Raw genomic sequence first — 72,089 nt, 5'->3', positions numbered from 1 at the left:
TCATTATAATCTCTTCATGCTCTTTTATCCTCTTATCATGCTCGATTAAAGTTTATTGAATAACATCCAGTTTTGTTCCTATTTGTTTAACTTCAAAGCTGATTTGTTGTGAATCGACCGACACTTCTTTTCTGAACTGATGAGGCTCCTCGGTAAGCTTTTGAGAGTCTGTAGAAAGCTTTTGAAGCAAGCCAGTTATAGATTCCAAAGCTGCTTTGGTAGCCATAGTAAGACAATAACATGCTTAACAGTAATATTTCAAAAGGTTGGAAACAAATAAGGAAGTAAACTAGGAGTACCGGGAAAGACCTGTCACTCCATCAGCGACCAGCAGGCAGGTCTGTGTTTTCTATTCACTGTCTCCTTTCGGTATCTAGAGCTTCTGATAGCCCACTAGCACCTGATGTAACATAGAAACATAGAAGACCAGCAGCACAATACAGGCCCTTTGGCCCACAATGCTGTGCTAAACATGTACTTACTCTAGCAGTTACCCAGCGTTACCCGTAGCCCTCTATTTTTCTAAGCTCCATGTACCAATCTAGGAGTCTCTTAAAAGACCCTATTGTATCCGCCTCCACCACCGTCGCCATCAGCCCATTCCACGCACTCACCACTCTCTGCAGAAAAAAAAATTACCCGACATCTCCTCTGTACCTACTTCCAAGCACCTTAAAACTATGCCCTCTCATGTTAGCCATTTCAGCCCTGGGAAAAAGCCTCTGACTAGCCACACGATGAATGCCTCTCATCATCTGATACACCTCTCATCCTCCATCACTCCAAGGGGAAAAGGCCGAGTTCACTCAACCTATTCTCATAAGGCATGCTTCCCAATCCAGGCAACATCCTTGCAAATCTCCTTTGCACCTTTTCTATAGTTTCCACATCCTTCCTACAGTGAGACGACCAGAACTGAGCACAGTACTCCAAGTAGGACTCCAAGGTCCTATATAGCTGTAACATTACCTCTCGGCTCCTAAACTCAATCCCACGGTTAATAAAGGCCAACGCCTTCTCAACCACAGAGTCAACCTGCTTAGCAGCTTTGAGTGTCCTATGGACTCGGACCCCAAGATCCCTCTGATCCTCCACACTGCCAAGAGTCCTACCATTAATACGATATTCTGCCATCATATTTGACCTACCAAAATGAACCACCTCACACTTATCTGGGTTGAACTCCGTCTGCCACTCCTCAGCCCAGTTTTGCATCCTATCGATGTCCCACTGTAACCTCTGACAACCCTCCACACTATCCAAGACACCCCCAACCTTAGTGTCATCCACAAATTTAATAATCCATCCCACCACTTCCTCATCCAGGTCATCTATAAAAATCACGAAGAGTAGGGGTCCCAGAACAGATCCCTGACGCAGACCACTGGTGACCGACCTCCATGCAGAATATGACCTGTCTGCAACCACTCTTTGCCTTCTGTGGGCAAGTCAGTTCTGGATCCACAAAGCAATGTCCCCTTGGATCCCATGCCTCCTTACTTTCTCAATACGCTTTGCATGGGGTACCTTATCAAATGCCTTGCTGAAATTCAAATACACTACATCTACTGCCCTACCTTCATCAATGTGTTTAGTCACATCCTCAGAGAATTCTATCAGCCTTGTAAGGCTTTGACAAAGCCATACTGACTATTCCTAATCATATTATGCCTCTCCAAATGTTCACAAATCCTGTCTCTCAGGATCTTCTCCACCTACTTACCAACCACTAAAGTAAGACTCACTGGTTATAATTTCCTGAGCTATCCCTACTCCATTTCTTGAATAAGAGAACAAAATCCGCAACCCTCCAATCCTCCAGAACTCTCCCGTCCACATTGATGATGCAAAGATCATCGCCAGGGGCTCGGCAATCTCCTCCCTCGCCTCCCACAGTAGCCTCTGGTATAGCTCATCCGATCCCAGTGACTTATCCAACCTGATGCTTTCCAAAAGCTCCAGCATATCCTCTTCCTTAATATCTACATGCTCAAGCAAGTCATGCCTACAATCGCCAAGATCCTTTTCTGTAGTGAAGCAAAGTATTCATTAAGTACCTCTGTTATCTCCTGTGGTTCCATACACAGTTTTCCACTGTCACACTTGATTAGTCCTATTCTCTCACGTCTAATCCTCTTGCTCTTCACATACTTGTAGAATGCCTTGGGGTTTTCCTTAATCCTGTCCACCAAGCCCTTCTCATGGCCCCTTCTGGCTCTCCTAATTTCATTCTTAAACTCCTTCCTGCTAGCCTTATAATCTTTTAGATCTCTATCATTACCTAGTGTTTTGAACCTTTTGTAAGCTTTTCTTTTCTTCTTGACTAGATTTACAACAGCCTTTCTAAACCATGTACTATGTAATTTGATCTTACTGCTAAAGAGTGCAGCGACTAATCACAGAAGATCAGACCAGCAGCTGACAAGTGTTACATTAGGTAAATGTCACACTCCAGTTCTGCTGGTTCTGACTCATCCCGCCTTTCACTGGCTTGGGCCTGTGGCTAGAGATGACATCACTTGTTGTTTGTCTCCCATATAAGGAGATGCTCTGGCTTTATAAGGATCAAACTCGGAGTATTGTGAGCAGTTTTGGGCCCTATACCTAAGAGAGGATATGCTGGCATTGGAGAGGGTCCTGAGGATGATGATCCTGGTAATGAAAGGGTTAACATATGAGGAGCACTGATGGTTCTGGGCCTGTACTCGCTGGAGTTCAGAAGAATGGGGGAGGGGGTCTCATTGACATCTATTGAATATTGAATGGACTAGATATAGTGGATTCAGAGAGGATGTTTCCTATAGTGGGGAGAATCTAGGACCAGAGGTAACAGGCTCAGAACAGAGATGAGGAGGAATTTCTTTAGTCAAAGGATGGTGAGCCTGTGGAATTCATTGTCACAGATGGCTGTGGAGACTAAGTCATTCGGGGTATTTAAAGCGGAGATTGACAGGTTCTTGATTAGTAAGGGCATCAAAGTTAACTGGGAGAAGGCAGGAGAATGGGGTTGAGAGAGAAAAGAAATTAGCCATGATGGGATGGTGAAGCAGACTCGATGGGCCAAATGGCCTAATTCTGCTTCCATGTCTGATGGTCTCTGATGGTATTCGTGGGTCATTTTCCCCTGAATCAGGCAATTTCAAGTTATATCAGATCATGAACAGAAACTATCCTTATAAACTTGTATTGATTCTTCTACCTTATCCCATAATTGACATCTGACTCGGACGTGATCTCCAATTTAGCAGATTATCACTACAGTGACCACTGAGCACATGTACATTCTGTAAAATGCTGATGCTGGAAAGTAGCATCCATCATCAAGGATTCGCACCCCCCACCACCAACCACACAGGACATGCTGTCTTCTCACTGTTGCCATCAGAAAGAAGGAACAGGAGCCTCAGGATCCACACCAAGTTCAGAAACAGTTATCATCAACCTCAACCATCCGCCACTTGAACCAGCAGGGATAACCACTGAACTAACTGTTCCTACAGCTTTCAGGGGCACTTCATCTCATGTTTTCAATACTTATTTCTTTATTAATTTTATTATTTCTTTGTTCCCTTCATTTTTGTACTTGCTGTTTGTTGTGTTTCACACGGTGGTGGGGAAGATGCTGGAGTCAATTATAAAAGATGAAATTACGGCACATTTGGATAGCAGTAACAGGATCAGTCTGAGTCAGCATGGATTTATGAAAGCGGAAGTCATGCTTAACTAATCTGCTGGAATTTTTTGAGGATGTAACTATGAAAATGGACAAGGGAGAGCCAGTGGATGTAGTGTACCTGGACTTTCAGAAAGCCTTTGATAAGGCCCCACATAAGAGATTAGTGGGCAAAATTAGAGCACATGGTATAGGGGGCAGGGTACTGACATGGATTGAAAATTGGTTGGCAGACAGGAAACAAAGAGTAGAGATTAACGGGTCCCTTTCAGAATGGCAGCTGGTGACTAGTGTGGTACCGCAAGGCTCGGTGCTGGGACCGCAGCTATTTACAATACATATTAATGATTTATATGAAGGGATTAAAAGTAACATTAGCAAATTTGCAGATGACACAAAGCTGGGTGGCAGTGTGAAATGTGCAGAGGATGTTGAGATAATGCAGGATGACTTGGACAGGCTGGGTGAGTGAGCAGATGCAGTTTAATGTGGATAAATGTGAGGTTATCCACTTTGGTGGCAAGAACAGGAAGGCGGATTACTATTTGAATGGTGTCAAGTTAGGAAAAGGGGAAGTACAATGAGATCTAGGTGTCCTTGTTCATCAGTCACGGAAAGTAAGCATGCAGGTACAGCAGGCAGTGAAGAAAGCTAATGGCACGTTGGCCTTCATAACAAGGGGAGTTGAGTATAGAAGCAAAGAGGTCCTTCTGCAGTTGTACAGGGCCCTGGTGAGACCACACCTGGAGTATTGTGTACAGTTTTGGTCTCCAAATTTGAGGAAGGACATTCTTGCTATTGAGGGAGTGCAGCGTAGGTTCACGAGATTAATTCCCGGGATGGCGGGACTGTCATATGTTGAAAGATTAGAGCGACTGGGCTTGTATACACTGGAATTTAGAAGGATGAGAGGGGATCTGATTGAAACATATAAGATTATTAAGGGATTGGACACGCTAGAGGCAGGAAACATGTTTCCGATGTTGGGAGAGTCCAGAACCAGAGGCCACAATTTGCGAATAAAGGGTAGGTCATTTAGAACGGAGTTGAGGAAAAACTTTTTCACCCAGAGAGTTGTGGATCTGTGGAATGCTCTGCCTCAGAAGGCAGTGGAGGCCAATTCTCAGGATGCTCTCAAGAAAGAGTTAGGTAGAGCTCTTAATGATAGCAGAGTCAAGGGATATGGGGAGAAGGCAGGAACAGGGTACTGATTGTGGATAATCAGCCATGATCACAGTGAATGGCAGTGCTGGCTCGAGGGGCCAAATGGCCTACTCCTGAACCTATTGTCTATTGTGGCTGTTCACTGTCCTGTTGGGGGTGGTCTTTCATTGACTCTAACGTGTTTCTTATGTTTACTGTTGGGAGTGGTTTAAACTACTATTGCAGGGGGATGGGAACCAGGATGATAGAGTTGAGGATGAGCCAACAGGTTTACAAGTAGATGATGAATGTAAGGAAGGACAACCCATTGATTGGGTACAAGTGCAGACTGAGCAAAGAGTTAAATTGTACCAGAGAGACAAAATTGAAAAGGCTGAAGCTGCTGTACTTAAATACACGTAACATTCAGAATAAGGTGGATGAACTACTGGTGCATTTATAGATTGGTCAGCATGACGTTGTGGGCATCAATGAGTTGTGGCTGAATGAAGGTCATAGTTGGGAGCCTAACCTCAAAGGATATACTTTATATCAAAAGGACAGGCAGGAAGGCAAAGGCAGTGGTGTGGCTCTGTTGTTAAGAGATGGAATTACATCTTTAGAAAGAAATGACATAGGATTAGAGTATGTTGAATCTTTGTGGGTGCAGTTAAGAATCTGCAAAAGTAAAACAAGGCATGATGGGAATCATATATAGGCCTCCAAATAATAGCCAGGATGTGTCATTGAGATTAAAAGGGGAGCTGGAAAAGGCATGTAATAAGGGTAACGATACCATTGTAATGGGGGACCTCAATATGCAAGGGGATTGGGAAAATCAGGTCGGTGTCAGATCGCAAGAGAGGGAATTTGTTGAATGCCTACAAGATGGCTGTTTAGAGCAGCTTGTGCCTGATCTTTCAGGGAAAGGCTATCCTAGACTGGGTGTTGTGTAATAACACAGATCTTATTAAGCTTTTACATTAGGCTGCCTAATGGGATGTAATTGTCCATCATTGTCCCTGTACCTAAGAAAACCAAGGTAGCATTGCCTGAACGACTGGAGCCCTGTTGCACTTACCTCCATTATAAGCAAATGGTTTGAGAGGCTGGTTGAAGACCGCATCTGCAGCATGCTACAACCCGCACTGGACCCCTACAATTCACCTACCAAAGGAACCGGTCTACTGACGACACCATAGCCACAGCCCTACACACCATCCTCACTCACCTGGAGAAGAGGGATGCATACGTTAGAATGCTGTTCCTGAACTACAATTCAGCATTCAACACCATAATTCCCTCCAGAATTGACAGGAAGCTCAAAGAGCCCCGCCTGCACCCCACCTTCTGCAGCTGGATCCTAGACTTCCTATCGGATCACCGACAGGTGGTAAGGATGGGCTCCTTCACCTCTGCTCCTCTGCCCCTCAACACAGATGCCCCCAGGGTTGTGTCCTGAGACCCTTCTCTGCTCTCTTTACACTCACGACTGTACTGCCACACACAGCTCCAATCTGCTGATCAAATTCACAGATGACACAACTGATTGGCCTTATTTCTAGTGGTAATGAAACAGCCTAGAGGAGAGGCTGACAGCCTGACACAGTGGTGCCAAGATAACAACCTCTCCCTCAGCGTCCAAAAATCAAAAGAGCTGATTGTGCAGAATGTGTGGGGAATGGTGGGATATGGACATTGTGTGGACAGAGGGGATTAGTGTGTCAGACACACACATGAATGTGTGGAGAATGGAGGGATGTGGACATTGTGTAGACACAGGGGATTAGTGTGTCAGACACACACATGAATGTGTGGAGAATGGAGGGATGTGGACATTGTGTAGACACAGGGGATTAGTGTGTCTGACACACACATGACTGTGTTGGGAATGGAGGGATATGGACATTGTGTAGACAGAGGGGATTAGTGTGTCTGACACACACATGACTGTGTTGGGAATGGAGGGATATGGACATTGTGTAGACAGAGGGGATTAGTGTGTCTGACAAACTCATGAATGTGTGGGGAATGGAGGGATATGGACATTGTGTAGACAGAGGGAATTAGTGTGTCAGACACACACATGAATGTGTGGAGAATGGAGGGATGTGGACATTGTGTAGACAGAGGGGATGAGTGTGTCAGACACACACGTGAATGTGTGGGGAATGGAGGGATATGGACATTGTGTGGACAGAGGGGATTAGTGTGTCAGACACAAACATGAATGTGTGGGGAATGGAGGGATATGGACATTGTGTAGACAGAGGGGATTAGTGTGTCAGACACACACATGAATGTGTGGGAATGGAGGGATATGGACATTGTGTAGACAGAGGGGATTAGTGTGTCTGACAAACTCATGAATGTGTTGGGAATGGAGGGATATGGACATTGTGTAGACAGAGGGGATTAGTGTGTCTGACAAACTCATGAATGTGTGGGGAATGGAGGGATATGGACATTGTGTAGACAGAGGGAATTAGTGTGTCTGACACACACATGAATGTGTGGGGAATGGAGGGATGTGGACATTGTGTAGACAGAGGGGATTAGTGTGTCAGACACACACATGAATGTGTGGAGAATGGAGGGATATTGTCATTGTGTAGACAGAGGGGATTAGTGTGTCTGACAAACTCATGAATGTGTGGGGAATGGAGGGATATGCACATTGTGTAGACAGAGGGGATTAGTGTGTCTGACAAACTCATGAATGTGTGGGGAATGGAGGGATATGGACATTGTGTAGACAGAGGGAATTAGTGTGTCAGACACACACATGAATGTGTGGGAATGGAGGGATATGGACATTGTGTAGACAGAGGGGATTAGTGTGTCAGACGCACACATGAATGTGTGGGAATGGAGGGATATGTACATTGTGCAGACAGAGGGGATTAGTGTGTCTGACAAACTCATGAATGTGTTGGGAATGGAGGGATATTGACATTGTGTAGACAGAGCGGATTAGTGTCTCAGACACACACATGAATGTGTTGGGAATGGAGGGATATTGACATTGTGTAGACAGAGGGAATTAGTGTGTCTGACAAACTCATGAATGTGTGGGGAATGGAGGGATATGGACATTGTGTAGACAGAGGGGATTAGTGTGTCTGACACACACATGAATGTTTGGGAATGGAGGGATATGGACATTGTGTAGACAGAGCGGATTAGTGTGTCAGACACACACATGAATGTGTGGGGAATGGAGGGATATGGACATTGTGTAGACAGAGGGGATTAGTGTGTCAGACACACACATGAATGTGTGGGCATGGAGGGATATGGACATTGTGTAGACAGAGGGGATTAGTTTAGATAGTAATTTAATTACTAGTTTAATTAGTTTGGCATAACATGGTGGGCAGGTCAAAAGGGCTCTATGGTCTGTGATGGTGATGTAATGCTGCAGTGATGGAAAACACACAGGGAACACCCAGAACAATATGGACACTTGGAAATTGCCAGGACGTGCCCCAGACACACCCCCTTCAAAACACCATAAATCATATCCCTCACAACTGGATTAAAATAGTTCACCCTCACCTTCAGTCTTTACCAAGCCTGTTCACCGTGGCTCTGTGAAGGACCGGTCCAGCTCCTGGAGCTGACTTGGTCCATTCCAAGGCTGCGGTACCTCACAGTTACCTGGGGACCTCTACAGACCTTGTACTCTTACTTACAACATGATAGAAGAGCTTTCGGGGTAATCTAGGGGAGACTCACCAGGCTAATTACTGGGAGATCTACGCTATCCAGAGTTTATAGGTCTATATTCTCTGGAGTTTAGAGGAACAGTGAGACCAAAGTTCAAAGGACATTCAAACATAGGACATATCAAAGACTGTATACTATATACAACCTTGAGATTCTGTCCTTACAGGCAGTCGCAGAACAAAGAAACCCAATAGAACCCGCTTTATAAAAGACCGTCAAACACCAGATGTACAAGGAAAAAAATAAATCGTGCAAGTAACAGGAAGCCAGTAACATTCAGAACTGAAGTTCACGAAAGTGAGTCCACAGCGATGAAGCAGAATAAGGCCATTCAGCCCATTGAGTCTGCTGTCTTTTGATCATAGCAGATTCATTCAACCCTTTTTCCCCGTAGACTTTGACACTTCTTACTTATCAACAACCCATCAACCTCCGTTTTCAATACATGCAACGATGTGACAACGAATTCCATAGATTCACCACCCTCTAACATCAATTTTCTACCTCATCTGTTCTAAAGGGATGTCGTTGTGTTCTAAGGCTCTGCCCTCTGGTCTCACACTGAATTTTATTCCAGCATACAAGGCTAATTGGCTTATTATTGTCACATGTTAATAAGCTACAGAGAGGGTCCGTAATGTCGACCGTTTATTCATTTTCATAGATGTTGCTAATTTCCTCCAATATTTTATGAGTTTTGCATCTGCAATTTTTCTCCTGTGCAATAAAAGCTTGGTTGGTATGCATCTGTGTCCAGGATGTTATTGATACTACAGGAAAGATATTGATACAATTAAAATGAGTGCAGAGAAAACTTGCAAGGATGTTGCTGGACTTGTTGAACTGAGTTATAGGGAAAGATTGAATAGGTTAGGACTATGCTCTGGTGCGTAGGAGAATAAGGGTGATTTGATATGTACAAGTGGAATGGATAGAGTTACAGCAATCACAAACAAGAGAAAACCTGCAGATGCTGGAAATCTGAGCAACACACTCAGAAAGCTGGAGGAACGCAGCAGGTCCAGCAGCACCAGCCCTGATGAAAGGTCTCGGCTTGAAACATTGACTGTACTCTTTTCCATGGATGCTGCCAGGCCTGCCGAGTTCCTCCAGCATTTTGTGTGCTTTGCTTGAAGTAAATGCAAGCAGTCTTTCCCCACCAAGTTTGGGTGAGACTGGAACTAAAGGTGCAAACACAAGGAAATCTGCAGATGCTGGAAATTCAAGCAACACACACAAAATGCCGGTGGAACACAGCAGGCCAAGCAGCATCCATAGGAAGCAGCACAGTCAACATTTCAGACCGAGACCCTTCGTCAGGACTGTGCGTCTTCCTATGGATGCTGCCTGGCCTGTTGCATTCCACCAGCATTTTGTGTGTGTTGCTGGAACTAAAGGTCATGGGTTGAGGGTGAAAGATGAAATGTTCAAGGAGAACAGAAGGGGTAACTTCATCACTCAGTTGATGATGGGAGAGTATGGGATCAAGGAATTATCTTTAGTGTCCATTCAAGAGTCTGATAATAGCGGGATAGACGCTGCCCGAGCCTGGTGATGCATGACCTTGAGCTTTTGAATCTTCTACCCAACAGAATGGGAAGGTAGAATGACTGAGTTTTGAGGGGTGATTGATTATATTGGCTGTTTTCCTGAGGCAGCAGGAAGAGAAGTCGATGAGGGTTTACAAGAATGCGGCAACTATACTGAATCATCTCAGTTCCCTAGGGGACAGGACAGTAGATGTTGAGTCACCAACGAGTAAATATAACTCCCTCCATGTCAACCTACCCCCTCCACACCACACTCCCTCTTCAAAAGTTCAAAGGTCAGTTTTTTTAAAAAATCAAAGTACATATATATGTCACCATATACAATAGGATTCAATTTCCTGTGGGCATACTCAGCAAATCTATAGAGTAGTAACTATAACAGGATCAAATGAAAGATCAACTAGAGTGCAGAAGACAACAAGCTGTGCAGATGCAAATATATATAACTAGTAATAGATAATGAGAACATGAAATAACAAGAGTCCTTAACTCGAGATCATTGATTGTGGGAATATCGCAATGGATGGGCAAGTGAGTGTAGTTATCCCCTTTTGTTCAAGAGCCTGATCGTTAACTTCTTGAACCTGGTGGTCCGAGTCCTGAGGCTCTTGTACTTTATACTTGATGGCAGCAGCAAGGACATGGCCAGGATGGTGGGGATCTCCGATGCTTCCCTACGACAGCATTTCATCCATATGTGCTCAATGGTTGGGAGGGCTCTCTTGTAGGATTTTTCATTCGAAAGCACTCCTCCCTTGCCGCTGCCTCCTCACTCTCTCCATTTTCTGCTGCGTGTGTAAATGCACAAAGAATGCTCACAACAGGGAGGGAGGCCATTTGTCCCCATGGGTATACACTAGCCCTCTGAGCCCGCCCTCTGCTAACTTCCCAGAAGTTCTTTTTCCTCACAAGGTTAATGCAGTTTCCCGAGATTGCTCCAGTTGTTTAGGCCTGCAATCATCCCCCGGCGTACCATATGCAGAGCCCAGCCACCGGCACTGAGTAAAGCAATCCTCAGCAGGACCGGCAGCTTCTCTGCAGCACTACATGCCGCAGCATGCGTGCAGCCGCGCCGCTGGCGCACCTTTGGAGGACAGGAACGACACTGCTCTTCCCCCCATTCATTCGCAATGGCTGCGACTTGGCTCCTGACCTTCAGAAGCACATGGGTCCGCCGCTCAACCTACCTTGGAAAGAGGCCCTTCTGACGGGCGGAGCGGACAGCCAATAGGCGTCGCTGGTCGCGGGCAACTACCCAATGGCGAGAAATGGGTGGGCCAAGCGGCAACGCACAAGTTAGGGCGCCGGGGTGAAGGTGGGGGGTAAGCGTCAGACAAGCAAACCTCTGCCTGTGATTGACACCGGAATTAGACCAGTGGAAGGGCGACGTGATGACGTCAGCGGAGGGTAGTGGCCAATGGGAGGAGAAGAAGGCCAAGACGTGGGGCGGGAGAACGGCGCCCCGGAGCTTGGTGGCGCTGCGTGCCTCGCCGTGGATCTCTGCCGGTTGGCCGCCGGGAGCGGCGGTGTGGGATTGGCGAGACCTAGTTCGTCGCAAATTAAATCTTTGGGTACTGGGCGGTTAACTGCTTCCCCGAGCATGGGCAACGTGTTTGCGGCTGGCTCACCCGTGCCCGGCGCCGGCTTCTCAGTGCCGCCAGGGTTCGCCGTGCCGCCGGTATCGGGCCCGGAGCAGCAGCGGGCGGCGGCGGCAGGGATCGGGCCTGGGACCGGTAACGGGAACGGAGCCGGCGGTGTCGGCGGGCTCCCGAACCCCGGCACCTTCGAGGAGTGTCACCGCAAGTGCAAAGGTAGAAATGTGCCCCTCCGGTCGCTCTGCACAGGGCCATCGCATTCTGACCCCCTCTGCCTAGTGACCTGTCTCCTCCTCATTTACCCCAGTGTCCTCTCCTCTTAACCACTATCATTTCCTGTCCCTCCCTCCTGCCCTGCATTTCTAACCCTCGTCCCGTTGCCTCTTATTTCTGTGCTCAGGTGGTGATGTAGGCAGGAGCTTTTCCTCACGGATGGAGTCTGCGACCAGGGTCCCGGTCTCAGAATGACGGGTTGGATGTTCGGGACGTAGTTGGGAGATGTTCCTTCAGCTAGAGAGTCAGGGATCCTGGAGATTCTCTACCCGTACCCACTCCCACGCCAATCTCCCTGTGTCCAAGAGGGTCTTCCCAATATTGAGAGGGTAGATGGCTCTGGGAGAGGAGATCAGCTGTTGTGATGGGGAAAGGGAGAGCATGGAAGAGAGCCCGAATGGCCTCGTGGAGGATTAAATGTGGATAAATGTATAACGCTTATATTGTCGCTGTGTAACACCAAGGTGCAGTAAGAACCTCCTGCTGGTCTTTCACTGTTAACCCCAGGGTACAGTACTGGTGGGGACAGGTCTGTCACTGTATAACACTGGGGTACAGTACCAGTGGGGATGTGTCTGTCACTGTATAACACGAATACAGTACTGGTGGGGATGGCTCTGTCACTGTATAACACCGGGGTACAGTACCAGTGGGTACGGATCTGTCACTGTATAACACCGGGGTACAGTACCAGTGGGTACGGATCTGTCACTGTGTAACACCGGGGTACAGTACCAGTGGGTACGGATCTGTCACTGTATAACACCGGGGTACAGTACCAGTGGGTACGGATCTGTCACTGTGTAACACCGGGGTACAGTACCAGTGGGTACGGATCTGTCACTGTATAACACCGGGGTACAGTACCAGTGGGTACGGATCTGTCACTGTATAACACCGGGGTACAGTACCAGTGGGTACGAATCTGTCACTATGTAACAAGAATACAGTAATGGGGACAGGTCTGTCACTGTACAACGCCAGGATACAATACCTGTGGGCTGGGTCTGTCTAACACAGGCATACAGTACTGGTGGGTACGTGTCTGTCAGTCTGTAACACCAGGGTGCAGTACAAGTGGGGATGGGTCTGTCACTGTGTAACACGAACACAGTATTGGTGGGGATGGGTCTGTCACTCTGTAACAGCAGGGTACAGTACAAGGTGGGGAAGGGTCTGTTACTGTGTAACACCAGGGTACAGTACCGGTGGGGATGGGTCTGTCACTGTAAAACCAGGGTACAGTACCGGTGGGGATGGGTCTGTCACCGTATAACCAGGGTGCAGTACCAGTAGGGACGGGTTCTTCACTGTATAATACGAACATAATATTGATGGGGACGGGTTTGTCACTCTCTAACACCAGGGTACAGTACCGGTGGGGACAGGTCTGTCACTGTGTAACACCAGGGTACAGTATGGGTGGGGACGGGTCTGTCACTGTGTAACACCATGGTACAGTACCAGTGGTTTTGTGTCTGTCACTGTATAACACCAGGGTACAGTACCGGTGGGGACGGGTCTGTCACTAGAACACAGGTATAGTAGGGTGGGGATGGGTCTGTCAGTCTGTAACACGGGAGTACAGTATGGGGGGGGACAGGTCTGTCACTCTCTAACACAGTGGTACAGTACAGGTGGGGACAGGTCTGTCACTGTAAAACCAGGGTACAGTGTGGGTGGGGATGGGTCTGTCACTGTATAACACCAGGGTACAGTACCGGTGGGGATGGATCTGTCACTGTATAACACCAGGGTACAGTATGGGTGGGGACGTGTCTGTCACTAACACCAGGGTACAGTACGGGTGGGGATAGGTCTGTCACTGTGTAACACTGGGGTACAGTACGGGTGAGGATGAGTCTGTCACTGTATAACATGGGTATAGTATGGGTGGGGACGGGTCTGTCACTGTGTAACACCAGGGTACAGTATGGGTGGGGACGGGTCTGTCACTGTGTAACACCAGGGTACAGTACCGGTGGGGATGGGTCTGTCACTGTATAACACCAGGGTACAGTATGGGTGGGGACGTGTCTGTCACTAACACCAGGGTACAGTACGGGTGAGGATGAGTCTGTCACTGTATAACATGGGTACAGTATAGGTGGGGACGGGTCTGTCACTGTGTAACACCAGGGTACAGTACCGGTGGGGACGGGTCTGTCACTGTATAACACCAGGGTACAGTACCGGTGCGGATTGAGCATATTCTGATCTCTCTTCCTCCTTGCAGAGCTCTTCCCGATCCAGATGGAGGGAGTGAAGCTCATCGTCAACAAGGGACTGAGTAACCATTTCCAGGTGGGTTATGGCAGCTCAAGGTGCCACCAGCTATCTGACACATTTAGGTGGTATCCCTGTGTGCAGTGCTTTGACCCTGACCACCTCACCCACTCCGTCCCCACCACCCCTGCACTGTGACGCCTTTCGTACCCCTGTGGGTGTTGGCTATGCAGTGGGAAGAGGCTCTCCCAGATCCCAGAGACCCAGGTTCGATCCCCACCTTTGCCACTCTTTGGTGTTTGCATGTTCTCCCTGTGATCCCACAGGTTTTCCCTGGGGTGCTCCGGTTTCTTCCCATGTCTCCGTTACATATGGGATCGGCGGGTGAGGGGTGGGTGGGAAATGTGAGCAAGAATGGGATGAGTGGGTGGTGGTCAGCACGGACTCGGTGGGCCGATTAGCCTGTATGGCAGTGTAGGAGTTGCTGTTGGATCTTTTAAGATAGTCCTGCGATTGGACTGGGGTTAAATTGTTGGGTTGCTGGATGATGGCTGCTGTACCATGCTGCCTCTCCAAGTTAATAGATACATGAATCAGTCTTGTCCTGTGTGTTGTTGCCTAATGTTACTCTTCCTTCCACCTTCCTCCCATTGCACAGGTCAATCACACCGTCTCTCTCAGCACAACGGCAGAGTCCAGCTATCATTTCGGAGCCACGTATGTCGGCACCAAACAGATTAGTCCAACTGAGGTAAGATTCTCACGCACTTCATGTTGTGAAGGCCAGGAGAGAGCAGGAAGCTCAGTGCGTGTGGGATGCGTCAGGTGTGTGGAGGGGGGCTGGCAAGTGGTGTACACAGTGTGGGTAAGGATCTAATCCCGGGGGCCGGGGGTGGGGGGGGGGGGCGTTATATATGGAATAACAGATCCCTGGGAGTGGGTTGCAGGTGGGAATCTACTGAGCTGTGTTCTATTCATTGTATCTGTGCTTCAAATGTGTAACTGTGTTGTGCCACGTTACAGGCATTTCCAGTGTTGGTTGGGGACATGGACAACACGGGCAGCCTCAACGCACAGGTGATTCATCAGGTCACCAACAGAGTCCGCTCCAAAATGGTGCTGCAGGTGAGTGACCGGCGAACTGGCATTCTGGATGTGGGTCACTTTGGGAGGCGCTCCACACCAGCTTCATTCTGTGTCCAACCCTTCGACCACAGCCCCCAGTTTGTGCTGGGTAGTATCTTATTTATAATGAACACTGTCCAGAAATCGATCAGCAGTGGGAGAGTCTACAAATCCACTGGGGAATTCCAAGACGCAATGTTTACGAGTCCACCAGAGGCTGTGTGGGTGGGTAGTAGGGTCTTGTTTACCTGATGTGCACACTGCATATGCTCCATCTGCAGGCATGGGCCTAACCTCTAGACCATCAGACATAGATGCAGAATTAGGCCATTCAGCCCAACAAGTGTGCTCCGCCATTCCATCATGGCTTATCGCAGATCCTACTCAACCACAAACACCTGCTTTCTCACCGTAATCTCTGATGCCCTGACTGATCAGGAAACTATCAATTTTCACTTTCAATATAGCTTCGTACTTGGCTTCCACAGCTGCAGAGCATTCCACAGATTCGCTACTCTCTGGCTGTAAATTTCCTCCTTACCTCTGTTCTAAAGGGCTGCCCCTCAATTTTGAAGTTGTACCCTCTACATCTGGACACCCCACCATGGGAAACATCCTCTCCACATCCATCTTACCTAGGCCTTACAATATTCAGTAGATTTCAATGAGATCTCCCTGCTTTCTTCTAAATTCCAGTGAGTACAGGCCCAAAGCTGCCAAACTTTGCTCATATGTTAACCCCTTTGTCCCCAGAATCATCCTTGTGAACTTCCTCTGAACTCTCTCCAACGACAACACATCCTTTCTGAGATATGGGGCCCAAAACTGCTGACGGTGCTCCAAATGTGGCCTTAAAAAGCTTCAGCATTATCTCCTTGTTTCTATATTCTATTCCCCTTGAAATAAATGTCAACATTGCATTTGCCTACTTTACCACAGAGTCAACCTGTAAAATAACCTTCTGGGAGCTTACTACTAGGACTGTCAGGTCCCTCTGTACCTCTAATGTTTCAACGTTTTTCTCATTTAGATAATAGTCTGCACTATTGTTCCTTTCACCAAACTGCATTATCATGCATTTCCCAACACTGTATTGCATTTGCCACTTTTTTGCCTATTCTTTCAATTTGCCTATGTCCTACTTAAATCCCATTGCTTTCTCAGCACTACCTACCCCTCCGCCTAACTTTGTATCACCTGCAAACTTTTCCACAAAGCCATCAATTCCATTATCTAAATCATTGACACACAATGTGAAAGGTAATGGTCCCAATACTGACCCCTGAGGAACACCACTAGTCACTAGCAACCAACCAGAAAAAAAACCCGTTTATTCCCACCTGTCAGCTATTCCTCTATCCATGGCAGTATCTTTCCTGTAATGCCATGGGATTTTATCTTGTTAAGCAGCCTCGTGTGTGACACCTTACCAAATGCCTTCTGAAAATCCAAGTAAAGGACATCACTGCCTCTCCTTGTTCAATTTCCTTGTTACTTGCTCGAAGAACTCTAACAGATTTGTCAGACAAAATTTCCCTTACAGAAACCTTTACAGCCCTGAGGGGCACCTGTGTTGAGGATCAGAGGGGCGGAGGTGAGGGAGCCCACTCTTACCACCTGCCAGCGATCTGACAGGAAGTCCAGGATCCAGCTGCACAAGGCAGGGTGAAGGCCGAGGTCTCTGAGTTTCTGGTTGAGCCTGTGGTGTTGAATGCTGAACTGTAGTCCAAGAACAGCATTCTCACATAAGCATCCTACTCCAGATGTGTAAGGACAGCATGTAAAGCAGTGGCTATTGCGTCATCTGTCAATCGGTTGGGTACGCGAATTGTAGGGGGTCCAGTTTGGGTGGTAGCATGCTGCAGATGTAGTCCTCGACCAGCGCCTCAAAGTATTTGCTTGTTATTGAGGTGAGTGCAACAGGACGCCAGTCGTTCGGACATGTTACCTTGGTCTTTTTGGGTATAGGAACAGTAGTTTTCTGAGCTAACTCTGGTTGGACGTAATGGGAGGTGGGCATAACAAACCTCAAAGGAAATTTAATATCAATTACATATGTTACAATATACTACCCTGTAATGTACTTTCTTGCACACATTTACAGAAAGACCATAAGGCATAGGAGCAGAATTAGGGCGTTCAGCCATTCCAGTCACCGTATCCTTTGATGCCCCAAACAATCAGGAAACTATCAACTTCCACTTCAGATATACCCATGGACTTGTCCTCCATCGCAATCTGTGACAGAGCATTCTACAGATTCACTACTCTGGTTAAAAAAAGTTCCTCCTAGCCTCCTGTTCTAAAGGGTTGCCCCTCAATTTTAAAGCAGTGCCCGCTATTTCTAGATACTCCCACCATAGAAAATATCCTCTCCATATCCCCCCTATCTACTCCTTTCAACACCTGGCAGGTTTCAATGAGATCCCCCCCACCACATTTTTCTAGATTCCAGTGAGTACAGGCCCAAAACTGCCAAACGCTCCTCATATGTTAACCTACATACATCAAAGTTGCTGGTGAACGCAGCAGGCCAGGCAGCATCTATAGGAAGAGGTGCAGTCGACGTTTCAGGCCGAGACCCTTCGTCAGGACTAACTGAAGGAAGAGTGAGTAAGGGATTTGAAAGCTGGAGGGGGAGGGGGAGATGCAAAATGATAGGAGAAGACAGGAGGGGGAGGGATAGAGCCGAGAGCTGGACAGGTGATAGGCAGAAGGGGATACGAGAGGATCATGGGACAGGAGGTCCGGGAAGAACGACGGGGGGGGGTGACCCAGAGGATGGGCAAGAGGTATATTCAGAGGGACAGAGGGAGAAAAAGGAGAGTGAGAGAAAGAATGTGTGCATTAAAAAGAGTAACAGATGGGGTACGAGGGGGAGGTGGGGCCTAGCGGAAGTTAGAGAAGTCAATGTTCATGCCATCAGGTTGGAGGCTACCCATACGGAATATAAGGTGTTGTTCCTCCAACCTGAGTGTGGCTTCATCTTTACAGTAGAGGAGGCCGTGGATAGACATGTCAGAATGGGAATGGGATGTGGAATTAAAATGTGTGGCCACTGGGAGATCCTGCTTTCTCTGGCGGACAGAGCGTAGATGTTCAGCAAAGCGGTCTCCCAGTCTGCGTCGGGTCTCACCAATATATAAAAGGCCACATCGGGAGCACCGGACGCAGTATATCACCCCAGTCGACTCACAGGTGAAGTGATGCCTCACCTGGAAGGACTGTTTGGGGCCCTGAATGGTGGTAAGGGAGGAAGTGTAAGGGCATGTGTAGCACTTGTTCCGCTTACACGGATAAGTGCCAGGAGGGAGATCAGTGGGGAGGGATGGGGGGGACGAATGGACAAGGGAGTTGTGTAGGGAGCGATCCCTGCGGAATGCAGAGAGAGAGGGGGAGGGAAAGATATGCTTAGTGGTGGGATCCCGTTGGAGGTGGCGGAAGTTACGGAGAATAATATGTTGGACCCGGAGGCTGGTGGGGTGGTAGGTGAGGACCAGGGGAACCCTATTCCTAGTGGGATGGTGGGAGGATGGAGTGAGAGCAGATGTACGTGAAATGGGGGAGATGCGTTTAAGAGCAGAGTTGATAGTGGAGGAAGGGAAGCCCCTTTCTTTAAAAAATGAAGACATCTCCCTCGTCCTAGAATGAAAAGCCTCATCCTGACAGCAGATGCGGCGGAGACGGAGGAATTGCAAGAAGGGGATGGCGTTTTTGCAAGAGACAGGGTGATCACAACTATCTGGACTATTCCTCTTCTCACCCTGTCTCTTGCAAAAACGCCATCCCCTTCTCGCAATTCCTCCGTCTCCGCCGCATGTGCTGTCAGGATGAGGCTTTTCATTCTAGGACGAGGGAGATGTCTTCATTTTTTAAAGAAAGGGGCTTCCCTTCCTCCACTATCAACTCTGCTCTTAAACGCATCTCCCCCATTTCACGTACATCTGCTCTCACTCCATCCTCCCACCACCCCACTAGGAATAGGGTTCCCCTGGTCCTCACCTACCACCCCACCAGCCTCCGGGTCCAACATATTATTCTCCGTAACTTCCGCCACCTCCAACGGGATCCCACCACTAAGCATGTCTTTCCCTTCCCCCCCCCCTCTGCATTCCGCAAGGATCGCTCCCTACACAACTCCCTTGTCCATTCGTTCCCCCCATCCCTCCCCACTGATCTCCCTCCTGGCACTTATCCGTGTAAGCGGAACAAGTGCTACACATGCCCTTACATTTCCTCCCTTACCACCATTCAGGGCCCCAAACAGTCCTTCCAGGTGAGGCATCACTTCACCTGTGAGTCGACTGGGGTGATATACTGCGTCCGGTGCTCCCGATGTGGCCTTTTATATATTGGTGAGACCCGACGCAGACTGGGAGACCGCTTTGCTGAACATCTACGCTCTGTCCGCCAGAGAAAGCAGGATCTCCCAGTGGCCACACATTTTAATTCCACATCCCATTCCCATTCTGACATGTCTATCCACGGCCTCCTATACTGTAAAGATGAAGCCACACTCAGGTTGGAGGAACAACACCTTATATTCCGTATGGGTAGCCTCCAACCTGATGGCATGAACATTGACTTCTCTAACTTCCGCTAGGCCCCACCTCCCCCTCGTACCCCATCTGTTACTCTTTTTAATGCACACATTCTTTCTCTCACTCTCCTTTTTCTCCCTCTGTCCCTCTGAATATACCTCTTGCCCATCCTCTGGGTCACCCCGCCCCCGTCTTTCTTCCCGGACCTCCTGTCCCATGATCCTCTCGTATCCCCTTCTGCCTATCACCTGTCCAGCTCTCGGCTCCATCCCTCCCCCTCCTGTCTTCTCCTATCATTTTGCATCTCCCCCTCCCCCTCCAGCTTTCAAATCCCTTACTCACTCTTCCTTCAGTTAGTCCTGACGAAGGGTCTCGGCCTGAAACGTCGACTGCACCTCTTCCTATAGATGCTGCCTGGCCTGCTGCGTTCACCAGCAACTTTGATGTATGTTGCTTGAATTTCCAGCATCTGCAGAATTCCTGTTGTTCATATGTTAACCTCTTCGTTCCGGGAATCATCCTCGTGAACCACTTCTGGACTCTCTCCAATGACAGCACATCCCTTCTGAAATATGAAGCCCAAAACTGTTGACAATACTCCAAGTGCCGCTTGACCAGTGTCTTATAAAGCCTCAGCATTATCGCCTTGCTTTTATATTAGAAAACCTACAGCACGATACGTGCCCTTTGGCCCACAAAGCTGTGCCGAACATGTATTTACCTGAGAAGTTACTGAGGGTTACCCATAGCCCTCTATTTTTCTAAGCTCCATATACCTATCCAGGAGTCTCCAAAAAGATCCTATCGTATCCACCACCACCACTGTCACCGCCAGCCCATTCCACGCACTCAGCACTCTCTGTGTTTAAAAAAAAACTCACCCTGACATCTCCTCCGTACCTACTTCCAAGCACCTTAAAACTGTGCCCTCTGGTGTTAGCCATTTCAGCCCTGGGAAAAAGCTCTCACTATCCACACGATCAATGCCTCTCGTCATCTTATGCACCTCCATCAGGTCGCCTCTCGTCATCTTATGCAGCTCCATCAGGTCACCTCTCATCCTCTGTCGCTCCAAGGAGAAAAGGCTGAGTTCACTTAATCTATTCTCATCAGGCATGCTCCCCAATCCAGGCAACATCCTTGTAAATCTCCTCTGAACCATTTCTATGGTTTCCACGTCCTTCCTGTGGTGAGGTGACCAAAACTGAGCGCAGTACTCCAAGCGGGGTCTGATCAGTGTCCCATATAGCTGCAACATTACCTCTCGGCTCCTAAACTCAATCCCACAATTGATGAAGGCCAATGCACCGTATGCCTTCTTAACCGCAGAGTCAACCTGCACAGCAGCTTTGTGTGTCCTATGGACTCGAACCCCAAGATCCCTCTGATCCTCCACACTCCCAAAGGTCTTACAGTTAATACTATATTCTGCCATCATATTTGACCTACCAAAATGAACCACCTCACACTTACCTGGGTTGAACTCCATCTGCCATTTCTCAGCCCAGTTTTGCATCCTATCAGTATCCCACTGTAACTCTGACATCCCTTCACACTATCCACAACACCCCCAACCTTTGTGCCATCAGCAAATTTACTACCCCATCCCTCCACTTCCTCATCCAGGTCATTTATAAACATCATGAAGAGTAGGGGTCCCAAAACCCTGAGACACGCCACTAGTCACCGACCTCCATGCAGAATATGACCCGTCTACAACCACTCTTTGCCTTCTGTGGGCAAGCCAGTTCTGGATCCACATAGCAAGGTCCCCTTGGATCCCATGCTTCCTTACTTTCTCAATAAGCCTTGCATGGGGTACCTTATCAAATGCCTTGCTGAAATCCATATACACTACATCTACTGCTCTACCTTCATCAATGTGTTTAGTCACATCCTCAAAAAATTCCATACACACTTTTCCATTGTCACACTTGATAGGTCCTATTCTCACATCTCATCTTCTTGCTCTTTACATACTTGTAGAATGCCGTGAGGTTTCCTTCATCCTGTCCGCCCGCGTTGGCCTTCTCATAGCCCCTTCTGGCTCTCCTAATTTCATTCTTAAGCTCTTTCCTGCTTGCCTTATAATCTTCTAGATATCTCTCATTGCCTAGTTTTTTGAACCTTTCGTTCTCTTCTTTTCTTCTTTACTAGATTTACAAAAGCCTTTGTACACTATGGTTCCTGTACCCTACCGTCCTTTTCCTGTCTTATTAGAACGTATCTACGCAGAACTCCACGGAAATATCCCCTGAACATTTGCCACATTTCTTCCTTACGTTCCCCTGAGATCATCTGTTTCCAATTTATGCTTCCAAGTTCCTGCCTGATAGCCTTATATTTCCCCTTACTCCAATTAAACACTTTCCTAACTTGTCTGTTCCTATCCCTTTCCAATACAGTGGTAAAGGAGACAGAATTGTGATCACTATCTCCAAAATGCTCTCCCACTGACAGATCTGACGCCTGACCAGGTTAATTTCCCAATACCAGATCAAGTACAACCTCTCCTCTTGTGGGCTTATCTACATATTGTATCAAGACACCTTCCAACACTTGTGTTGGGCACGTGGCCAAGTGGTTAAGGCATTCGTCTAGTGATCTGAAGGTCACTAGTTCAGCTGTGGAAGTGTGTTTGTGTTCTTGAGCAAGGCACTTAACTACACATTGCTCTAGTATCTGTGTGAGGAGTGGCGCACCACACAGATTTCCAATCTGTGCTTTGTGAGGCATGAAAATGCCCGACACAGGCTTCATGGTCTGAGTCGACGTTTCCCTCCTCCCAACTTCTTGAACACACCTAACAAACTCCACCCTATCTAAGCCCCTTGCTCTATGGAGATGCCATTGAAAAACACCCAGTAGAGTTATTGACCCCTTCCTGTTCCTAACTTCCACCCACAGAGACTCCATAGACAATCCCTCCATAAGTTCCTCCTTTTCTGCAGCCTTTTATACTATCTCTGATCAACAGTGCCACGCCCCCACCTCTTTTGCCTCCCTCCCTGTCCTTTCTGAAACATCTAAAGCCTGGCACTTGAAGTAGCCATTCCTGCCCCTGAACCATCCAAGTCTCTGTAATGGCCATAACATCATAGCTCCAAGTGCTGATCCACGCTCTAAGCTCATCCGCTTTGTTCATAATACTCCGTGCATCCCAAACCATTGGTCTGAGCGCGTCCCTTCTCTATCACCTGCCTATCCTTCCTCTCGCACTATGTCCAAGCTTTGTCTATTTGTGAGCCAATAGCCCATTCCTCCATCTCTTCAGTTTGGTTCCCACCCCCCCAGCGATTCTAGTTTAAAATTTCCCCACGTAAACACAAGGAATTCTGCAGATGCTGGAAATTCAAGCAACACACATCAAAGTTGCTGATGAACGCAGCAGGCCAGGCAGCATCTCTAGGAAGAGGTACATTCGACGTTTCGGGCCGAGACCCTTCGTCCAGTCCTTACGGAGAGTCTCAGCCCGAAACGTCGACTGTACCTCTTCCTAGAGATGCTGCCTGGCCTGCTGCGTTCACCAGCAACTTTGATGTGTGTTGCTTAAAATTTCCCCAATAGCCTTTGCAAACTTCCCCGCCAGGATATTGGTCCCTCTCGGATTCAAGTGCAACCCATCCTTTCTGTACAGGTCACACCTGCCCCAAAAACGGTCCCAATGATCCAGAAATCTGAATCCCTGTCCCCTGCTCCAATCCCTCAGCCACGCATTTATCCTCCACCTCATTCTATTCCTATACTCACTGTTGCATGGCACAGGCAGTAATCCCGAGATTACTACCTTTGTGGTCCTGCTTCTTCCATCCTAACTCGCTGTAGTTTGTTTTCAGAACCTCCTCCCTTTTCCTACCTATGTCGTTGGTACCACAACCTCTGGCTGTTCTCCTTCCCACTTCAGGATATCGTGGACGCAATCAGAAACATCCCGGACCCTGGCACCTCGGAGGCAAACTACCGTCCGTGTTTCTTTCCTGTGTCCACAGAATCGCTTGTCTGACCCCTAACTATAGAGTCCCCTATCACTGCTGCCATCCTCTTCCTTTCCCTACCCTTCTGAGCCACAGGGCCGGACTCTGTGCCAGAGGCGTGACCACTGTTGCTTCCCCCAGGTAGGCCGGCTCTCCCAACAGTACTCAAACAGGAGTACTTATTGTTAAGGGGTACAGCCGCTGGGGTACTCTCTAATCTGCCTCTTGCCCTTCCCTGTCCTGACTGTTACCCACTTATCTGTCTCCCGAGGCCCCGGTATGACTACTTGCCTGTAGCTCCTAACTATCACCTCCTCACTCTCCCTGACCAGAAATTCCCATTAAAATAAATGACAACATTGCATTTCCCTTCTTTACCACAAATTCAACCTGTAAATTAACCTTCTGGGAGTCTTGCACAAGTGCTCCTAAGTCCCTCTCCACGCTGACGTTTGAACCTTTTCCCTATTTGGATAATAGTCCACACTATTGTTCATTTTACCAAAATGCATTATTGTACAATTTTGCCCGTTTTTCCAATTTTCCTCAGCACTACCTAACCCTTCACCATCTTCATAATCATCTGCAAGCTGCCACAAAGCCATCAATTTCATTATCTGAATCACTGACAAACAATGTGAAAAGTAGTGATTCCAATATTGACCCCTGAGGAACACCACTAGTCACTGGCAGCCAACCAGAAAATGCCCCCTTTATTCTCAATCACTACCTCCAGCCTGTCAGCCGTTCCTCTGTCCATGCCAGTATCTTTCCTGTAATGCCATGGGATTTTATCTGGTTAAGCAAACAGCCTTGTGTGTGGCACATTATCAAATGCCTTCTGAAAATCCAAGTAAATGACATCCATTACCTCTCCTTTGTCCAACCTGCTTGTTACTTCCTCAAAGAATTCTAACAGATTTGTCTGGTACAAACAGAAACCATGCTGACTTTGACATATTTTATCGGTAGTCTCCAAATACCCCGAAACCTCATAATTAATTATGGACTTCCAACACTTCGCCAACCACTGAGGTTTGGCTAACTGGCCTATAATTTCCTTTCTTTTGCCTTCCTCCCATCTTTAAAAAGTGGAATGACATTTGCAATTTTCTAGTCCTCCGGGACCAAGCCAGAATCAAGTGGATTCTTGAAAGATTAAGACCAATGCATCTGTCATCTCTTCAGTGACCACTCTCAGGTCTCTGGGATGTAGTCCATCTGGCCCAGGTAACCTATCACACTTAGATCTTTCAGTTTGCCTACCACTTTTTCCTTTGTAATAGCAATGGCACTCACTCCTGCTCCCTGACACTCACGGACCTCTGGCACACTGATGCTGTCTTCCACAGTGTTGACCAATGCAAAGTACTTATTAAGTTCATCTGCCATTTTTTTTTGTCCCTCATTGCTACCTCACCAGCATCAGTTTCCAGTGGTTCAATATCAACTCTCACCTCCCTTTTACTCATTATATAACTGAAAAATCCTTTGGTATCCTGTTTTATATTATTGGTTATTTTGCCTTCATATTTTGTCTTTTCCCTTCTTATAGCTTTTTTAGTGGCCTTTTGTTTTATTTTAAAAGCTTCCCAATCATCCAACTTCCCACTCACTTTTTACTACCTTATATGCCCTGACCTTGGCTTTTACGCAGACGTTAATTTCCCTTGTCAGCCATAGTTGCCTACCCCTCCCATTTGAGAACAACTTCTGTGGGACATATCTATCCTGTGCCCTGTTAACTATTCCCAGAAACTTCAGCCCCCTCTGCTCTGCTGTCATTCCCAACAGTGTCTCCCTCCAATCCATCTGGGCAAGCTCCTCTCTCAAGCCCCTGTAATTCCCTTTATTCCATCGCGATACTGATGCATATGATTTATGTTTATAGAAACATAGAACACCTGCAGCACAATACAGGCCCTTCGGCCCACAAAACTGTGCTGAACATGTCCTTACCTTAAAAATTACCTCGGGTTACCTATAGCCCTCTATTTTTCTGAGCTCCATGTACCTGTCCAGGAGTCTCTTAAAAGACCCTATCGTATCTGCCTCCACCACTATCACCGCCAGCCCATTCCACGCACTCACCACTCTCTGCGTAAAAAAAAAACTTACCCCTGACATCTCCTCTGTACCTACTTCCAAGCACCTTAAAACTGTGCCCTCTCGTGTTCGCCCTTTCAGCCCTGGGAAAAAGCCTCTGACTATCCACACAATCAATGCCTCTCATCTTATACACCTCTATCTATCACAGTGGTCCCCAACCTCCGGGCCGCGGACCAATACACTGCCGCAAAGAATGCAGTGGTGCAGCGGTAGTCGGAACGCACCCAGCACACCTTTAAGAAAAGAGCCGAAATAAACAAGCTAATTAATTAGTTGCTGCCTGGCACGCCTGATCTGGGCCGACATTTATATGCCGGGTGGCACCTAATTAATAAGCTTCTTTATTTTGGCTTTTTTCTTAAAGGTGTGCTGGGTGTGTTCCGACTACTGCTGCACCACTTCATTCTTCGCGGCAATGTATTGGTCTGCGCCCCGGAGGTTGGGGACCACTGCTCTATCAGGTCACTTCTCATCCCCCGTGGCTCCAAGGAGAAAAGGCTGAGTTCACTCAACCTATTCTCATAAGGCATGCTCTCCAATCCAGGCAACATCCTTGTAAATCTCCTCTGCACCCTTCCTATGGTTTCCACATCCTTCCTGTAGTGAGGCAACCAGAACTGAGCACAGTACTCCAAGTGGGGTCTGACCAGGGCCCTACATACGGTTGGAGTCAGAAGTTTACATATACCTTAGTCAAAAACATTTAAACTCGGTTTTTCACAATTTCTGACACTTAATCCTAGAAAACATTCTCTGTCTTAGGCCAATTAGGATCACTACTTTATTTTAAGAATGTGAAATATCAGAATAATAGTAGAGAGAATGATTTATTTCAGCTTTTATTTCTTTCATCACTTTCCCAGTGGGTCAGAAGTTTACATACACTTTGTTAGTATTTGGTAGCATTGCCTTTAAATTGCTTAACTTAGGTCAAACGTTTTGGGTAGCCTTCCACAAGCTTCTCACAGTAAGTGGCTGGAATTTTGTTCCATTCCTCCAGACAGAACTGGTGTAACTGAGTCAGGTTTGTAGGCCTCTTTGCTCGCACACGCTTTTTCAGTTCTGCCCACAAACTTTTTTATTGGATTGAAGTCAGGGCTTTGCAATAGCCACTCCAATACCTTGACTTTGTTGTCCTTAAGCAATTTTCCCACAACTTTGGAGGTATGATTGGGGTCATTGTCCATTTGGAAGACCCATTTGCGACCGAGCTTTAACTTCCTGGCTGATATCGAGATGTTGCTTCAATACAGCCACATAATTTTCCTTCCTCATGATGCCATCTATTTTGTGAAGTGCATCAGTCCCTCCTGCAGCAAAGCACCCCCACAACATGATGCTGCCACCCCCATGCTTCACGGTTGGGATGGTGTTCTTCGGCTTGCAAGCCTCACCCTTTTTCCTCCAAACATAACGATGGTCATTATGGCCAAACAGTTCAATTTTTGTTTCGTCACACCAGAGGACATTTCTCCAAAAAGTAAGATCTTTGTCCCCATGTGCACTTGCAAACTGTAGTCTGGCTTTTTTTTATGGCTGTTTTGGAGCAGTGGCTTCTTCCTTGCTGAGCAGCCTTTCAGGTTATACCGACATAGGACTCATTTTACTGTGGATATAGATACTTGTCTACCTGTTTGCTCCAGCATCTTCACAAGGTCCTTTGTAAACTTCTGACCCACTGGGAAAGTGATGAAAGAAATAAAAGCTGAAATAAATCATTCTTTCGACTATTATTCTGACATTTCACATTCTTAAGGTAAAGTAGTGATCCTAAGTGACCTAAGACAGGGAATGTTTTCTAGGATTAAATGTCAGGAATTGTGAAAAACTGAATTTAAATGTATTTAGCTAAGGTGTATGTAAACTTCTGACTTCAACTGTAGCTGCAAAATCACCTCTCGGCTCCTAAACTCAATCAGCCGATTGATGAAGGCCAATGCACTGTATGCCTTCGTAACCACAGAGTCAACCTGCGTAGCAGCTTTGGGTGTCCTATGGACTCGGACCCCAAGATCTCTCTGATCCTCCACACTGTCAAGAGTCTTACAATTAATACTATATTCTGTCATCATATTTGACCTACCAAAATGAACCACCTCCCACTTAGCTGGGTTGAACTCCATCTGCCTCTTGTCAGCCCAGTTTTGCATCCTATCAATGTCCTGCTGTAACCTCTGACACTATCCACAACACCCCCAACCTTTCTGTCATCAGCAAATTTACTAACCCATCCCTCCACTTCCTCATCCAGGTCATTTATAAAAATCACAAAGAGTAGGGGTCCCAGAACAGATCCCTAAGGCACACCACTGGTCACCGACCTCCATGCAGAATATGACCTGTCTGCAACCACTTTTTGCCTTCTGTGGGCAAGCCAGTTCTGGATCCACAAAGCAAGGTCTCGTTTGGATCCCATGCCCCCTTACTTTCTCAATAAGCCTTGCATGGGGTACCTTGTTAAATTCCTTGCTGAAATCCGTATACACTACATCTACTGCTCTACCTTCATCAATGTGTTTAGTCACATCCTCAAAAATATTCAATCAGGCTCGTAAAGCACGATCTGCCTTTGACAAGGCCATGCTGACTATTCCTAATCATATTACACCTCTCCAAATATTCATAAATCCTGCCTCTCAGGATCTTCTCCATCAACTTACCAACCACTCAAGCAAGCTTCACTGGTCTATAATTTTCTGGGCTGTCTTTAATCCCTTTCTTGAATAAGGGAACAACCTCCGCAACCCTCCAATCCTCCAGAACCTCTCCCGTCCCCATTGATGATGCAAAGATCATCACCAGAGGCTCAGCAATCTTCACCCTCACCTCCCACAGTAGCCTGGGGTACATCTCATCCAGTCCTGGCGACTTATCCAACTTGATGCTTTCCAAAAGCTCCAGCCTAATGGAGCTCTTCCTTCATGCCTAAATGCTCAATCTTTTCAGTCCGCTGCAAGTCATCTCTACAATCGCCAAGATCCTTTTCCGTAGTGAATACTGAAGCAAAGTATTCTGCTATCTCCTCTGGTTCTTTACACACTTTTCCACTGTCACATTTGATTGGTCCTATTTTCTCACGTCCTATCCTCTTGCTCTTCACATACTTGTAGAAAGCCTTGGGGTTCTCATTAATCCTGTCCGCCAAGACCTTCTCATGGCCCCTTCTGGCTCTCCTAATTTCATTCTTAAGCTCCTTCCTGCTAGCCTTATAACTTCTAGATTTCTATCATTACCTAGTTTTTGGAACCTTTCGTAAGCTCTTTTCTTCTAGACCAGATTTACAACAGCCTTTGTACACCATGGTTCCTGTACCCTACCATCCTTTCCCTGTCTCATTGGAACATACCTATGCAGAACTCCACGCAAATATTCCCTGAACGTTTGCCACATTCCTTCCGTATGTTTCCCTGAGAACATCTATTTTCAATTTATGCTTCCAAGTTCCCTCCTGATAGCCCATTACTCTAATTATATGCTTTCCTAACTTGTCTATTCCTATCCCTCTCCAAGACTATGGTGAAGGAGATAGAATTGTGATCACTATCTCCAGAATGTTCTCCCACTGAGAGACCTGAGTTCTGACCAGGTTCATTTACCAATACCAAATCAAGTACAGTCTCTCCTCTTGTAGGCTTATTTACATATTTTGTCAGGAAACCTTCTTGAACACGAACAAACTCCACCCCATCTAAACCCCTCACTCCAGGGACATGCCAATCGATATTTGGGAAATTAAAATCTTCCACCATAACAACCCTGTTATTATTACATCTTTCCAGAATCTGTCTCACTATCTGCTCCTCAATGTCCCTGTTACTTTTGCGTGGTCTATAAAAAAACACCCAGTAGAGTTATTGACCCTTTTCTATTCCTAACTTCCACGCACAGAGACTCCGTAGACAATCCCTCCATGACTTTCTCCTTTTCTGCAGCCGTGACACTATGTCTGATCAACAGCACCATGCCCCCACCTCTTTTGCCTCCCTCCCTGTTCTTTTTTCTGAAGCCTGGCACTCGCAGTAACCATTCCTGCCCCTGAGCCACCCAAGTCTCTGTAATGGCCACAACATCTCAAATTGCAGTATGAATTCAATCATATTATCATCACTGCCTCCTAAGGGTTCCTTTACGTTAAGCTCCCTTATAAGATCTGGGTTATTACACAACACCCAATCTAAGTTATCCTTTCCCTGATTAGGCTGAAGCACAAGCTGCTCTAAAAAGCCATCTCATCGGCATTCAACAAATTCTCTCTCTTGTGATCTGACACCAACTTGATTTTCCCAATCCCCAATCTCCTTGCACATTGAAGTCCCCCATTGCAATTGTGTCATTACCCTTATTACATGTCCTTTCCAGCTGTCATTGCAATCTCAACCCCATATCTTGGCTACTATTAAGTGGCGTATTTATAATTTCTATAATAGTTTTTTTTACCCTTGCAGTTTCTTAACTTCACCCACAAAGCTTCAACATTCTCTGACCCTATGTCATCTCTTTTGAAAGATGTAATTCCATCTCTTAACAACAGAACCACATCACTGTCTATGCCTTCTTGTCTGTCCTTTTCATACAAAGAATATCCTTTGATAATAAGCTCCCGAATATGTCCACCTTTCAGCCACGACTCAGTGACACCCACAACGTCATACTGACCAATCTCTAATTGTGCCACAACTTTGTTCACCTTATTCTGAGAGCTACGTGTATTTAAATACAGCATTCTTCGCCCTTTTGAATTTTCCCTCTGTGGTACAATTTAGCTCTGTCTGCATTTGTATCCAGTCATTGGCTTGTCCTTCCTGATATTCATGTTACACTCATCTTGTCGACCTGCTGTCCCATCCTCAGCTCTATCATCATGGTTCCCATCCCCCCTGCCATATTGGTATAAACCACTCCCAACAGCTTTAGCAAATCTGCCTACTAGAATATTGGTCTCCCTCGGATTCAACTGCAATTTAATACAGGTCACACCTGCTCCTGAAGACGTCCCAATGATCCAAAAATCTGAATGTCTGCCTCCTGCCTCAGTTCTTCAGCCATGCATTTATTTGCCACCTCATTTTATTCCTATCCTCACTATCCAGTGGCACAGGCAGCAATCTCAAGATTACTACCCTTGAGATCCTGCTTCTCAACTTCCTTCCTATCTGCCTGGATTCTGTCTTCAGGACCTCCTCCCTTTTTCTACCTATGTTGTTGGTACCTATATGACCCACGACATCTAGCTGCTCACCCTCCCTTTTCAGGGTATTGTGATGCATTCAGAAGCATCGTGGACCTTGGCACCTGGGAGGAAACTGTCTTTCTTTTTCACATCCACAGAATCGCCTATCTGCCCCCCTAACGATAGAGTCCCTTATTACTGCTGCCATCCTCTTCTGAGCCACAGGGTGAGACTTGGTGTCAGAGGCACAGCTACTGTGCTTTTCCTGTAGGTCACCACCACCGCCTCCCCCCCCCAAACAGTACTCAAAATGGAGTACTTATTGTTGAGGGGCACAGCAACGGGGTGCTCTCCACTATCTAATGTTTTCCATTCTCTCAATCACCCATTTATCTGTCTCCTGTAGCCTTGGGGTGACTACCTCCCTGTAGCTCCTGTCTATCACCTCCTCACTTTCCCTAACAAGTGATGGAGCTGCAGCTTCAGTTCCCTAACACGGTCTGTAAAGAGCTAGGTAACGATAGAGATCTAGAAGATTATAAGGCTAGCAGGAAGGAGCTTAAGTATGAAATTAGGAGAGCCAGAAGGGGCCATGAGAAGGCCTTGGCAAGCAGGATTAAGGAAAACCCCAAGGCGTTCTACAGGTATGTGAAGAGCAAGGGCAGTGGTCCCCAACCACCAGGCCGTGAGGAAACGATATTATTTGGCGGTATGAAGCGATATGAGTCAGCTGCACCTTTCCTCATTCCCTGTCACGTCCACTGTTGAACTTGAACGTGCGCAAGGTCATCTGTCGGTATGAGTAAAAAACAAACATCGCTTGAGAGTTTCTTTGGAAGAGGTGGAAGAGGACATAAAAGGCCTAACGATGATGATAATGTAGAGACTGTAAAAAAAAAAGAAGCTTCCTTCAACAGAAAATACGACGAGTCATACATAAAATATATCTTTATTGCGACCGGTGACTCGCACGCTCCAAGCCCCCTGTGTGTGGTGTATGGAGACAAGCTGTCTAATGAGGCAATGAAGCCCTCAAAACTGCTTCAGCACCTTGAGTCCGAGCACCCTGCAATTAGAGACAAACCTGTTGAGTTTTCTGAGAGGGAAAAACGTGAGCAAGCGGGACAGAGGCAAGTGCTGAGAGCCACCACCTCCACAAATGCTGCTGCTCTGAGAGCATCATACCTAGTGGCTATCTGTGTGACATCTTCAACCTGCTCACTGAACTCAGTTTGTTACTTCAGGGGAGAATGACAACTGTCTTCAAGTTGGCAGACAAAGTGTCTGCTTTCAAAGCCAAAGTGGAACTGTAGGGACAGTGAGTGGACAGGGGCATATTTGACATGTTCCCAATATTAACTGAGATGTTGGGAGAGACTGAGTCCGCACCGTCTTTCTCACAGCTGGTGCACGATCACCTAACTTTGCTGTCGGCAGAATTCGAGCGTTACTTCCCAACCACAAATGACCCAAGACGTGCAAAGGAATGGGGCCATGACCCATTTGTGAATGTTCCCAGTGAATCATCCATGTCAGGGCGGGAAAAAGATCACCTCCTCGAGCTTGCAAATGACGGTGGGCTGAAAAGTATGTTTGACATAACATCTCTGCTGGCATTCTGGATCAAAGTCAAGGCTGAATATCCTGAGATAGCCACGAAAGCACTGAAAACGTTGCTTCCATTTCCAACATCATATCGCTGCGAAGCAGAGTTTTCTGCAATGAATGCAATGAAAACTAAATTGAGGAATAGACTGGACATAAGGAACCCCCTTCGAGTATCGCTGTCTCCCATCACCCCTCGATAGGACCGTGTTGTTGCAGGAAAACAAGCTCAGGTTTCCCACTGATTCACCGATATTGGTGTGTTGCAATGATTTTATATGTTCATAGGAGGAAAATATGTGCTGTGTGTTTAATATTAAATTTGTCAGATAAATCCTTTTAGAAATGAAATTGAGTATTATTAGCCACTTATAAGTGACTTGAAGTTTCTCCTATATTTCGGTCGTGATTAACGCCACCACCCCCCCATCGGGCCGGTCCGCGTGCAAAACAGGTCAGGGACCCCTGAGCAAGAGGATAAGACATGGGAGAATAGGACCAATCAGGTGTGACAGTGGAAAAGTGTGTAAGGAACCGAGGAGGTAGTGGAGGTACTTAATGAATACTTTATTGTCGCCAAACAATTGATACTAGAGCGTACAATCATCACAGGGATATTTGATTCTGCGCTTCACGCTCCCTGGAGTACAAATCGATAGTAAATAGTAAAAATTTAAGTTATAAAGCATAGATAGAAAAAAGAAAAGGTAAAGTAAGGTAGTGCAAAAACCGAGAGGCAGGTCCGGATATTTGGAGGGTACAGCCCAGATCCGGGTCAGGATCCGTTCAACAGTCTTAACACAGTTGGAAAGAAGCTGTTCCCAAATCTGGCCATACAAGTCTTCAAGCTCCTGAGCTTCTCCTGGAGGGAAGAGGGATGAAAAGTGTGTTGGCTGGGTGGGTCGTGTCCTTGATTATCCTGGCAGCACTGCTCCGACAGCATGCGGTGTAAAGTGAGTCCAAGGACAGAAGATTGGTTTGTGTGATGTGCTGGGCTGTGTTCACGATCTTCTGCAGCTTCTTCCGGTCTTGAACAGGACAACTTCCATTCCAGGTTGTGACGCACCCTAGAAGAATGCTTTCTACGGTGCATCTATAAAAATTAGTGAGTATTCTAGGGGACAGGCCAAATTTCTTTAGCTTTCTCAGGAAGTAAAGGCACTGGTGGGCCTTCTTGGCAGTGGACTCTGCTTGGTTGGACCAAGTCAGGTACTTTGTGATATTGACCCTGAGGAACTGCAATCCGCTACTCCTTCTGAAGTCAACGACCAAGTCCTTCATCTTGCTGACGTTGAGGGATAAGTTATTGTCTTTGCACCATGCCACTAGGTTCTTAATTTCCATTTTGTACTCAAACTCATCATTACCCGAGATACGGCCAACTTTGCTTTGGTATTCATTACGGAAAAGGACCTTGGCGATTGTAAGGATGACTTACAGCAGTCTGAGCATATAGACATTAAGAAAGAGGATGTGCCGGAGCTTTTGGAAAGCATCAAGTTGGACCGGATGACATGTACCCCAAGCTACTGTGGGAGGCGAGGGAGGAGATCGCTGAGCCTCTGGCAATGATCTTTGCATTATCAATGAGGATGGGAGAGGCTCCGGAGGATTGGAGGGTTGCAGATGTTGTTCCTTTATTCAAGAAAGGGAGTAGAGATAGCCCTGGACATTATAGACCGGTGAGTCTTACTACAGTGGTTGGTAAGTTGATGGAAAAGATCTGAGAGGGAGGATTTATGAACATTTGGAGAGGCATAATATGGTTAGGAATTGTCAGCATGGCTTTGTCAAAGGCAGGTCGTGCCTTACAAGCCTGATTGAATTTTTTGAGGATGTGACTAAACACATTGACGAAGGTAGAGCAGTAGATGTAGTGTATGTGAATTTCAACAAGGCAACAATACCTAGCTGCTTAGAGACCGTGTTAGGGAACTGAAGCTGCAGCTCGATGACTTGTTAGGGAAAGTGAGGAGGTGATAGAAAGGAACGACAGGGAGGTAGTCACCCCGAGGCTACAGGAGACAGATAAATGGGTGACTGTGAGAAGGGAAAACATTAGTTAGTGGAGAGCACTCCATGTAAGGCTCATTGAGAAAGTCAGGAGGCGTGGGATCCAAGGGAACATTGCTTTGTGGATCCAAAATTGGCTTGCCCACGGAAAGCAAAGAGTGGTTGTAGACGGGTCATATTCTACATGGAGGTCAGTGACCAGTGGTGTGCCTCAGGGATCTGTTCTGGGACCCCTTCTCTTTGTGATTTTTATAAATGACCTGGATGAGGAGGTGGAGGGATGGGTTAGTGAATTTGCTGGTGACACGAAGATTGGGGGTGTTGTGGATAGTGTGGAGGGCTGTCAGAGGTTACAGTGGGACATTGATAGGATGCAAAACTGGGCTGAGAAGTGGCAGATGGTGTTCAACCCAGATAAGAGTGAGGTGGTTCATTTTGGTAGGTCAAATATGATGACAGAATACGGTATTAATGGTAAGTCTCTTGGCAGTGTGGAGGATCAGAGGCATCTTGGAGTCCATAGGACACTCAAAGCTGCTGCGCAGGTTGCCTCTGTGGTTAAGAGGGCATACGGTGCATTGGCCTTCATCAATCGTGGGATTGAGTTTAAGAGCTGAGAGGTAATGTTGCAACTATATAGGACCCTGGTCAGACCCCACTTGGAGTACTGTGCTCAGTTCTGGTCACCTCACTACAGGAAGGATGTAGAAACTATAGAAAGGGTGCAGAGGAGATTCACAAGGATGTTGCCTGGATTGGGGAGCATGTCTGACAAGAATAGGTTTTCTCCTTTTCTCCTTGAAGAATGAGAGGTGACCTGGTAGAGGTGTGTAAGATGATGTGAGGTATTGATCGTATGGATAGTCAGAGACTTTTTCCCAGTGCTGAAATGGCTGACACGAGAGGGCATCGTTTTAAGGTGCTTGGAAGTAGGTATGGAGGAGATGTCAGGGGTAAGTTTTTTACGCAGAGAGTGGTGAGTGTGTGGAATGGGCTGCTGGTGGTGGAGGCAGATATGATAGGGTCTTTTAAGAGACTCCTGGACAGGTACATGGAGCTCAGAAAAATAGAGATCTCTGGGTAACCCTAGGTAATTTCTAAAGTAAGTACCTGGTTCAACACAGCTTTGTGGGCCGAAGGGCCTGTATTGTGCTCTTGGTTTTCTATGTTTCTGTGAGCTGCATCTCGATGTACCTGGTGCAGATGTGGCCATTGGGGAGGCTGGAAGTCTGCTGGAAATTCCACATTGCCATCCAGAACATAACACTGGTGCTGAAAGCATAATGCCTTTTCAAAAGTTAAATGAGAAGTAAATTCACTTCCTTACCTCGCCAAAGCCTTACCACTCTGATTCTGGTTGGTCCGCTAGACGGTAATAGGGGCTGGCTTTTTCAAGCTCCGCTCTGGACCTGTGTGAGAATGCTTCTACTGCATCTGTGTTGCTGTCCACCCCCAGAGGATTCAGTAGAAGCCTTCACTGCCTGTCACCCGGACCTGTGAATGGCCACCTTGACCAGGCCTAGGAACGCAATGACTAGGAAATACTCTGGACGACCTTCTCCTCTGCACATCACATGACTGAAATCAACAGTGTGGCTTTGAAGGATGTCCAGAATTTAATTTCAGAGACCCTAATAAGGGCCTCAACGTCTCAAAGCAATTGACCACAGGCCGTGGAAGGAGCTTCACTCTCAATCTCACCCTGGGATTGGGTGATGGGACGGTGTGGAGAGAGCTTCACTCTGTGTCTGACCCAGGGAGTATGTGAGGGACAGTGTGATGGGAATTTTACTCTGTTTGATCCTGGGAGTGTCTGATTGGATGGTGTGAAAGATTTACATTGGATTTGATCCCACATTTTTTTCTTCTACAGACGCAACAGTCGAAGTTCATTAACTGGCAGGTGGACTCAGAGTATCGGGGTGAGGATTACACAGCAACACTAACCCTTGGGAACCCTGATATTCTCCTTGGCTCAGGTGAGTTGCAATCTGTATTTGTTTGTCTGCCCTGGAACCTTCTGCATAGGACGTAAAATTTATCCCATCCCCACTAGTACAATACCCGGTGTTAGACAGTGACAGACCTGTACCCTGATATTACTCAGTGAAAGACCCATCCCCACTGGTACTGTACCCCAGTGTTATACAGTGACAGAATTTGCTCCACTTGTACTGTACCCCAGTGTTACACAGTGACAGACCCATCCCCACCAGTACTGTACCCTGGTGTTATACAGTGACAGAATTTGTTCCACTTGTACTGTACCCTGGTGTTATACAGTGACAGTCCCATCCCCACCAGTACTGTACCCTGGTGTTATACAGTGACAGTCCCATCCCCACCAGTACTGTACCCTGGTGTTATACAGTGACAGACCCATCCCCACCAGTACTGTACCCTGGTGTTATACAGTGACAGACCCATCCCCACCAGTACTGTACCCTGGTGTTATACAGTGACAGACCCATCCCCACCAGTACTGTACCCTGGTGTTACACAGTGACAGACCCGTCCCCACCAGTACTGTACCACTGTGTTACACAGTGACAGACCCATCCCCACCAGTACTGTACCACTGTGTTACACAGTGACAGACCTGTCCCCACCAGTACTGTACCCTGGTGTTATACAGTGACAGACCCATCCCCACCAGTACTGTACCCTGGTGTTACACAGTGACAGACCTGTCCCCACCAGTACTGTACCCTGGTGTTACACAGTGACAGACCTGTCCCCACCAGTACTGTACCCTGGTGTTATACAGTGACAGACCTGTCCCCACCGGTACTGTACCACTGTGTTACAGAGTGACAGACCTGTCCCCACCGGTACTGTACCACTGTGTTACAGAGTGACAGACCTGTCCCCACCGGTACTGTACCACTGTGTTACACAGTGACAGACCTGTCCCCACCGGTACTGTACCACTGTGTTACACAGTGACAGACCTGTCCCCACCGGTACTGTACCACTGTGTTACAGAGTGACAGACCTGTCCCCACCGGTACTGTACCACTGTGTTACACAGTGACAGACCCATCCCCACCGGTACTGTACCACTGTGTTACACAGTGACAGACCTGTCCCCACCGGTACTGTAACTGCGTGTTCTGCAGCGACTGACCCATCCCATCTACATGTAAGGCCCTGCGCATGCTGTCTACCTTCATTAAGCAGTGGTGTCCCTGCAGGGATCGTGGTGGCGCACTTTCTGCAGAGTATTACTCCTCGCCTGGCACTCGGGGCCGAGTTAGTTTACCATCGTCGACCCGGTGAGGAAGGGGCGGTGATGTCAGTTGCCGGTCGGTACACAGGTACGTTTGGAGAGAAGGGTCAGAGAGTCCTGGGTTCGGGTTTAACTGCTTCAATGAGAGGTGAGGAAGGGGTTTCCTCTCGCTTGAATCCTCTCCGACAGTGACCATAAGACATCAAAGCAGAATTAGGCCATTTGGCCCATTGAGTTTGCTGCTCCATTCCATCATTGTTGACTTATTAACCCTCTTAATCCCATTCTCCTGCCTTCTCCCGTTACCTTTGACACTCTGACTAATCAAGAACCTATCAACTTCTACTTTAAAAATACACAATGACTTGGGCTCCACAGCAGTGTGTGTTTCACAACCTAGTCGCTAAAGGAATACCTCATCTCTGTTCTAAAGGGATGTCCCTCTATTCTGAGGCTGTACCCCCTGGTCCCAGACTCTCCCATTATAGGAAACATCCTCTGCCCATCCACTCTATTAGGCCTTTTATAATTGAATAGGTATCAGTGAGATCCCCCTCCCACCCAAGGTCTTCTAAACTCCAAGCATAGGCTGAGAGCCTTCAAATGCGCCTCATGTTTTAACCCTTTCATTCTTGGAATCATTCTCGTGAACTTCCTCTGGACCATCTCCAATACTTGCACATCTTTCCTTCGATTTGGAACCCAAAACTGATCACAAGACTCCCAAATGTGATCTGGCCAATGACTTGTAAAGCTGCAGCATTACATCCTTGCTTTTATATTCTAGAGCTCTCGAAATTAATGCCAGCATTTGTTTGCCTTCCTTACCACCGACTCAACCTGCAAGTTAACCTTTAAGGAGTCTTGCATGAGAACTCCCAAGTCCCATTGCACCTCTGTATTTTATCCTCTATTAGAAGATAGTCTACACCTTTATTTCTTATATCAAAGTGCATGACCATACACTTCCCTATACTGTATACCATCTGACACTTTCTCCTAATCCTCCTGCACACCCCCTGATTTCTTAACACCAGCTGTCCCTCCACCTACAGAGAAAATCTGCAGATGCTGGAAATCCAAGCAATGCACACAAAATGGGAGGAACTGAGCAGGCCAGGCAGTATCTATGGAAAAAAGTACAGTCGATGTTTCGGGCCGAGACCCTTCATCAGGATAGGACTCTTCTTTCAGTCCTGAAAGATTGCTTGTTTACACTTTTCCATAGATGCTGCCAAGCCTGCCGAGTTCCTCCAGCATTTTGTGTGTGTTCCTCTCCACCTATCTTTGTATTGTCCCCAAAGCCATCCAAATCATTGACAAATAACATGAAAAAAAAGTACATGTCCACAGTCCCTTGTCTGAAATCCTTGGGGCCAGTTACATTTCAGAATTCAGAATTTTTCAGATTTCAGAATCCCTCCTTATTGGTTCCGGGACCCCCCCCCCCCACCCCGGCCGCGGATACCAAAAAAATCGTATGCTCAAGTGCCTTATTTAACCTGTCTCCGTGCGGTGGACTTTAGGACCCAGCGGAACTCCAGACCCACACACCTCCTCCCATATATTTTAAATCATCACCAGATTACTTATAATACCTAATACAGTGTAAATGCTATGTAAATAGTTGTTTTACTGTATTGTTTAGGGAAAAATGACAAGAAAAAAATTCAATAAAACATAAAAATATACAGCTTCAAAATAACCAAATTAAACACATGGTAAATGACTTATTGGAATAAATGTAGAACGTCACTGTCAGTATAAAACTTCAGTAACTTGTCTTTCTGTTTATTTAAATCATATACAGTGGTCGTTCCGACACCATATTCTTCAGTAAGGTGCTGCACAGACACACCACGATCAAGCTTCTGCAATAACTCCACTTTCTTCGTTATCGATAGATGCTTCCTTCTCGTTTTCTCATTGTTACCCATAGGGTATCTGTAGCTCTTTTTGACATTTTCATTTTAAACACAAAGTCAACAGTGAACACGAAATATCAGCGAACAGCAAATGCACGTGTAACCAGTATGAGCGCTGAGCCACAACGGTCGTCTGGCGGCCTCTGCTAGTGCTGCCACGTCACACCAGAGTGACGTCAGCTGTTGGCAAAAAACTTTGGTTTTCGGAGCTTTTTGGATTTCAAAATTTTGGATAAGGGATTGTGGACCTGTACCAACACTGCCCCAGCCTAATTTGTCAGGCAAGATTTTCCCTTAAGAAAATCATGTCTACTTGCTTCCAAGTACCCCAAAATTTCATCCAGAATGATGGACTCTTGCCAAACAATGAAGTCGGGTTTGTTGACCTATAATTTTCAGTCTTTTGCCTCCCTCCCTTGTTAAAGAGTGGAGTGAGGGAAAGGTCATTGACTGTATAGAGGTGGTGAGGCTCACTGGCTGGATGTTGTCCAGGCAGCAATTCCACCAGCAGCCAGTAGGTGGTGGTGTCGTTTTACTGGAGTCAATGGAGGCTACCAGCTGAGAAAGAATGGGTGCAGGGGCCAGAGGGGATCGCTGAGACGAGGAGGGCGTGTAGCGTCTGAAGGGGATTAAACTGGTAGGGTGGGTGGGGGCTGACTGATGTGGAGGGGTGTAGGGGTCACATGGGGAGGAATGTAGTGGGCGGGGGGGGGTGACAGATGGGGATGGGTGTATTCAGTGACCCTGTCTGACCAGTGACCCTTGGCCTCTCCCACAGGCAGTAACTGGATTGGGACACTGACCCTCAACCCAGCAGGAGGACATGCTACGTACTACCACAAAGCTAATGAGCAGGTAAACCGGGTACGCTGCGGTTGGGGCATGAGCAGGGTGCGCCATGTTGTCTCCAGACGGTGACAAACTGGGAGGGGTGTTGGTGGTAATGAGCCCCTCACCCCATGACGACCTCCAGAGACTTCCTGGGTCAGTGACATTCTGTGGGATCTTGCTGTTCCTAAGGCTACGCACTGGACCTCGCTGCTTTCCCCTCGCACTGACTGTGCCTCTCCAGTGTCAGGGAGAAGCTACATTGGGAGCCCACGCCCCTCAGTCTGTAACTTCAGGGGATTCAGGACGTCCGAGGCTGACCCTAAATCACTGTCCTCTTTCCACTCCCAGTTACAGGTGGGCGTGGAGCTAGAGGCCAGTCTCCGCATGCAGGAAACCAATGTCACCTTTGGCTACCAGCTGGACTTACCTAAGGCCAACCTACTGTTTAAAGGTGGGTGATGGACAGAGGGTGTGGAGAGGGGAGGAGTAAATTTATCGTGGTAGGAAATAGCAATATCTCAGGTCGCGGTTTCTTTTTAGTGTATCTGAGGGAGGGTGGTGACTTGTTGAATTCTGATCTCCCATGTCTGAGGGAGGTGTCCAGAGAGTTGGTGTTGGAATGTGTGGTGACACTTGCAAGCTTCCCTCAGCACATCCTTGGGGGTGACGACACATTTCACTGTGAGTTGCGATGTACGCTTGGAAATGTACATGGACATGACAGGGAGAAGCACTGTACAGGAATACTGTGGCACAGGGGATCTGAAATGGCAGGGAGAGCTGTAAACACTTTGCAGTTTGTGGAGCGAGGAAGTCTGGGAGCGTCGTGAGTCAGATGACAAAACATGGTTGGTTTGGTGACAAACAGGAATGGCTAAGTACATAATGTTAGATGAGTTTGAGTGAGAGGCCAATGGTGCAGACTCTGCCCTTCCAGGACACTCTCCTCCCATCCTCCTCAACTGCTCCCCCACCCCTTATCACCACCCCCATCCTCTCTCCCTCCCTCCAGGTGATTCAATGAGCTGACAACCAGTTTCTATGAATGCTTTGGCTGTTCAGTCCATCCCATCCATTCTAGACTTCCCAGCACAGTCTCTGTTTTATCTCTCTGTCTCTGTCTCTGTCTCTCTGTGTCTCTCTCTCTCTCTCTCTCTCTCTCTCTATCTCTCTCTCCATCTCTCTCCCCCCCCCCCATTCCAACTGTCCACCCAACCCCCCCCCCGCTCCAGGCGCATGCTTTTCCACCCCTCCCCCAGTTGAACTTTGCTTCTTCTGTATCAGGAAAGAGAACTTCCCATTTATCCTGGTTTCCCATTGTTTTGTGGTCCTCAGTTCAACCTCCTCTCAGTGTTCCAAAATGATCCTGGCTCCTCTAAACCCCATCCCATTCTGTTCTTGACTGATCCTGGCCTTCGTTAAGAAAATTTCCATCCCCTTCAAACTCCCCCAGCACCCGTTCCCAAGCAGTTCCATCAGCACCGTATTGTGGATCCAGAGGGAGTTTCCACAGTGGAGGCTAGGATTTGTCCCTGAAAGGGGGAGTACCTCCCACAGTCCAAAGACATACCGGGTAAATTAATCGTGCTAAGATTAAGTTAGGGTTAACTCAGGGTTGTGGGGTTGTGATGCAGCAGGAGGACCTACTCTGAGCTGTATCACTAAGTAAGTAAATAGATCCACGAGCACAGGCTGATTTCTAAGAGCACAGTGCACTGTGTGGAGAGCAGGGGCCTGTGGGGTGGGTCGTCTGTACTTCAAGTAGTGACCTGATGTGGGGTAGAGTTAATAGAACAAGGCACACTTAATTCTTTTCTCTCCTACCCTCCCCTCCAAACTGTGTGTCTGCAGGTTCCTTGGACAGTAACTGGGTGGTAGGTGCCACCTTGGAGAAGAAATTGGTGCCCCTGCCCCTGACGCTGGCTCTGGGAGCCTTCCTCAACCACAGGAAGAACAAGTTCCAGTGTGGCTTCGGTCTGACGATTGGCTAGTCCTGGAGCCCCCACCGGCCGCACACAGACGAGGAGGGAAACAATGGACGTTTTTATATTTTACTGGAATGTACAGAGACCTTGTTTTCCAAGGGTCCCGTCGTCAGTGGTCCAGTGCGGGGGACAGAGGAGTGGGGGCCGGGGATGTAAGGTCTCTCCTGTCATCCCCTAGAGGTGCGACTGAAGTTGGTTTCTCAGAACCTTGGGTTGTGGAGGGAGGCAGAGGGAGGTGGGAGAGACAGCTCCACCCCTCCATCCCACTCATCTGTGGGGTGTGTTAAATCCTGGGGTGCTCTCTTGGTTTGAATTCACTTGTTCTCGTTCAATCCCTCCCCCTCTCCCTCCTTCTTTCCCCCTGTGAGGAGATATCCCATTTCTGAGTGTGGTCTACCCTCCTCTTCCTTTTAACAAACGGTTCCCCAGTCTTACCAGATCCCAAGAGGTGGTGGCCTCTGCTCTCCTGGGCCTTCTCTCTGACTTCCCCCCTACAGCGGCCAATGTACAGAGTGTGGCCCTGTCACTGCAGGGACGTGTGCATGGAAATCATGTTTCATAACGTAACCCACACCAGACATGTTCCTCTTTCGTTTTTTTTGCAAACGAGATTGTGCATTTACTCTGTTAATAAACCAAATGGAGCCACAGTCCCCAGGACCCAGGACTGGGTGTCTGCCATACACACCCGTATCTCTGTCTGTCTGTTCATTGTCCTCCCCAATGCCCCCCCCACCCCCCAATGTGGCACTCCCTCCTGGAAATAATCTCTGTTCTGGGTGTTGGGACTCATTCCCACCCTCGTTCCCCTCTTCCGGTTTCCCATTCTTGCCGGTGTGTAGAACCCAGCGACAGGGTTGGCATGGTATCTGGGGCTGCTGGGCTGCAACCAGTTCTGGAAGGCCGCAGCCAGCGATTGTGTAACCAGCTGTTTTCAGCAGCAACAGCCTGGGCTGTGAATTGGCAAGCTGCCCATTTGTGTGGTATGCCGCTATGATTACACAACATCCCCTCGCTGGCAGCCTGCCTGGCCTCTCCACACAACAACAGACCTGTTGTTTTGCTCTTTATTAACCTCCAGCTTCCCTGCCTCCCTCTGGTTTCTGACCCACTGACACAGCACAAACTCTGTATTCCTCCACCCCCACTGCCTCCAAATGTCTCACACCCTCACCACTATCCATGACAGAGTATCCCGCTCAATCAGAAACCCCCAGTCCCTTTCGAAACATCCTTCTCCTGCAGCGTTGCAGCATCTACAGGTCAGGAGTGTGATGGGACACTTCACAATTACCTAGGTGGAGTATGTCCATGCACTCCACATCCGCCACATTATCTGTCCTCCACCTATTGGTCAGGAGTGTGATGGGACACTCCCTACTTCCAGGGAGCTCTAACAACACTCTAGGAGCTCGACTGGTTCACCAACCACCCCCATAAATGGTGGCTGCAGTGTGCACGGTCTGCTGAACCTGCCCCAGTTACTTGTCCAGACTACTCCAACAGCCCCTCCTGCAGCTCCACCTCTCATATCCATCTCTCCCGCAGTGCAGCGCCAACAGAGGACATAAAAATAGAGGGTAGGGGTAAGGTGAGGCTGCGGCACAGGAAGGGGGGGGAGGGAGGGAGAGGACAGAGACGGAACAGATGCTGTGATTATCCAGTGAAGTTATTGCTTCAACATGCAGGCCTGCCTCCACCCCCACCCCCCGCTCACCACACATGACCACATGACCTCACTCTGCAGAAACCCGTGTCTGATCCACCACCCAGCACTCCGTCTGCTCGTGATTGTCTGACCTCTCCCCTGCTTCCCCTTCACCTCGATCACCATCGAAAAAACCAGCAAAGGAAGACAAATGCCATCTGGGGAACTGCAAGCGCAGCACAGATGGGAGTTGGAGAGATCACAGTGGGGGTGTGGGGGGGGGCACTTGAGTGGGAAGGGCTCAGAGGGTCACAGACTGGGAGGACTGTAGGGATATTTGAGGTGAGTGACATTTCCTTCTAATGAAAGGCCATTTACACAGAACAGCATAGGAATAGAGCTGATTCAATAAGTTGTTGAACGGTGAACTAAACTAATTCCCCTCTATCTACACAATGTCCACATTCCTCCATTCCCCACACATTCATGTGTGTGTCTGACACACTAATCCCCCCTGTCTACACAATGTCCATATCCCTCCGTTCCCCACACATTCATGTGTGTGTCTGAACACACTAATCTCCTCTGTCTACACACCATCCATATCCCTCCATTCCCCACACATTCATGTGTGTGTCTGACACACTAATCCCCTCTGTCTACACAATGTCCATATCCCTCTGTTCCCCACACATTCATAGAAAATAGGTGCAGGAGTAGGCCATTCGACCCTTTGAGCCTGCACCGCCATTCAGTATGATCATGGCTGATCATCCATCTCAGTACCCTATACCTGCCTTCTCTCCATACCCCCTGATCCCTTTAGCCACAAGGGCCATATCTAACTCCCTCTTAAATATAGCCAATGAACTGGCCTCAACTGTTTCCTGTGGCAGAGAATTCCACAGATTCACCACTCTCTGTGTGAAGAAGTTTTTCCTCTTCTTGGTCCTAAAAGGCTTCCCCTTTATCCTCAAACTGTGACCCCTGATTCTGGACTTCCCCAACATTGGGAACAAGCTTCCTGCATCGAACCTGTCCAATCCCTTTAGGATTTTATACATTTCAATAAGATCCCCCCTGAATCTTCTAAATTCTAGCGAGTATAAGCCTTTCATCATATGAAAGTCTTGCCACCCCAGGAATCAATCTGGTGAACCTTCTTTGTACTCCTAATATGGCAAGAATGTCTTTCCTCAGATTAGGGGACCAAAACTGCACACAATACTCCAGGTGTGGTCTCACCAAGGCCTTGTACAACTGTAGGAGTACCTCCCTGCTCCTGTACTCGAATCCTCTTGCTATGAATGCCAGCATACCATTCGCCTTTTTCACCGCCTGCTGTACTTGCATGCCCACTTTCAATGACTGGTGTATAATGACACCCAGGTCTCGTTGCACCTCCCCTTTTCCTAATCGGCCACCAATCAGATAATAATCTGTTTTCCTGTTCTTGCCACCAAAGTGGATAACCTCATATTTATCCACATTAAATTGCATCTGCCATGAATTTGCCCACTCACCTAACCTATCCAAGTCACCCTGCATCCTCTTAGCATCCTCCTCACACCTAACACTGCCGCCCAGCTTCATGTCATCCGCAAACTTGGAGATGCTGCATTTAATTCCCTCGTCTACGTCATTAATGTATATTGTAAACAACTGGGGCCCCAGCACTGAGCCTTACAGTACCCCACTAGTCACCGCCTGCCATTCTGAAAAGGTCCCGTTTATTCCCACTCTTTGCTTTCTGGCTGCCAACCAATTCTCTATCCACATCAATACCTACCGTGTGCTTTAAGTTTGCACACTAATCTCCTGTGTGGGACCTTGTCAAAAGCCTTTTGAAAATCCAAATATACCACATCCACTATTTCTCCCCTATCCACTCTACCAGTTACATCCTCAAAAAATTCTGAGATTCGTCAGACATGATTTTCTTTTCACAAATCCATCCTGACTTTCTCCGATGATTTCACCGCTTTCCAAATGTACTGTCATCACATCTTTGATAATTGGCTAGCATTTTCCCCACCACCAATGTCAGGCTGACCGGTCTATAATTCATGTGTGTGTCTGACACACTAATCCCCTCTGCCTACACAATGTCCATATCCCTCCATTCCCAACACATTCATGTGTGTGTCTGACACACTACTCCCCTCTGTCTACACAATGTCCATATCCCTCCATTCCCCACACATTCACGCGTGTGTCTGACACACTAATCCCCTCTTTCTGCACAATCTCCATATTCCTCCATTCCCCACACATTCAAGTGTGTGTCTGACACACTAATCCCCTGTGTGTACACATTGTCCACATCCCTCCATTCCCCACGCATGCATGTGTGTGTCTGACACACTAATCCCCTCTGTCTACAAAATGTCCATATCCCTCCATTCCTCACACATTCATGTGTGTGTCTGACACACTAATCCCCTGTGTCTACACAATGTCCACATCCCTCCATTCCCCACACATGCATGTGTGTGTCTGACACACTAATCCCCTCTGTCTACACAATGTCCATATCCCTCCATTCCTCACACATTCATGTGTGTGTCTGACACACTAATCTCCTCTGTAAACACAATGTCCATATCCCTCCATTCCCCACACATTCATGTGTGTGTCTGACACACTAATCCCCTCTGTCTGCACAATGTCCATATCCCTCCATTCCCCATTAATTCACGTGTGTGTCTGACACAATAATCCCCTCTGTCTACACAATGTCCATATCTCTGTTCCCCACACATTCATGTGTGTGTCTGACACACTAATCCCCCCCCCGTCTACACTATGTCCATATCCCTCCATTCCCCACACTTTCATGTGTGTGTCTGACACACTCGTCCCCTCTGTCTACACAATATCCATATCCCTCCGTACCTCACACATTCATGTGTGTGTCTGACACACGAATCCCTTCTGTCCACACAATGTCCATATCCCTCCATTCCCCACACATGCACGTGTGTGTCTGACACACTAATCCCCTGTGTCTACACAATGTCAATATCCCTCCATTCCCCACACATTCACGTGTGTGTTTGACACAATAATCCCCTCTGTCTACACAATCTCCATATCTCTCCATTCCCCACACATTCATGTGTGTGTCTGACACACTAATCCCCTCTGTCTACACAATGTCCATGTCCCTCCATCACCACACATTTATGTATGTGTCTGACACACTAATCCTCTCTGTCTGCACAATGTCCATATCCCTCCATTCCCCACACATTCATGTGTGTGTCTGACACACTCATCCCCTCTGTCTACACAATGGCCATATCCCTCCATTCCCCACACATTCATATGTGTGTCTGACACACTAATCCCCTCTGTCTACACAATGGCCACATCGCTCCATTCCCCACACATTCACGTGTGTGTCTGACACACTAATCCCCTGTGTCTACAGAACGTCCATTTCCCTCCATTCCTCACATATTCATGTGTGTGTCTGACACACTAATCCCCCCCGTCTACACAATGTCCATATCCCTCCATTCCCCACACATTCATGTGTGTCTGACACACTTATCCCCTCTGTCTACACAATGTACATATCCCTCCATTCCCCACACATTCATGTGTGTGTCGGGCACACTAATCACGCATCTCTACAGAATGTCCATATCCCTCCATTCCCCACACATTCACGAGTGTGTCTGACACACTAATCCCCTCTGTCTACACAATGTGCATATCCCTCAATTTCCCACAGGTTCATGTGTGTGTCTGACACACTAATCCCCCCTCTCTACACAATGTCCATATCCCTCCATTCCCCACACATTTATGTGTGTGTCTGACACACTAATCCTCTCTGTCTGCACAATGTCCATATCCCTCCATTCCCCACACATTCATGTGTGTGTCTGACACACTCATCCCCTCTGTCTACACAATGTCCATATCCCTCCATTCCTCACACATTCATGTGTGTGTCTGACACACTAATCTCCTCTGTAAACACAATGTCCATATCCCTCCATTCCCCACACATTCATGTGTGTGTCTGACACACTAATCCCCTCTGTCTACACAATGTCCATATTCCTCCATTCTCCAGACAAGCAGGTGTGTGTCTAACACACTAATCCCCTCTGTCTACACAGTCCATATCCCTCCATTCCCCACACATTCATGTGTGTGTCTGACACACTAATCCCCTCTGTCTGCACAATGTCCATATCCCTCCATTCCCCATTAATTCACGTGTGTGTCTGACACAATAATCCCCTCTGTCTACACAATGTCCATATCTCTGTTCCCCACACATTCATGTGTGTGTCTGACACACTAATCCCCCCCATTTACACTATGTCCATATCCCTCCATTCCCCACACTTTCATGTGTGTGTCTGACACACTCGTCCCCTCTGTCTACACAATATCCATATCCCTCCGTACCTCACACATTCATGTGTGTGTCTGACACACTAATCCCCTCTGTCTACACAATATCCATATCCCTCCATTCCCCACACATGCACGTGTGTGTCTGACACACTAATCCCCTCTGTCTACACAATGTCAATATCCCTCCATTCCCCACACATTCACGTGTGTGTTTGACACAATAATCCCCTCTGTCTACACAATCTCCATATCTCTCCATTCCCCACACATTCATGTGTGTGTCTGACACACTAATTCCCTCTGTCTACACAATGTCCATATCCCTCCATTCCCCACACATTCATGTATGTGTCTGACACACTAATCCTCTCTGTCTGCACAATGTCCACATCCCTCCATTCCCCACACATTCACATGTGTGTCTGACACACTCATCCCCTCTGTCTACACAATGGCCATATCCCTCCATTCCCCACACATTCATGTGTGTGTCTGACACACTAATCCCCTCTGTCTACACAATGGCCACATCGCTCCATTCCCCACACATTCACGTGTGTGTCTGACACACTAATCCCCTCTGTCTACACAATGTCCATATCCCTCCATTCCTCACACATTCATGTGTGTGTCTGACACACTAATCCCCTCTGTCTACACAATGTCCATATCCCTCCATTCCCCACACATTCATGTGTGTCTGACACACTTATCCCCTCTGTCTACACAATGTACATATCCCTCCATTCCTCACACATTCATGTGTGTGTCGGGCACACTAATCACGCATCTCTACAGAATGTCCATATCGCTCCATTCCCCACACATTCACGAGTGTGTCTGACACACTAATCCCCTCTGTCTACACAATGTGCATATCCCTCAATTTCCCACAGGTTCATGTGTGTGTCTGACACACTAATCCCCTCTCTCTACACAATGTCCATATCCCTCCATTCCCCACACATTCATGTGTGTGTCTGACACACTAATCCTCTCTGTCTACACAATGTCCATATCCCTCCATTCCCCACACATTCATGTGTGTGACTGGCACACTAATCCCCCCTCTCTACACACTATCCATATCCCTCCATTCCCCACACATTCATGTGTGTGACTGGCACACTAATCCCCCCTCACTACACAATCTCCATATCCCTCCATTTCCCACACATTCACGAGTGTGTCTGACACACTAATCCCCTCTGTATACACAATGTCCATATCCCTCCATTCCCCACACATTCACGTGTCTGTCACACTAATCCCTTCTGTCTGCACAATGTCCACATCCCTCCATTCCCCACACATGCCTGTGTGTGTCTGACACACTAATCCCCTCTGTCTGCACAATGTCCATATCCCTCCATTCCCCACACATTCATGTGTGCGTCTGACACACTAATCCCCTCTGTCTACACAATGACAATATCCCACCATTCTCCACACATTCATCTGTGTGTCTGACACACGAATCCCCTCTGTCTACACAATGTCCATATCCCTCCATTCCCCACACATTCATGTGTGTGTCTGACACACTAATCCCCTCTGTCTACACAATCTCCATATCCCTCCATTTCCCACACATTCACGAGTGTGTCTGACACACTAATCCCCTCTGTCTGCACAATGTCCACATACCTCCACTCCACACACATGCCTGTGTGTGTCTGACACACTAAGCCTCTCTGTCTGCACAATGTCCATATCCCTCCATTCCCCACACATTCATGTGTGTGTCTATCATACACATCTCCTCTGTCTACGCAATAACCATATCCCTCCATTCCCCACACATTCATGTGTGTCTAACACACTAATCCCCTTTGTCTACACAATGTTCATATCCCTCCATTCGTCACACATTCACGTGCCTGACGCACTGATCCCCTCTGTCTACACAATGTCCATATCCCTCCATTCCCCACACATTCATGTGTGTGTCTGACACACTAATCCCCTCTGTCTACACAATGTCCATATCCCTCCATTCCCCGCACATTCATGTGTGTGTCTGACACACTAATCCCCTCTGTCGACACAATGTCCATATCCCTCCATTCCCCACACGTTCATTTGTGTGTCTGACACACTAATCACCTCTGTCTACACAATGGCCACAACGCTCCATTCCCCACACATTCACGTTTGTGTCTGACACACTAATCCCCCCGTCTACCCAATGTCCACATCCCTCCATTCCCCACACATTCATATGTGTGTCTGACACACTAATCCCCTCTGTCTACACAATCTCCATATCCTTCCATTCTCCAGACAAGCAGGTGTGTGTCCAACACACTAATCCCCTCTGTCTACACAATGTGCATATCCCTCCATTCCCCACTCCTTCATGTGTGTGGCACACTAATCCCCTCTGTCTACACAATGTCTGTATCCCTCCATTTCCCACACATTCATGTGTCTCTGACATACTAATTCACTCTGTCTACACAATGTCCATATCCCTCCATTCCCCACACATTCATGTGTGTGTCTGACACACTAATCCCCTCTGTCTACACAATGTCCATATCCCTCCATTCCTCACACATTCATGTGTGTGTCTGACACACTAATCCCCTCTGTCTACACAATGTCCATATCCCTCCATTCCCCACACATTCATGTGTGTGTCTGACACACTGATCCCCTCTGTCTACACAATGTCCATATCCCTCCATTCCCCACACATTCATGTGTGTATCTGACACACTAATGCCGTCTGTCCACACAATATCCATATCCCTCCATTCCCCACACATTCATGTGTGTGTCTGACACACTAATCCCCTCTGTCTACACAATGTCCATATCTCTCCATTCCCCACACATTTATGTGTGTGTCTGACACACTAATCCCCTATGTCTACACACTGTCCATATTCCTCCATTCTCCAGACAAGTAGGTATGTGTCTAACACACTAATCCCCTCTGTCTACACAGTCCATATCCCTCCATTCCCCACACATTCATGTGTGTATCTGACACACTAATCCCCTCTGTCTACACAATGTCCATATCTCTCATCCCCACACATTCATGTGTGTGTCTGACACACTAATCCCCCCCCCGTTTACACAATGTCCATATCCCTCCATTCCCCACACATTCATGTGTGTGTCTGACACACTAATCCCCTGTGTCTACACAATGTCAATATCCCTCCATTCCCCACACATTCACGTGTGTGTTTGACAGAATAATCCCCTCTGTCTGCACAATCTCCATATCTCTCCATTCCCCACACATTCATGTGTGTGTCAGACACACTAATCCCCTCTATCTACACAATGTCCATGTCCCTCCATCACCACACATTTATGTGTGTGTCTGGCACACTAATCCCCCCTCTGTACACAATGTCCATATCCCTCCATTCCCCACACTTTCACGTGTGTGTCTGACACAATTATCCCCTCTGTCTACACAATGTCCATATCCCTCCATTCCGCACACATTCATGTGTGTGTCTGACACACTAATCACCTCTGTCTGCACAATGTCCATATCCCTCCATTCCCCACACATTCATGTGTGTGTCTGACACACTAATCCACTCTGTCTACACAATGGCCACATCCCTCCATTCCCCACACATTCATGTGTGTGTCTGACACACTAATCCCCTGTGTCTACACAATGTCCATATCGCTCCATTCCCCACACATTCCACGTGTGTGTCTGACACACTAATCCCCTGTGTCTACAGAATATCCATATTCCTCCATTCCCCACACATTCATGTGTGTGTCTGACACACTAATCGCTTCTGTCTACACAATGTCCATATCCCTCCATTCCCCACACATTCACGCGTGTGTCTGACACACTAATCCCCTCTTTCTGCACAATGTCCATATCCCTCCATTCCCCACACATTCACGTGTGTGTCTGACACACTAATCCCCTCTGTCTGCACAATGTCCATATCCCTCCATTCCCCACACATTCATGTTTGTGTCTGACACAATAATCCCCTCTGTCTACACAATGTCCATATCTCTCCATTCCCCACACATTCATGTGTGTGTCTGACACACTCATCCCCTCTGTCTACACAATGTCCATATCCCTCCATTCCCCACACATTCATGTGTGTCTGACACACTAATTCCCTCTGTCTACACAATGTCCATATCCCTCCATTCCCCACACATTCATGTGTGTGTCTGACACACTCATCCCCTCTGTCTACACAATGACCATATCCCTCCATTCCCCACACATTCACGTGTGTATCTGACACACTAATCCCCGTGTCGACACAATGTCCATATTACTCCATTCCCCACTCATTCACGTGTGTGTCTGACACACTAATCCCCTGTGTCTACACAATGTCCATATCCCTCCATTCCTCACACATTCATGTGTGTGTCTGACACACTAATCCCCTCTGTCTACACAATGTCCATATCCCTCCATTCCCCACACATTCATGTGTGCGTCTGACACACTAATCCCCTCTGTCTACACAATGACAATATCCCACCATTCTCCACACATTCATCTGTGTGTCTGGCACACTAATCCCCTCTGTCTACACAATGTCCATATCCCTCCATTCCCCACACATTCATGTGTGTGTCTGACACACTAATCCCCTCTGTCTGCACACTGTCCATATCCCTCCATTCCCCATTATTTCACGTGTGTGTCTGACACAGTAATCCCCTCTGTCTACACAATGTCCATATCTCTGTTCCCCACACATTCATGTGTGTGTCTGACGCACTGATCCCCTCTGTCTACACAATGTCCATATCCCTCCATTCCCCACACATTCATGTGTGTGTCTGACACACTAATCCTGCGTCTCTGCACAATGTCCATATCCCTCCATTCCCCACACATTCACGTGTGTGTCTGACACACTCATCCCCTCTGTCTACACAATGGCCATATCCCTCCGTTCCCCACACATTCATGTGTGTGTCTGACACACTAATCCCCTCTGTCTGCACAATGGCCACATCGCTCCATTCCCCACACATTCACGTGTGTGTCTGAAACACTAATCCCCTGTGTCTACACAATGTCCATATCGCTCCATTCCCCACACATTCCACGTGTGTGTCTGACACACTAATCCCCTCTGTCTACACAATCTCCATATCCCTCCATTCCTCACACATTCATGTGTGTGTCTGACACACTAATCCCCTCTGTCTACACAATGTCCATATCCCTCCATTCCCCACACATTCATGAGTGTGTCAGACACACTAATCCCCTATGTCTACACAATGTCCATATCCCTCCATTCCCCACACATTCATGTGTGTGTCTAACACACTAATCCCCTTTGTATACACAATGTCCATATCCCTCCCCTCCCCACACATTCATGTCTGTGTCTGACACACTAATCCCCTTCGTCTACACAATGTCCATATCCCTCCATTCCCCACACATTCATGTGTGTGTCTACACACTAATCCCCTTTGTATACACAATGTTCATATCCCTCCATTCCCCACACATTCATGTGTGTGTCTGACACACTAATCCCCTCTGTCTACACAATGTCCATATCCCTGCATTCCCCACACATTCATGTGTGCGTCTGACACACTAATCCCCTCTGTCTACACAATGACAATATTCCTCCATTCTCCACAAATTCCTGTGTGTGTCTGACACACTAATCCCCTCTGTCTACACAATGTCCATATCCCTCCATTCCCCACACATTCATGTGTGTGTCTGACACACTAATCCCCTCTGTCTACACACTGTCCATATCCCTCCATTCCCCATTATTTCACGTGTGTGTCTGACACAGTAATCCCCTCTGTCTACACAATGTCCATATCTCTGTTCCCCACACATTCATGTGTGTGTCTGACACAATGTCCATATCCCTCCATTCCTCACACATTCATGTGTGTGTCTGACACACTAATCCTGCGGCTCTACACAATGTCCATATCCCTCCATTCCCCACACATTCATGTGTGTGTCTGACACACTAATCCCCTCTGTCTACACAATGTCCACATCCCGCCATTTCCCACACATTCGTGTGTGTCTGACACACTAATCCCCCTCCGTCTACACAATGTCCATATCCCTCCATTACCCACATATTCATGTGTGTGTCTGACACACTTATCCCCTCTGTCGACAAAATGTCCATATCCCTCCATTCCTCACACATTCATGTGTGCGTCTGACACACTAATCCTCCCCGTCTACACAATATCCACATCCCTCCATTCCCCACACATTCACGTGTGTGTCTGACACACTAATCCCCTCTGTCTACACAATGTCCATATCCCTCCGTTCCCCACACATTCATGTGTGTGTCTGACACACTAATCCCCTCTGTCTACACAATGGCCACATCGCTCCATTCCCCACACATTCACGTGTGTGTCTGAAACACTAATCCCCTGTGTCTACACAATGTCCATATCGCTCCATTCCCCACACATTCCACGTGTGTGTCTGACACACTAATCCCCTGTGTCTACAGAATATCCATATTCCTCCATTCCCCACACATTCATGTGTGTGTCTGACACACTAATCGCTTCTGTCTACACAATGTCCATATCCCTCCATTCCCCACACATTCACGCGTGTGTCTGACACACTAATCCCCTCTTTCTGCACAATGTCCATATCCCTCCATTCCCCACACATTCACGTGTGTGTCTGACACACTAATCCCCTCTGTCTGCACAATGTCCATATCCCTCCATTCCCCACACATTCATGTTTGTGTCTGACACAATAATCCCCTCTGTCTACACAATGTCCATATCTCTCCATTCCCCACACATTCATGTGTGTGTCTGACACACTCATCCCCTCTGTCTACACAATGTCCACATCCCGCCATTCCCCACACATTCGTGTGTGTCTGACACACTAATCCTCCCCGTCTACACAATGTCCACATCCCTCCATTCCCCACACATTCACGTGTGTGTCTGACACACTCATCCCCTCTGTCTACACAATGGCCACATCGCTCCATTCCCCACACATTCACGTGTGTATCTGACACACTAATCCCCGTGTCGACACAATGTCCATATTACTCCATTCCCCACTCATTCACGTGTGTGTCTGACACACTAATCCCCTGTGTCTACACAATGTCCATATCCCTCCATTCCTCACACATTCATGTGTGTGTCTGACACACTAATCTCCTCTGTAAACACAATGTCCATATCCCTCCATTCCCCACACATTCATGTGTGTGTCTAACACACTAATCCCCTCTGTCTACACCATGTCCATATCACTCCATTCTCCACACATTCATGTGTGTGTCTGAGACACTAATCCCCTCTGTCTACACAATGTCCATATCCCTCCATTCCCCACACATTCATGTGTGTGTCTGACACACTAATCCCCTCTGTCTGCACACTGTCCATATCCCTCCATTCCCCATTATTTCACGTGTGTGTCTGACACAGTAATCCCCTCTGTCTACACAATGTCCATATCTCTGTTCCCCACACATTCATGTGTGTGTCTGACACAATGTCCATATCCCTCCATTCCTCACACATTCATGTGTGTGTCTGACACACTAATCCTGCGTCTCTGCACAATGTCCATATCCCTCCATTCCCCACACATTCACGTGTGTGTCTGACACACTCATCCCCTCTGTCTACACAATGGCCATATCCCTCCGTTCCCCACACATTCATGTGTGTGTCTGACACACTAATCCCCTCTGTCTACACAATGGCCACATCGCTCCATTCCCCACACATTCACGTGTGTGTCTGAAACACTAATCCCCTGTGTCTACACAATGTCCATATCGCTCCATTCCCCACACATTCCACGTGTGTGTCTGACACACTAATCCCCTCTGTCTACACAATGTCCATATCCCTCCATTCCTCACACATTCATGTGTGTGTCTGACACACTAATCCCCTCTGTCTACACAATGTCCATATCCCTCCATTCCCCACACATTCATGTGTGTGTCTGACACACTAATCCCCTCTGTCTACACAATGTCCATATCCCTCCATTCCCCACACATTCATGTGTGTGTCTAACACACTAATCCCCTCTGTCTACACAATGTCCATATCCCTCCATTCCCCACACATTCATGTGTGTGTCTGACACACTAATCCCCTCTGTCTACACAATGTCCATATCCCTCCATTCCCCACACATTCATGTGTGTGTCTAACACTAATCCCCTTTGTATACACAATGTTCATATCCCTCCATTCCCCACACATTCATGTGTGTGTCTGACACACTAATCCCCTCTGTCTACACAATGTCCATATCCCTCCATTCCCCACACATTCATGTGTGTGTCTGACACACTAATCCCCTCTGTCTACACAATGTCCATATCCCTCCATTCCCCACACATTCATGTGTGTGTCTAACACACTAATCCCCTCTGTCTACACAATGTCCATATCCCTCCATTCCCCACACATTCATGTGTGTGTCTGACACACTAATCCCCTCTGTCTACACAATGTCCATATCCCTCCATTCCCCATTATTTCACGTGTGTGTCTGACACAGTAATCCCCTCTGTCTACACAATGTCCATATCTCTGTTCCCCACACATTCATGTGTGTGTCTGACACAATGTCCATATCCCTCCATTCCTCACACATTCATGTGTGTGTCTGACACACTAATCCTGCGGCTCTACACAATGGCCATATCCCTCCGTTCCCCACACATTCATGTGTGTGTCTGACACACTAATCCCCTCTGTCTACACAATGTCCATATCCCTCCATTCCCCACACATTCACGTGTGTGTCTGACACACTAATCCCCTCTGTCTACACAATGTCCATATCGCTCCATTCCCCACACATTCCACGTGTGTGTCTGACACACTAATCCCCTCTGTCTACACAATGTCCATATCCCTCCATTCCTCACACATTCATGTGTGTGTCTGACACACTAATCTCTGTAAACACAATGTCCATATCTCTCCATTCCCCACACATTTATGTGTGTGTCTGACACACTAATCCCCTATGTCTACACACTGTCCATATTCCTCCATTCTCCAGACAAGCAGGTGTGTGTCTAACACACTAATCCCCTCTGTCTACACAGTCCATATCCCTCCATTCCCAACACATTCATGTGTGTGTCTGACACACTAATCCCCTCTGTCTACACAATGTCCATATCTCTGTTCCCCACACATTCATGTGTGTGTCTGACACACTAATCCCCCCCGTTTACACTATGTCCATATCCCTCCATTCCCCACACTTTCATGTGTGTGTCTGACACACTCGTCCCCTCTGTCTACACAATATCCATATCCCTCCGTACCTCACACATTCATGTGTGTGTCTGACACACGAATCCCTTCTGTCCACACAATGTCCATGTCCCTCCATTCCCCACACATGCACGTGTGTGTCTGACACACTAATCCCCTCTGTCTACACAATGTCCATGTCCCTCCATCACCACACATTTATGTATGTGTCTGACACACTAATCCTCTCTATCTGCACAATGTCCATATCCCTCCATTCCCCACAAATTCATGTGTGTGTCTGGCACACTAATCCCTCCTCTGTACACAATGTCCATATCCCTCCATTCCCCACACTTTCACGTGTGTGTCTGACACACTTATCCCCTCTGTCTACACAATGTCCATATCCCTCCATTCCCCACACATTCATGTGTGTCTCTGACACACTAATCACCTCTGTCTGCACAATGTCCATATCCCTCCATTCCCCACACATTCATGTGTGTGTCTGACACACTAATCCCTCTGTCTACACAATGTCCATATCCCTCCATTCCCCACACATTCATGTGTGTGTCTGACACACTAATCCCCTCTGTCTACACAATGTCCATATCTCTGTTCCCCACACATTCATGTGTGTGTCTGACACACTAATCCCCCCCGTTTACACTATGTCCATATCCCTCCATTCCCCACACTTTCATGTGTGTGTCTGACACACTCGTCCCCTCTGTCTACACAATATCCATATCCCTCCGTACCTCACACATTCATGTGTGTGTCTGACACACGAATCCCTTCTGTCCACACAATGTCCATGTCCCTCCATTCCCCACACATGCACGTGTGTGTCTGACACACTAATCCCCTCTGTCTACACAATGTCCATGTCCCTCCATCACCACACATTTATGTATGTGTCTGACACACTAATCCTCTCTATCTGCACAATGTCCATATCCCTCCATTCCCCACAAATTCATGTGTGTGTCTGGCACACTAATCCCTCCTCTGTACACAATGTCCATATCCCTCCATTCCCCACACTTTCACGTGTGTGTCTGACACACTTATCCCCTCTGTCTACACAATGTCCATATCCCTCCATTCCCCACACATTCATGTGTGTCTCTGACACACTAATCACCTCTGTCTGCACAATGTCCATATCCCTCCATTCCCCACACATTCATGTGTGTGTCTGACACACTAATCCCTCTGTCTACACAATGTCCATATCCCTCCATTACCCACACATTCATGTGTGTGTCTGACACACTTATCCCCTCTGTCGACAAAATGTCCATATCCCTCCATTCCTCACACATTCATGTGTGTGTCTGACACACTAATCCCGTCTGTCCACACAATATCCACATCCCTCCATTCCCAACACATTCAAGTGTGTGTCTGACACACTCATCCCCTCTGTCTACACAATGGCCATATCCCTCCGTTCCCCACACATTCATGTGTGTGTCTGACACACTAATCCCCTCTGTCTACACAATGGCCACATCCCTCCATTCCCCACACATTCATGTGTGTGTCTGACACACTAATCCCCTCTGTCTACACAATGTCCATATCCCTCCATTCCCCATTAATTCACGTGTGTGTCTGACACAGTAATCCCCTCTGTCTACACAATGTCCATATCTCTGTTCCCCACACATTCATGTGTGTGTCTGACACACTAATCCCCTATGTCTACACAATGTCCATATCCCTCCATTCCCCACACTTTCACGTGTGTCTGACACACTCATTCTCTCTGTCTGCACAATGTCCATATCCCTCCATTCCTCACACATTCATGTGTGTCTCTGACACACTAATCCCCTCTGTCTACACAATCCCATATCCCTCCATTCCCCACACATTCATGTGTGTGTCTGACACACTAATCCCCTGTGTCTACACAATGTCCACATCCCTCCATTCTCCACACATGCATGTGTGTGTCTGACACAGTAATCCCCTCTGTCTACTCAATGTCCATATCCCTCCATTCCCCACACTTTCATGTGTGTGTCTGACACACTCATCCCCTCTGTCTACACAATGGCCATATCCCTCCGTTCCCCACACATTCATGTGTGTGTCTGACACACTAATCCCCTGTGTCTACACAATGTCCATATCGCTCCATTCCCCACACATTCCACGTGTGTGTCTGACACACTAATCCCCTGTGTCTACAGAATATCCATATTCCTCCATTCCCCACACATTCATGTGTGTGTCTGACACACTAATCGCTTCTGTCTACACAATGTCCATATCCCTCCATTCCCCACACATTCACGCGTGTGTCTGACACACTAATCCCCTCTTTCTGCACAATGTCCATATCCCTCCATTCCCCACACATTCACGTGTGTGTCTGACACACTAATCCCCTCTGTCTGCACCATGGCCACATCCCTCCATTCCCCACACATTCATGTGTGTGTCTGACACACTAATCCCCTCTGTCTACACAATGTCCACATCCCGCCATTCCCCACACATTCGTGTGTGTCTGACACACTAATCCTCCCCGTCTACACAATGTCCACACCCCTCCATTCCCCACACTTTCACGTGTGTGTCTGACACACTCATCCCCACTGTCTACACAATGGCCACATCCCTCCATTCCCCACACATTCACGTGTGTATCTGACACACTAATCCCCGTGTCGACACAATGTCCATATTACTCCATTCCCCACACATTCATGTGTGTGTCTGACACACTCATTCCCTCTGTCTGCACAATGTCCATATCCCTCCATTCCTCACACATTCATATGTGTCTCTGACACACTAATCCTCCGTCTCTGCACAATCCCATATCCCTACATTCCCCACACATTCATGTGTGTGTCTGACACACTAATCCCCTGTGTCTACACAATGTCCACATCCCTCCATTCCCCACACATGCATGTGTGTGTCTGACACACTAATCCCCTCTGTCTACACAATGTCCATATCCCTCCATTCCCCACACATTCATGTGTGTGTCTGACACACTAATCCCCTCTGTCTACACAATGTCCATATCCCTCCATTCCCCACACATTCATGTGTGTGTCTGACACACTAATCCCCTCTGTCTACACAATGTCCGTATCCCTCCATTCTCCACACATTCATGTGTGTGTCTGACACACTAATCCCCTCTGTCTACACAATGTCCATATCCCTCCATTCCCCACACATTCATGTGTGTGTCTGACACACTAATCCCCTCTGTCTGCACAATGTCCATATCCCTCCATTCCCACACATTCATGTGTGTGTCTGACACACTAATCCCCTCTGTCTACACAATGTCCATATCCCTCCATTCCCCACACATTCATGTGTGTCTGACACACTAATCCCCCTCTGTACACAATGTCCATATCCCTCCATTCCCCACACTTTCACGTGTGTGTCTGACACACTTATCCCCTCTGTCTACACAATGTCCATATCCCTCCATTCCCCACACATTCATGTGTGTCTCTGACAAACTAATCACCTCTGTCTGCACAATGTCCATATCCCTCCATTCCCCACACATTCACGTGTGTGTCTGACACACTAATCCCTCTGTCTACACAATGTCCACATCCCGCCATTTCCCACACATTCGTGTGTGTCTGACACACTAATCCCCCTCCGTCTACACAATGTCCATATCCCTCCATTACCCACACATTCATGTGTGTGTCTGACACACTTATCCCCTCTGTCGACAAAATGTCCATATCCCTCCATTCCTCACACATTCATATGTGCGTCTGACACACTAATCCTCCCCGTCTACACAATATCCACATCCCTCCATTACCCACACATTCACGTGTGTGTCTGACACACTCATCCCCTCTGTCTACACAATGGCCATATCCCTCCGTTCCCCACACATTCATGTGTGTGTCTGACACACTCATCCCCTCTGTCTACACAATGGCCATATCCCTCCATTCCCCACATATTCATGTGTGTGTCTGACACACTAATCCCCTCTGTCTACACAATGGCCACATCCCTCCATTCCCCACACATTCACTTGTGTGTCTGAAACACTAATCCCCTGTGTCTACACAATGTCCATATCGCTCCATTCCCCACACATTCCACGTGTGTGTCTGACACACTAATCCCCTGTGTCCACAGAATATCCATATTCCTCCATTCCCCACACATTCATGTGTGTGTCTGACACACTAATCGCTTCTGTCTGCACAATGTCCATATCCCTCCATTCCCCACACATTCACGCGTGTGTCTGACACACTAATCCCCTCTTTCTGCACAATGTCCATATCCCTCCATTCCCCACACATACACGTGTGTGTCTGACACACTAATCCCCTCTGTCTGCACAATGTCCATATCCCTCCATTCCCCACACATTCATGTTTGTGTCTGACACAATAATCCCCTCTGTCTACACAATCTCCACATCCCGCCATTCCCCACACATTCGTGTGTGTCTGACACACTAATCCTCCCCGTCTACACAATGTCCACACCCCTCCATTCCCCACACTTTCACGTGTGTGTCTGACACACTCATCCCCACTGTCTACACAATGGCCACATCGCTCCATTCCCCACACATTCACGTGTGTATCTGACACACTAATCCCCTCTGTCTACACAATGTCCATATCTCTCCATTCCCCACACATTCATTTGCCTGACACACTTATCCCCTCTATCTACACAATGTCCATATCCCTCCATTCCCCACACTTTCATATGTGTGTCTGACACACTAATCCTCCGTCTCTGCACAATCCCATATCCCTACATTCCCCACACATTCATGTGTGTGTCTGACACACTAATCTCCTGTGTCTACACAATGTCCACATCCCTCCATTCCCCACACATGCATGTGTGTGTCTGACACACTAATCCCCTCTGTCTACACAATGTCCATATCCCTCCATTCCCCACACATTCATGTGTGTGTCTTACACACTAATCCTCTCTGTCTACACAATGTCCGTATCCCTCCATTCTCCACACATTCATGTGTGTCTGACGCACTAATCCCCTCTGTCTAAACAGTCCATATCCCTCCATTCCCCACACATTCATGTGTGTGTCTGACACACTAATCCCCTCTGTCTGCACACTGTCCATATCCCTCCATTCCCCATTAATTCACGTGTGTGTCTGACACAGTAATCCCCTCTGTCTACACAATGTCCATATCTCTGTTCCCCACACATTCATGTGTGTGTCTGACACACTAATCCCCTATGTCTACACAATGTCCATATCCCTCCATTCCCCACACTTTCACGTGTGTCTAACACATTAATCCCCTTTGTCTACACAATGTTCATATCCCTCCATTCCTCACACATTCATGAGTGTGTCTGACGCACTAATTCCCCGTCTCTGCACAATCCCATATCCCTACATTCCCCACACATTCATGTGTGTGTCTGACACACTAATCCCCTGTGTCTACACAATGTCCACATCCCTCCATTCTCCACACATGCATGTGTGTGTCTGACACAGTAATCCCCTCTGTCTACTCAATGTCCATATCCCTCCATTCCCCACACATTCATGTGTGTGTCTGACACACTAATCCCCTCTGTCCACACAATGTACGTATCCCTCCATTCTCCACACATGCAGGTGTGTGTCTGACACACTAATCCCCTCTGTCTACACAATGTCCATATCCCTCCATTCCCCACACATTCATGTGTGTGTCTGACACACGAATCCCCCCCCCGTCTACACTATGTCCATATCCCTCCATTCCCCACACTTTCATGTGTGTGTCTGACACACTCATCCCCTCTGTCTACACAATGGCCATATCCCTCCGTTCCCCACACATTCATGTGTGTGTCTGACACACTAATCCCCTCTGTCTACACAATGGCCACATTGCTCCATTCCCCACACATTCACGTGTGTGTCTGAAACACTAATCCCCTGTGTCTACACAATGTCCATATCGCTCCATTCCCCACACATTCCACGTGTGTGTCTGACACACTAATCCCCTGTGTCTACAGAATATCCATATTCCTCCATTCCCCACACATTCATGTGTGTGTCTGACACACTAATCGCTTCTGTCTACACAATGTCCATATCCCTCCATTCCCCACACATTCACGCGTGTGTCTGACACACTAATCCCCTCTTTCTGCACAATGTCCATATCCCTCCATTCCCCACACATTCACGTGTGTGTCTGACACACTAATCCCCTCTGTCTGCACAATGTCCATATCCCTCCATTCCCCACACATTCATGTTTGTGTCTGACACAATAATCCCCTCTGTCTACACAATGTCCATATCTCTCCATTCCCCACACATTCATGTGTGTGTCTGACACACTCATCCACTCTGTCTACACAATGTCCACATCCCTCCATTCCCCACACATTCATGTGTGTGTCTGACACACTAATCCCCTCTGTCTACACAATGTCCATATCCCTCCATTCCCCACACATTCATGTGTGTGTCTGACACACTCATCCCCTCTGTCTACACAATGGCCATATCCCTCCATTCCCCACACATTCATGTGTGTGTCTGACACACTAATCCCCTCTGTCTACACAATGTCCATATCCCTCCATTCCCCACACATTCATGTGTGTGTCTGACACACTCATTCCCTCTGTCTGCACAATGTCCATATCCCTCCATTCCTCACACATTCATGTGTGTAATCCCCCGTCTCTACACAATCCCATATCCCTACATTCCCCACACATTCATGTGTGTGTCTGACACACTAATCCCCTGTGTCTACACAATGTCCACATCACTCCATTCCCCACACATTCATGTGTGTGTCTGACACACTAATCCCCTCTGTCCACACAATGTACGTATCCCTCCATTCTCCACACATTCATGTGTCTGACACACTAATCCCTTCTGTCTACACAATGTCCATATCCCTCCATTCCCCACACATTCATGTGTGTGTCTGACACACTAATCCCCTCTGTCTACACAATGTCTGTATCCCTCCATTTCCCACACATTCATGTGTCTGATATACTAATTCACTCTGACTACACAATGGCTATATCGCACCATTCCCCACATATTCATGTGTGTGTCTGAAACACTAAACCCCTGTGTCTACACAATGTCCATATCGCTCCATTCCCCACACATTCACGTGTGTGTCTGACACACTAATCCCCTGTGTCTACAGAATATCCATATTCCTCCATTCCCCACACATTCATGTGTGTGTCTGACACACTAATCACTTCTGTCTGCACAATGTCCATATCCCTCCATTCCCCACACATTCATGTGTGAGTCTGACACACTAATCCCCTCTGTCTGCACAATGTCCATATCCCTCCAATCCCCACACATTCAAGTGTGTGTCTGACACACTGATCCCCTCTGTCTACACAATGTCCATATCCCTCCATTCCCCACACATTCATGTGTGTGTCTGACACACTAATCCCCTCTGTCTACACAATGTCCATATCCCTCCATTCCCACACATTCATGTGTGCGTCTGACACACTAATCCCCTCTGTCTACACAATGACAATGTCCCACCATTCTCCACACATTCATCTGTGTGTCTGACACACTAATCCCCTCTGTCTACACAATGTCCATATCCCTCCATTCCCCACACATTCATGTGTGTGTCTGACACTCTAATCCCCTCTGTCTACACAGTCCATATCCCTCCATTTCCCACACATTCACGTGTGTGTCTGACACACTAATCCCCTCTGTCTGCACAATGTCCATATCCCTCCATTCCCCACACATTCATGTGTGTGTCTGACACACTAATCCCCCCCGTCTACACAATGTCCATATCCCTCCATTCCCCACACATTCATGTGTGTGTCTGACACACTAATCCCCTCTGTCTACACAATGTCCATATCCCTCCATTCTCCACACATTCATGTGTGTGTCTAACACACTAATCCCCTCTGTCTACACAGTCCATATCCCTCCATTTCCCACACATTCATGTGTGTGTCTGACACACTAATCCCCTCTGTCTACACAATGTCCATATCTCTGTTCCCCACACATTCATGTGTGTGTCTGACACACTAATCCCCCCCGTTTACACTATGTCCATATCCCTCCATTCCCCACACTTTCATGTGTGTGTCTGACACACTCGTCCCCTCTGTCTGCACAATATCCATATCCCTCCGTACCTCACACATTCATGTGTGTGTCTGACACACGAATCCCTTCTGTCCACACAATGTCCATGTCCCTCCATTCCTCACACATGCACGTGTGTGTCTGACACACTAATCCCCTCTGTCTACACAATGTCCATGTCCCTCCATCACCACACATTCATATGTGTCTGACACACTAATCCCCTCTGTCTACACAATGTCCATATCCCTCCATTCCCCACACATTCATGTGTGTGTCTGGCACACTAATCCCCCCTCTGTACACATTGTCAATGTCCCTCCATTCCCCACACTTTCACGTGTGTGTCTGACACACTTATCCCCTCTGTCTACACAATGTCCATATCCCTCCATTCCCCACACATTCATGTGTGTCTCTGACACACTAATCACCTCTGTCTGCACAATGTCCATATCCCTCCATTCCCCACACATTCATGTGTGTGTCTGGCACACTAATCCCCCCTCTCTACACAATGTCCATATCCCTCCATTCCCCACACATTCGTGTGTGTCTGACACACTAATCCCCTCTGTCTACACAATGTCCATATCCCTCCATTCCCCACACATTCATGTGTGTGTCTGACACACTAATCCCCTCTGTCTACACAATGTCCATATCCCTCCATTCCCACACATTCATGTGTGCGTCTGACACACTAATCCCCTCTCGTCTACACAATATCCACATCCCTCCATTCCCCACACATTCACGTGTGTGTCTGACACACTAATCCCCTCTGTCTACACAATGGCCATATCCCTCCATTCCCCACACATTCATGTGTGTATCTGACACACTAATCCCCGTGTCGACACAATGTCCATATTACTCCATTCCCCACACATTCATGTGTGTCTGACACACTCATTCCCTCTGTCTGCACAATGTCCATATCCCTCCATTCCTCACACATTCATATGTGTCTCTGACACACTAATCCTCCGTCTCTGCACAATCCCATATCCCTACATTCCCCACACATTCATGTGTGTGTCTGACACACTAATCCCCTCTGTCTACACAATGTCCATATCCCTCCATTCCTCACACATTCATGTGTGTGTCTGACACACTAATCTCCTCTGTAAACACAATGTCCATATGCTTCCATTCCCCACATATTCATGTGTGTGTCTGACACACTGATCCCCTCTGTCTACACAATGTCCATATTCCTCCATTCTCCAGACAAGCAGGTGTGTTTCTAACACACTAATCCCCTCTGTCTACACAGTCCATATCCCTCCATTCCCCACACATTCATGTGTGTGTCTGACACACTAATCCCCTCTGTCTGCACACTGTCCATATCCCTCCATTCCCCACACATTCATGTGTGTGTCTGACACACTAATCCCCTCTGTCTACACAATGTCCATATCCCTCCATTCCCCACACATTCATGTGTGTGTCTGACACACTAATCCCCTATGTCTACACAATGTCCATATCCCTCCATTCCCCACACATTCATGTGTGTGTCTGACACACTAATCCCCTCTGTCTACACAATGTCCATATCCCTCCATTCCTCACACATTCATGTGTGTGTCTGACACACTAATCCCCTCTGTCTACACAATGTCCATATCCCTCCATTTCCCCACACATTCATGTGTGTGTCTGACACACTAATCCCCTCTGTCTACACAATGACAATATCCCTCCATTCTCCACACATTCATGTGTGTGTCTGACACACTAATCCCCTCTGTCTACACAATGTCCATATCCCTCCATTCCCCACACATTCATGTGTGTGTCTGACACACTAATCCCCTCTGTCTACACAATGTCCATATCCCTCCATTCCCCACACATTCATGTGTGTGTCTGACACACTAATCCCCTCTGTCTACACAATGTCCATATCCCTCCATTCCTCACACATTCATGTGTGTGTCTGACGCACTTATCCCCTCTGTCTACACAATGTCCATATCCCTCCATTCCCCACACATTCATGTGTGTGTCTGACACACTAATCCGCTCTGTCTACACAATGTCAATATCCCTCCATTCCCAACACATTCATGTGTGTGTCTGACACACTAATCCCCTCTGTCTACACAATGGCCATATCCCTCCATTCCCCACACATTCACGTGTGTGTCTGACACACTAATCCCCTCTGTCTACACAATGACCATATCCCTCCATTCCCCACACATTCATGTGTGTGTCTGACACACTAATCCCCTCTGTCTACACAATGTCCATATCCCTCCATTCCCCACACATTCATGTGTGTGTCTGACACACTAATCCCCTCTGTCTACACAATGTCCATATCCCTCCATTCCCCACACATTCATGTGTGTGTCTGACACACTAATCCCCTCTGTCTGCACAATCTCCACATCCCTCCATTCCCCACACATTCAAGTGTGTGTCTGACACACTAATCCCCTCTGTCTACACAATGTCCATATCCCTCCATTCCCCACACATTCATGTGTGTGTCTGACACACTAATCCCCTCTGTAAACACAATGTCCATATCCCTCCATTCTCCGGACAAGCAGGTGTGTGTCTAACACACTAATCCCCTCTGTCTACACAATGTGCATATCCCTCCATTCCCCACTCCTTCATGTGTGTGGCACACTAATCCCCTCTGTCTACACAATGTCTGTATCCCTCCATTTCCCACACATTCATGTGTCTGATATACTAATTCACTCTGTCTCCACAATGGCCATATCGCACCATTCCCCACATATTCATGTGTGTGTCTGACACACTAATCCCCTCTGTCTACACAATGTCCATATCCCTCCATTCCCCACACATTCATGTGTGTGTCTGACACACTAATCCCCTCTGTCTACACAATGTCCATATCCCTCCATTCCCCACACATTCATGTGTGTGTTTGACACACTAATCCCCTCTGTCTACACAATGACCATATCCCTCCATTCCCCACACATTCATGAGTTTGTCAGACACACTAATCCCCTCTGTCTACACAATGTACATATCCCTCCATTCCCACACATTCATGTGTGTGTCTGACACACTAATCCCCTCTGTCTACACAATGACCATATCCCTCCATTCCCCACACATTCATGTGTGTGTCTGGCACACTAATCCCCCCTCTGTACACAATCTCCATATCCCTCCATTCCCCACACGTTCACGTGTGTGTCTGACACACTTATCCCCTCTGTCTACACAATGTCCATATCCCTCCATTCCCCACACATTCATGTGTGTCTCTGACACACTAATCACCTCTGTCTGCACAATGTCCATATCCCTCCATTCCCCACACATTCATGTGTGTGTCTGACACACTAATCCTGCGTCTCTGCACAATGTCCATATCCCTCCATTCCCCACACATTCACGTGTGTGTCTGACACACTAATCCCTCTGTCTACACAATGTCCACATCCCGCCATTTCCCACACATTCGTGTGTGTCTGACACACTAATCCCCCTCCGTCTACACAATGTCCATATCCCTCCATTACCCACACATTCATGGGTGTGTCTGACACACTAATCCCCTCTGTCCACACAATGTACGTATCCCTCCATTCTTCACACATTCATGTGTCTGACACACTAATCCCTTCTGTCTACACAATGTCCATTTCCCTCCATTCCCCACACATTCATGTGTGTGTCTGACACACTCATCCCCTCTGTCTACACAATGACCATATCCCTCCATTCCCCACACATTCATGTGTGTGTCTGACACACTAATCCCCTCTGTCTACACAATGTCCATATCCCTCCATTCCCCACACATTCATGTGTGTGTCTGACACACTAATCCCCTCTGTCTACACAATGTCCATATTCCTCCATTCTCCAGACAATCAGGTGTGTTTCTAACACACTAATCCCCTCTGTCTACACAGTCCATATCCCTCCATTCCCCACACATTCATGTGTGTGTCTGACACACTAATCCCCTCTGTCTACACAATGTCCATATCCCTCCATTCCCCACACATTCACGTGTGTGTCTGACACACTAATCCCCTCTGTCTACACAATGTCCATATCCCTCCATTCCCCACACATTCATGTGTGTGTCTGACACACTAATCCCCTCTGTCTACACAATGTCCATATCCCTCCATTCCCCACACATTCATGTGTGTCTGACACACTCATTCCCTCTGTCTGCACAATGTCCATATCCCTCCATTCCTCACACATTCATGTGTGTCTCTGACACACTAATCCCCTCTGTCTACACAATCCCATATCCCTGCATTCCCCACACATTCATGTGTGCGTCTGACACACTAATCCCCTCTGTCTACACAATGACAATATTCCTCCATTCTCCACAAATTCCTGTGTGTGTCTGACACACTAATCCCCTCTGTCTACACAATGTCCATATCCCTCCATTCCCCACACATTCATGTGTGTGTCTAACACACTAATCCCCTCTGTCTACACAATGTCCATATCCCTCCATTCCCCACACATTCATGTGTGTGTCTGACACACTAATCCCCTCTGTCTACACAATGTCCACATCCCTCCATTCTCCACACATTCATGTGTGTGTCTGACACACTAATCCCCTCTGTCTACACAATGTCCATATCTGTCCATTCCCCACACATTCATGTGTGTGTCTGACACACTGATCCCCTCTGTCTACACAATGTCCATATCCCTCCATTCCCCACACATTCATGTGTGTGTCTGACACACTCATCCCATCTGTCTACACAATATCCATATCCATCCGTACCTCACACATTCATGTGTGTGTCTGACACAGGAATCCCTTCTGTCCACACAATTTCCATATCCCTACATTCCCCACACATGCGCGTGTGTGTCTGACACACTAATTCCCTGTGTCTACACAATGTCAATATCCCTCCATTCCCCACACATTCATGTGTGTGTTTGACACAATAATCCCCTCTGTCTACACAATGGCCACATCGCTCCATTCCCCACACATTCACGTGTGTGTCTGAAACACTAAACCCCTGTGTCTACACAATGTCCATATCGCTCCATTCCCCACACATTCACGTGTGTGTCTGACACACTAATCCCCTCTGTCTACACAATGTCCATATCCCTCCATTCCCCACACATTCATGTTTGTCTGACACACTCATTCTCTCTGTCTGCACAATGTCCATATCCCTCCATTCCTCACACATTCATGTGTATCTCCGACACACTAATCCCCCGTCTCTGCACAATCCCATATCCCAACATTCCCCACACATTCATGTGTGTGTCTGACACACTAATCCCCTGTGTCTACACAATGTCCACATCCCTCCATTCCCCACACATGCATGTGTGGGTCTGACACACTAATCCCCTCTGTCTAAGCAATGTCCATATCCCTCCATTCCTCACACATTCATGTGTGTGTCTGACACACTAATCTCCTCTGTAAACACAATGTCCATATCCCTCCATTCCCCACACATTCATGTGTGTGTCTGACACACTAATCCCCTCTGTCTACACAATGTCCATATTCCTCCATTCTCCAGACAAGCAAGTTTGTGTCTAACACACTAATCCCCTCTGTCTACACAGTTTATATCCCTCCGTTCCCCCCACATTCATGTGTGTGTCTGACACACTAATCCCCTCTGTCTACACAATGTCCATATCCCTCCATTCCCCACACATTCATGTGTGTGTCTGACACACTGATCCCCTCTGTCTACACAATGTCCATATACCTCCATTCCCCACACATTCATGTGTGTGTCTGAGACACTAATCCGCTCTGTCTACACAATGTCAATATCCCTCCATTCCCAACACATTCATGAGTTTGTCAGACACACTAATCCCCTCTGTCTACACAATGTCTGTATCCCTCCATTTCCCACACATTTATGTATGTGTCTAATACACTAATCCTCTCTGTCTGCACAATGTCCATATCCCTCCA

At 47.4% G+C, this 72,089-nt stretch overlaps 1 protein-coding gene across 1 annotated transcript; it reads left to right on the top strand.

The window, feature by feature from the left end:
• Window positions 1-11,541: 11,541 nt before the first annotated feature.
• On the top strand, window positions 11,542-43,407 carry LOC134341191 (mitochondrial import receptor subunit TOM40 homolog). Its single transcript, XM_063039010.1, has 9 exons — window positions 11,542-11,906; window positions 14,200-14,267; window positions 14,848-14,940; window positions 15,213-15,314; window positions 36,600-36,705; window positions 37,921-38,043; window positions 40,659-40,735; window positions 41,060-41,162; window positions 42,563-43,407. Exons 1-9 carry the CDS (start codon window positions 11,696-11,698, stop codon window positions 42,700-42,702), a joined length of 1,023 nt encoding a protein of 340 aa, XP_062895080.1. The 5' UTR covers window positions 11,542-11,695; the 3' UTR covers window positions 42,703-43,407.
• Window positions 43,408-72,089: the final 28,682 nt, after the last annotated feature.

This window comes from Mobula hypostoma (genome assembly GCF_963921235.1).
Source record: "Mobula hypostoma chromosome 8 unlocalized genomic scaffold, sMobHyp1.1 SUPER_8_unloc_3, whole genome shotgun sequence".
Lineage (NCBI taxonomy): Eukaryota > Metazoa > Chordata > Chondrichthyes > Myliobatiformes > Myliobatidae > Mobula > Mobula hypostoma.
Note: the sequence above shows the minus strand (reverse complement) of the source record. Positions and strands in the feature narration are given on the sequence as shown.

What these genes read in the sequence shown, in the direction of transcription:
- LOC134341191 (XM_063039010.1), top strand. Translation starts at nt 11,696, where the DNA reads ATGGGCAACGTGTTTGCGGCTGGCTCACCCGTGCCCGGCGCCGGCTTC. An exon ending in ACCACAAAGCTAATGAGCAG is followed by an intron (nt 40,736 to 41,059) that starts GTAAACCGGGTA and finishes TTCCACTCCCAG; the next exon opens with TTACAGGTGGGCGTGGAGCT. An exon ending in GGCCAACCTACTGTTTAAAG is followed by an intron (nt 41,163 to 42,562) that starts GTGGGTGATGGA and finishes GTGTGTCTGCAG; the next exon opens with GTTCCTTGGACAGTAACTGG.